Source organism: Sus scrofa, chromosome 4 (genome assembly GCF_054392235.1).
Source record: "Sus scrofa isolate SSC_HxYL_T2T_F1_AM1 chromosome 4, Sscrofa_HxYL_maternal_Yorkshire_Landrace_v2.0, whole genome shotgun sequence".
NCBI classification, from domain to species: Eukaryota; Metazoa; Chordata; class Mammalia; order Artiodactyla; family Suidae; genus Sus; species Sus scrofa.
In genome coordinates, this window is record NC_139386.1 from 1,559,767 (window position 1) to 1,626,060 (window position 66,294).

Consider the following 66,294-nt stretch of genomic DNA (forward strand, 5'->3'; position numbering starts at 1 on the left):
TTTGTTTTGTTTTTTTTTTTGTATTTTCTAGGGCCACACCCTCGGCATATGGAGGTTCCCAGGTTAGGAGGAGAATCGGAGCTACAGGTGCCAGCCTACATGACAGCCACAGCAACGCAGGATCCTTAACCCACTGAGCGAGGCCAGGGATCGCACCCGCAACCTCACGGTTCCTAGTCGGATTATGTTAACCACTGCGCCTCGACGGGAACTCCGCGTCTGATGTATTTTAATGAAGATGTCAGCAGAGCCGGTTCCTTTCTGCATGGCTCCTTGCTTCTTCCAGCTCCCAGAGGTCCTGCATCCCTTGGCTCTGGGCCCCTTCCTCCATCTTCAAGGCCCACACTCCACCCTGTGTCAGCCGTCACATCTCCCTCCGCCTCCATCATCACATCCTTCTCCCGCTTCTGTGCCCCTTCCTCCTCTGAGGACCCTGAGCCCATCCTGATAATCAGAACCCTCGCCCCTCCCAAGAATTGTAACTTAATTGCATCTGCGAAGTCTCTGTTGCCACGTGAGGTGACCCAGTCACGGGTCCTGGGGACTCGGGCCTGGACGCCCTTGGCTGGGGGAGGGGGCCCTTCTCAGCCCATTACAGGCCTCCTCCAGTCTCTAAAGATTCAGATTGGCCCACAAGCAAAATACACTCAGCCCATCCCAAGCCTCCAAGAGTCTCAACTCATTACAGCATCACTCAAGTCTGAGTCTCACCCAAGCCTCTTCAGCTCAGAAGTTTCAAGTCTCAGGCTCCAAGGCATCTACGCAGGTGTGGATGCTGAGGCCCCAGAGGAACAGAGCGCGGGCCGTTGCGCCCCGCCTTGTCCCATCAGGAGCGCCGAGCCGACGCTGCCCTCGTGCCACCCTCGCCCAGGACAAGAGGCCCCGCTCCTTCGGCCCAGCGCTGGACCCATCCCCGAGCCGCAGCCCCTGGACGCCGCGGGCCCGGGAGCCACCGAGACGCCGAGTCGTCCGGGCGGCCTAGAGCGTCCCGGAAGTGGCCGGGGAGGCGGAGCGGCGCGGACCGACGGGGGCGGGGCGGCGCACTTCCGGCCAGCGGCGGCGGAGCGGGGCCGCAGGTGAGTGGGGTGCGGACCTGGGAGGTGGGGGCGGCCCTGCTCGGCCCGCAGCGCCCACGGGGCCGCTGCGCGCGCGGCCGAGGCCCGGGTTCGAGCTGCTGGTGCTGGAGCGTCCCCGGGGGCCCCGAAACGAGCTGGTCCCTCACAGCCCCCCTTCGAACCTGGCGGTGGCTTCCGCCCGAGGAAGGACCGGCCTCGGAGCTGCCTTCCCCCGGAAGGCGCCGGCCTGAGGCTTCGCTGCTTTCTTTTCTCATTGGTTTTTGCCCTTCTGCCCCAGACGTGTCTCTGGCAGAGGAACGCTCTCGAAACAAGCCTCTCCCCTGACCTGAGGCTTCTTCCAGCTTCGGGCTGCCTCGCCCCGGGGGCCCCGCATCTGCGCCCGCGAGGGAGGGGGTTTGCCTGGGTAGCTAACTGCCTTCCCTCCAGGACATTCTCGGGGCGCACCCCCATGTTTCCACACCCTCACCGATCCCTCTTGCCCCTCGAGACTTAGTCCAGCTCTTCTTCGGGCCAGGATACTTGCTTCTTCAAGTATTGATCGACGCCCCCCCCAACCCCCGCCCCGCCCGCTACACACTACTGGCTGCTCCCAAAGAAAGGTGATTTCTCAGCCGCCCCCCTGCCCCCCTCAATTCCTCAGGCTCTTCTCCAAAGACTTGCAATTCCTCGCTTGCAGGAAGGGGCAGAAGGGTCCCCTCCCCCGCCCCCCTCTTCTCTCCTGCCCCAACTGCCCCCTTCTGCCCTCCCCCTCGGGCACAGGTGGTATTGGTGATAAGCGTCTGAATTTTTCTTGCTGCGTTATGTTATCTTTTGGTTTAAGAAGTTGTTTCAGAAGAAATACCTGAATTTCATTTTTAAAGGAGGGTCTAGGCTTACCAGGGGGCCGGCGTGTGTTCAGCTCCCTTGTATTAGGCTGCACTGGTCAGGCGGGAGAAGCGTCCACAGTGAGCTGGTTTCTGGTGCTGAGGCTCCTCCTGGTGCTTTTTCTGGGCCCTCCTGTTGTGGTTACACTCAGTCCGTCACAAGTGACTGTGGGGGGGGGGGTTCACCGTATTTCCTCCTGGCTTTTGCATTTGGGCATTAAAAGTCTCTTGAAGGAGGGATTTGGCCTTTAGTGCCCCCTGCTCCCCACAGGGCCCGGCAGTGCACCGTCGCATCGTCACCCAGTAGATAGGATGAAAAGCGGTCCCTGAAGGACCAGCATCCCCACTTTGCAGACCGGGAGACTGAGTCAGAAGAGGGAGAAGACGGGCCTCGAGCTGGCTGCTGACAGGCCTGGAATACGGATGTTCGTTTCTGTCAAGCAGTGGCCTCAAGGGCTCCCTGTTAGTGTCCCACGTGTGAATAGTCCTGCCGCCTCGCCAGCGCCGCCTCGCCAGCCGCGGTGTAAGGGCTTCGGAGGGAGGTGCGGCCGGGAGTCCCTGCCAGCAGTGTGTCTGTGAGCGCGCCTGCCTCTCCGCCGTGCGGTGGTGGGCGCGGTAGGCTGCCTCCCGGACCATCAGCCCCTCCCCAGGGAAGGGACAAGCTGGCCGGGAGGGAGAGGACAAGCCTCACTGCACAGGCAGACCAGCCGTGGCCAGTTTGGGCTGGAGGATGTTAGCATTTTGCTGGGCGGAGTGTGGCGCGGCCACGCGGAGTCCTGCAAGTCTGGGGACAGCTTGGGGAAACTGTCCCAAAGGGGTGGGCTTGTCAGCCGGGGGGGGGGGGACCAGGACGACGCAGATCTTCTGAGGATGGAGGATCGGCGCTGATGAGGGTCGCTTAGACCCGGGCTCTGCTGTAGGCCCTGTCCTTCATGCTCTCTTAGCAGCTCTAAGCAAGGTCGGCGTGAACGCGGACTTTGCTGCTGGCCCCGCGGCGCCGGAAGACACTTCTCAGGCTTTTGTCGCCTGGGTGAAGAACTCATTCGTAGAGCCTCCTAGACCAAGGCTTCCTAGGAAGCCCCGCTCTGGCCTGGCTCTTCGCTGTGTCCTGTGTGTGCGTTGTTTGCATGCTCCCTGGTGACTGTGTGTGACCAGAGGCGTCTCAGCCTCTGAGCATGTGGCTGTGGGGACCAGTTGTCGAGAGACTGGCAGTTCCTCCCAGACCTGTTTTTCTGGAAGCACCTTGGGGCCTGCTGTTGGAGAGGGTTTGAGGGGCCTTGTTTCAGCAGAGGTTGGCGGGCTCCTCAGCCCTGGAAGTCTAGGTGGAGCGCAGCACCGCCATCCCCTGCCCGGCCGCTCTGGAGGGAGCCGGGGGTTTGTGCGGGTGGTTAGGGCAGGTGGCCCGGTGAGCAGTTTGAGCAAGAACGGTGGGAGGTGGCTCTGCCGTCACCCAGCACTTGCGACTTCCTGGCTTCGTTCAGTGGCCTTGCCCTTGGTGTTCTCCCGGGAGGCCAGGCTGTCCTGAGATAGCCACTTGGAATTTGGAGCCGTGGCAAGGGACTCAGAGGTCACTTGTGGAGGCTGGGACGTCCCCCAGTGCCGGCCTCTTCTCTGCATTGCCTGCCGGCCAGCTCACAGGTTCATGTCTCTGTGTCGCTTTGCCACCTCCCCCCTCCCCGTGTGTCTGAAGCACCAGGGACCCGCTCCCAGTGGCCCAGGCGCATGCTCTGTAACGTTTTTCTTTCTCCCCTTTCTGCTTTCCAGCTCCTCGGGCACCACGGGTGCGAGAGAGGCCTGATGGCTCAGAAGGTGAAACCTCGCTTAGCCGACGACCAGCTCCCGGGGCCTCTCGACTTTCTGGTTCGAGTTTGAGGGGAGGGGCTGCCACCGTCCCTGCAGAGAGGCCGGAGGTTCCAGCCGCGGGCGAGGGGGGGAGGTCAGGGCGGAGGGCCGCTGGTCCCGTCGCGCAGAGAAGGCCTGGAGCCTGGAGGAGCCGCAGGGAGGGCAGGAGGGCCCTCGGCTTGTGGCGGCCGCACGTCCGCAGGACGGGGGCGGGCAGGGGGAGGGCGAGGCGGGGACCAGCCCCCGCCGAGGCGCCAGCGCCCTCAGCCGGGCCAGGCCCCCCCATGGCCGCGAAGCAGGCTGCCGGGAGGAGCCCCGGGGAGAAGCGCAAGCGCGTGGTGCTGACCCTGAAGGAGAAGATGGACGTCTGCCGGCGCCTGGAGAAGGGCGAGAGCCGCAGGGCGCTCATGCAGGAGTACAACGTGGGCATGTCCACGCTCTACGACATCCGCGCCCACAAGGCCCAGCTGCTGCGCTTCTTCGCCAGCTCCGACTCGGACAAGGCGCTGGCGCAGCGGCGCACGCTGCACACGCCCAAGCTCGAGCACCTGGACCGCGTGCTCTACGAGTGGTTCCTGGTGAAGCGCGCCGAGGGCGTGCCCGTCTCGGGCCCCATGCTCATCGAGAAGGCCAAGGACTTCTACGAGCAGATGCAGCTCACCGAGCCCTGCGTGTTTTCTGGCGGGTGGCTCTGGCGGTTTAAGGCCAGACACGGCATCAAGAAGCTGGACGCGTCCACCGAGAAGCAGGCGGCCGACCACCAGGCAGCCGAGCAGTTCTGCGGGTTCTTCCGCAGCCTCGCCGCCGAGCACGGCCTGTCCCCGGAGCAGGTCTACAGCGCCGACGAGGCCGGCCTCTTCTGGCGCTGCCTGCCGGGGCCCAGCGCGGAGGGCGGCGCGGGGCCCGGCCTCAGGCAGGGCAAGGACAGGCTGACGGTCCTCCTGTGCGCCAACGCCACGGGCTCCCACCGGATCAAGCCCTTGGTGGTGGGGAAGCGCGGCGGCCCCCGGGCTGCCAAGGGCATCCAGCCCCTGCCGGCCGCGTACCGGGCGCAGGGCAACGCCTGGGTGGACAAGGAGATCTTCTCCGACTGGTTCCGCCACATCTTCGTTCCCGCCGTGAAGGAGCGCTTCCGAGCCCTGGCTCTGCCCGAGGGCAGCAAAGCCATCCTCCTGCTGGACAGCTCCCGGGCCCACCCGCGCGAGTCCGAGCTGGTCTCCGAGAACGTGTTCACCGTCCTGCTGCCCGCCAGCGTCGCCCCCCTCCTCCAGCCGCTGGACCAGGGCATTCGGAGGGACTTCATGAAAAACTTCGTCAACCCGCCTGGCCCGCTGCAGGCCTTCCACTCGCGCTACAGCGTGACCGACGCGGTGCTCAGCGTGGCCTGTGCCTGGAACGCCGTGCCGGGCGCCGTCTTCAGCCGGGCCTGGAGGAAGCTGTGGCCCGAGGCCTCGCTCGTTGAAGGCTCGTCCTCAGAGGAGGAGCCCGACCGCCTCAGCACGAAGCCTCCCGAGGAGCCCTTGGCGCGCCTCCCCGGGCCTGGGGGAGGCGCCGCCTCCTACCCCGCTGGCGGCCTGCCCGGGAGCACGGGGCCCGCGGAGGAGGGTGACGAGGCCTGGGAGCAGGCGGCCACGGCCTTCGACGCCGTGGTCCGCTTTGCCGAGGGGCAGCCCTGCTTCACGGCGCAGGAGGTGGGGCAGCTGCGCGCGCTACGCTCCGTGTTCGTCAGGCAGCGGCAGGTGCAGCGGCAGCGCGGGGCCCTGGCGGCCGCCGTCAAGCTCGAGGCGCCCCCAGAGCGCTGCCCGTTGCCCGGCTCGTCCACGGCGGGCGAGGACTGAGCCCCCTGGGCCCGACCTGCTGTCTCGGGGCCACGTTGCTCAGTCCGGCCGGTCCCGTGGAGGCTTTGCCGTGTTGCCTGTCCTGCCGCGTGGGTGCGAGGAGGTCTTCCTGAGGGGCCCGCCCAGACCGGCCGGGCACCAGAGCCACCAGGGGCTGAACCCAGGCCTCGTGTTCGCCGGCCGAGCCTTGCCGTGTCCAGGGGAGATGTCCGTTTGTCCAGGCGGGAGAAGCCACCTTCAGCTGACCTGCCGCCACCGGTCGGGACTGCCACCTCCCGAGGCCCAGTGCTGCCCCCCACCCCGCGCCCTCGCTCTGCTGGTCTGGGGCCGGCCCTGGTTCTCGCAGGTCCCCAGGGCAGGACTCAGTCAGGAACGAGAGTCCGCGCTGCCCTGCCGCGGCTTTACAAGCCGCATGTCCCCGTCTCGGTCATGACCCCACTGACAGCACGAGTCTGCGAGGCCCTCCACGTCGCCAGCAGACCCCATTCCTCGGGCTCGAACCCACGAGCTGCGTGCCGACTCCGCCTCACGGTGGAATTGACCCCTTAAAGCCAGCGGGAGCATGCTACCTGGGTGCCTGTCACCCGTGTGGGACCACAGGGCACTGCCAGGGTTTTTAGCGTCTTGACCCTGAGTCCAGCGTACGGTCTGCTGTCCCTTGTCCCCCAGATTTTCGCATCTCCAGCCTCTGCGGTAATAAACCTGGACCAGCCCTTCAGAAGCGAGTCTTGGCTTATGTAACGAAACAGCGAACCAGCTGCTCGGGGGTCTGGCAGTGCTGAGCTTGTCTTTTCAGCCCAGAGCTGCGTGTGGGGAAGCCTGGCCATGCCAGCCAGTGCAGGCGGACGGCTACTTTTCCTGCGGGCTCCTGGCCTCTCGCTGCCGCCGGGGCCCTGGCACAGAGCCGCGGTGGTCGCCTTCTTCGAATGCCCGTGAAATGAGTGGGTTTTTCTGTGTTCTTTTCACTGCTTTGCCTTGAATTCCGTCCCCTTCTTGAAGTCGTGTCACGGCAGCTGAATCAGCACAGTTTGCATTCCTGTTTGCTGTTGTCCCCAGAGCCCCCTGTTCCCCTGAGAGCCGGGGGGCGGCAAGGGCTTGGGTCACCATGGGTTGCTTGGCAATCTTACATCTTTCCGGGCACTGTAGGGACGGCCGTGGCCACGGTGGCTCCACGCCGTGGGCTGGTGTGTTTTTCTGCTTTAAGCGCGTGGGAAGATGTGAAACCAACACAGGTCGTCTCCAGTTCTGTTGCTGGTTCTTTGGGCCACGTCGCCGCCGTGCTGCGCGTCTGGGCTCACGCGTGGGCACCGTGTGCTTTCGTGCCTTTGGGACCGTGTGCGCCCCCTGTGACCTAGAGGTGCAGCTGCGAGAGGCGTGTTGGGATGCGATGTCGGGGTCGGGCCAGGCTGCCCTGGCTACAGCGGTGACCGCGTGGAGACGGAAGAGACGCTGAGCAGCCCCCTCCCCGCAGTCAGCCCCTCACCCCAGTGAGGTTTCTTGGGCGCGAACAGAAGGGCAGGCGAGGTGCAGTGCTCACCATCCAGTTTCTTCTAGGCGCCCGTGGTTGGAATGTTTTAGCCTCAGAGTCTTTTTTCCCAAGCAGCCTCAGGGGCCCCACTGGCCCGGGTGTGAAGTCAGAGCCTGGAGGCATATCCGCCTCCCTCCTTTGCTCTCTGCCGGGGGCGCCCGGCCCTCCCCTTGAGCACCGGCCCAGGCCCCTGTAGCTCCCCCCGCAGCCTGCAGTGGCCATGGGGGCCAGTCCCACTGGAGAGCCTCCCCCCACACCCCTGACGGCCACCATCCTGGACGTGCGCACCCCCCCACCCCAGCGCAGCACCAGTGCACTCGTCCAGGGCTCCGGAGGCCTCCTGGGCCTGTGGTCTTCCCGGTGCTCAGAACAATTCAGCAGCCCCGGGACTGGGAGGAAGCTGCCCCCAGGCTCACGGGGTCGCCAGCTGTGCGGGGGGGATCTTGGCCTCTCCACCCCACAGCGTGAGGAGTCCAGCGGCCCCGGTGCTGGACGGGCTGCAGGTGCCTGCTGCTGCCCACGAATGAAGGAAAGCTATTTCCTGGGCACTGCTGCCCCGCTGGGATCCCGGGGGAGGAGACCAGGTCGGAACAGGCAGTCCTGCCGGGAGCACCCTCCCGAGTGCGGCCAGGCGGAGCCGGCCTTGGGGTTGTGTAGGAGGAGTTCGGGCCTCGGCTGGGAGGTCCCAGCTGCAGAAGGCTGATCCCACTTACATGGGTCAGTAGTTCCTGTTGGGGGCCGGAGGGGGCAGGGGGTGTTGCAGGAAAGATGGTGCAGGGGAAGCAGGCGAGGCCCGGGGCCGGGCGCCTCAGTGCATTGTTTCCACGTAAGTATCATTGGCCCATCTGATGGACGGGGTGGGGGGGCATGGGGGAGGTGGCCGGGGAGGAGGGTAGAGGATGGAGGGATGAGAAAAGGACGGCAGGCAGTTGCAGGCCCTGCTTGGGCCTCTTCCAGTCAGTCTTACGCTGTCAGCAGGCAGAGCCTTTTGGAGGCGGCTTGGGGCCACGGTGTCTCTGGAGGGGTTGGGGTTGGAGGCAGGGATGCTCACTGCTTCTGTTCCCGGGAGGCTGTGGCTCAGGCAGCGGAAGTTCAAGCAAGCAGGACCCACCCGCACTGCCTCCTCCGAGGGCCATCTGAGCAGCTCCGGGCAGGAGGCGTCCACGGGCACCAGCTCCCGTGGGTCTTCTTGGCGCGTAGATGTGCGTGTGCTTCCCGTGCCGTTCAGCACATGGAGCACTGTGTTATCACATGCCTGCCGTGCGCTGGGCCCTGTGCTCAGACAAAGCCCCATCCTGTTTCCAGGGAGCACAGGTCTCCCGGGAAGGTCAGCTGGGGAGGCCAAAACTCCGATGGGGACGGGGAAGGCGGCTCGGGGTGGAGGTGTGAGCAGGTCCAGGAGGGCAGTAAAGAGGCCAGCGTCTCCGGTCTGCTTCAGTCCAGCCAGCAAGTCCAGGAGGGTGATCCAGGGTGGGTGGTGCCATTTGTCACCTGGGCTCCCATCACGCGTTTGAAGACAGCTGCTGCAGCCCCCACAGCCGTCTGCTTCCAGCCTGCAGGGAGCAGGAGGCGCGCCTCTTCCTTTGCTGCTTCCGTCCTTGGGCGGGGCCCAGACAAGGCACCCCAGTGGCAGGGGACTGCAGGGCCAGTGTGGCCTTGAGAACGGGAGCGCGTGCTGGGGGGTGCTTAGCTGTGAAAGCCAGCCAGGCCTCCTGCCCCCACACCCCAGCAGTCATCCTGGGTCACAGCCACCATCACTTGTGAGGACACGGGGGCAGTTTGACGGGGAGAGCCCAGGATGTGGAGCCTGGGCCTCAGCTCACTGGGCGGGGGTTCCACCCCGAGAGGCAAGCCTGGGACCCCAGCACCAGAGCTGTGCCCAGAGGGTTTTCCCAGGGGAGAAGTGGCTGTGGGACAGAGAGCTCCGGGTCCTTCTGCCAAGGAAGTAACTTGATTCGCGGCAGAGTGTGGACAAGTCCAAGCCTACATGTGCTCTCGGAAGCCAGGCGTGTGGAGAAAGGCCGGGCGGGTGGGGTTGGGGTGGACAGCTGCTAGATTTACTGGAGACACAAGCTGGACTGAGCCGCCGACAGGTCCGGAAAAACTGCCAGCTCTGTTCTCAGCGTCCTCCCTCAGAGGAGCCAGCTGGATTGGGTTGGTCTGAGAAGCGGTTTGTTATGCAAACCACAGTCAGCCAACAATGAATGGAACTTAACAGCTGGGCGCGTGCAGAGACCACAACCCCTGGCATCTGGGGGGCTCTGGGCCACCCAGGGCCACACCCCCGAGATGCAGCCTCAGGGCTCAGTTGGGCTGCAGGGGGGCTGCTAAGATGATCCAGCCAAACAGTAAACAAAGCAAACAAGATGGTAACGAGTTCCAGTGCGAGGGGACCAGTACCTAGAACTGGCCCAACATACTAATTACCTCAAAGGACCAGCCTCCAACCAGAAATCACAGACCAGCAAAGAAGCAGGAACATAGGGCCACACATCATATCGTTACAAAAAAGCAGGTAGCAGCCACTGCCTGTGAGAGTGAGATGGATTTAACAAGACCAGACCCAAATTGGCCCCTATAAATAGGGTAAAAGAACTAAAGGAAGCCGTGGTTCCAAAAGGGGGAAAGAGGGAGATGCAGGGATGGCGTGTCAAGTAGAGCGTGTCAATAAAAAGGTTGAAGTTACTTTAAAAAGCAGCTTCTGGCGTTGAAGACTACAGTAATTACGAGATGAAAAATTCACGGGAAGGTTTCAGCAGTAGGTGTGAACTAGCAGAGAAAGAATGACGTTAATGCAAATTCAAAGAAGGGGCCAAGGGAGAAAGTGGGAGACCCCGCTGAGCACACCACACACACGTGATGGGCGCTCCGGGAGCGAGGGAGAGAGCAGGGGACAGAAAAATATTCCATTCGGAGAAACGGACTGAACATTTCCCAAGGTTCCAGAAAACATTCATCTACAAGTCCAGCAGGCTCATGAACGCCAAGGAAGACAAATACAAAAGAATCCACAAACAAACTCTCCTGTAAACGGCAAGAGAAAAATGACCCATTGTCACGAAAGACACCCAATAAGATTAGCAGTTGACTTCACGTCAGGAAGAGTGGAGGCCACTGGCAGGGGGTCGGGGGATGGGGGTGACTCCACGTTGTCAGAAAAAAGCCAAGAATCCCATACCCAGCAAAGCCGTCTCTCAAAATGGAAGTGAATTAAAGATGCTTCAGATACACAAAAACTGAAAGAACTTGTTGCTAGTGGCCTTGCCTTACAAAAAGTACTGAAGCGCTTTAGGCTGAAAGCAGGTGACCCCAGATGGTAATCCAAATCCACAATTAAAAAAAAAAAAAAGGGAAGTTCCCGTTGTGGCTCAGCGGTTCACGAATCCGACTAGGAACCATGAGGTTGCGGGTTCGATCCCTTCACTTGCTCAGTGGGTTAATGATCCGGCGTTGCCGTGAGCTGTGGTGTAGATCGCCAACGTGGCTCGGATCTGGTGTGGCTGTGGCGTAGGCCGGCGGCTGCAGCTCCGATTCAACCCCTCGCCTGGGAGCCGCCGTGTGCCGCAGGTGCAGCCCTAAAAAGCAAAACAAACCAACCAACAGACCAGGAGCAGTAACGGTAGTGACGTCATGATGCGAGCCAGCGCGTGCACAGTTCTTAACTGGTCTCAAACAGCTGGGTGAGACGGCGTGGCTGTGACGATTGACAGTGTGTGGCAGGACCCTGTAGAAATAGCCGAGGAGGTGGGTGGGAGCAGGAATCCTGGGCTAAGGCAGCAGTTCCAGGTGGTAACTTGAATCTCCAGAAATGAAGGTTCTGGAAACAATCGGAAAGTTAATATAACAAAAGTTGTAAATACATAGCCTTTCATCTGTCAGCTGCTTTAAAAGGCAGAGGGTTCCGTGAAGCGGACACTAACCCCGTGGTGTTGGGTTTGTGGCCGTCCCGCTGTGAGGTGTGTACGGTGGAAACGGGCGGAGCCAGTGAGTGCCCGTCCCAGGCGCTTCTCACTGGAGGTGTGTGTGTCAGCCTGACCCCGCTGCACCCTGCCCGGCCTGGGCCCACTACAGACGCGGGGCTGAGGCCCAGAAGCCGTGCGCAACATCCGAGGTGCTGTACTGCCAGCCCAGCTGCCGCCTCCGGGAACCTCTCAACCTGTGAAAATAAGCAGCAGCTCGATCCTGGCCCCTTTGACCTGACACCCAAGCGCCTCATCCTCAGGCCTCCTCTGGGTTCCGGGCGGCTGGTCCCCTCATCCCACTGGAGCATCTGGCCGGGGCGGCCACAGAGTCTCCCGAGGAGCCAGGGGACAGCCGTGCTCGCCGCGGCGGATGGAGGCTGAGCAGGACTGCACAGTTATCCAGACTCTCCCGTCTCAGTAATCTTGCCTTCGGGTTACATCCCTGTTTTGGGGCTAAAACATTTCATTCGATGGTGTGGACCGGGCTGCTCCTACGAGCGCCCCCACCCAGGGCAGGTGCGCTGCCCACGCCCCCTCCATCCGGGGGCCCAGCACCCTGCCTTCACTCTTGCGTCAGCAGACACTGGCCCCCACGCCACCTTTGGGGGTTTCAGGTGGAGCCTCAGCCCAGGGCCTGAGGAGACCCCCTCCCCCCCAGCCCCAGAAAGGAGCTTCAGAGGTGAGGGGCCCCCTCTGGCTCTGGGCACGGAGGGCTGGCTCTCCACGGTGCGCCAGGACCCTCCCCACCGCAGAGGCGGTCCTGCCTCCTCCCCAGCCCCAGCCCTGGCTGACACCCCGTCCTGGGACCCTGGGTGTCCACCCCGGTGACCACCCCTCTAGGTGGGGCTGGGTCCGGGTTCACACTGGTGCCTGTCCTGAGCCGGGCTTGGAGGTCAGCAGGCGCCCAGGACAGCCCCACGGGCCTACACTGAGGCTCCGTTCAGAGCCTGTGGTTGTGGCTGTGGCCATTTATTGGGGCTTTATCGAGGACCTCCAGGTCCTGGGGGCTGCCTGGCCGGTGGGACAGAGGTGACTAGGATGAGGTCTCCGCCCTCATTGTGGCCAGAGGACAGGTAGCTCTGAAGCCACTGGGCAGGGGCAGGGGACTGCCAGACCCCCTCCAGTGGGGCCAGGGGCAGGCTGCCGTTTCAGGGCCTGGCTTCCTCCTGTTGCAGTTGGTTGAGAGACGCCCCGAGGCCACAGCCCCCTCGTTTAGGCAGCTGCCAGCTGGGCTGCTCCTGTCCCGGGTGTGGCTCAGCTCACTGTCCTCCTGGGTCAGCACCTCCCAGACGCTCTCCCGGCCTCGGGGGCATCTGGCTGTGCTGCATCAGCCTGGACCCTGCCCTGAGGGGACTGTGGGTTCTGCTGTGCCTGGGTGGTCCCGCCAGGCGCCTCTGTCCAGGCACCGCCATCCATGGTGCCTTTCACTTTCAAGGGACTGGATCTGGACACTGTGACCCACGGGGCCGCCTTGCTGAGGCCCACTCGTCACATGCGGTCCCGGCCCCTGGTCGAGCAGATGGGCCCTTGCCTGAGTGTCGGGAACCGCTTTCAGGGCCTGGCGTCGCCCAGACGGGGGCAGGTGTCAGCGGCTCTGGGGGCCCCTAGGCCAGTACTGCCCAGTGCCAGCTGGTCAGGAAGGGTGCGGTGGCCGGTGGACACCATCAGGGCGGCCGCAGAGCACCCTACCAGTGGAGGGCTGGGGCCTCCATGCCCGCAGGCTGGCGGCGGAGGCCCAGCGGTGGCCGGTGATGCCAGCAGACCCGGCTCGGGGGGGGCTGATGCCTTTGGTGAATGGTTTCCCAGGACAAAGCAGGGCAACTGCAGCCCCGGTGGGGGGGGGCACTGGAGGCGAGTGTCTGCATCCCCCCACAGCTGGCCCAGTGCCTTGGCTGGGATGCGAGACACCCCTGTGGGAGGCTGAGCCAGGGGGACCCCCTCAAGGCCTCCTTGGTATAGGGGGGCCCCCAGGGGGGTGCTCCCTCCCCCAGGGGCCGGCCTCTCCAGGGAACAAGGAGCAGGAGAGCGCAGATGCCGGGCGGGAGGGGCTGGGGCCCTGTCTGGGTCTCTCCTCCGTGTCCTGGCCCCAGGTCACCCAGAGGGAGGCCTATACCCCAGGGTGCCTGGGCCATGAGGCTGGGGTAGCTGTGGGAGGGGCATCTGGGGCCAGGAGGTGGCGGCAGTTGGCTCAGGGCCTCCAGGCTGGGCTGGGCCACCTCCCTCAGCCACCCCAATACACCAGCCCCCCGGGGACAGAGGCCCTGCCAGCCTGCACATCTGCTCGGTGACCGACGTGTCCTGGCCTGAGGTCCAGGGTGGGTGCTGGACACTGGAGGGGTGGGGCCGGAGCCTGTGGTTGTCCTTGAGCGGTGGCCAGCCTGTACCTGCAGGGGGGAGCTCTGCTGGGCACCCTCTGTGGCCTGGAGCATCTGGGCCAGGATGGGCCTGCGCAGAGGGTCCACCCCAGCCCTCAGTGCCCTTAGAATTGCCCGGGGCTCAGAGATCAGGGACAGTGGGGCCTGGCAGGCAGGGCGGGGGTGGGCCTGGCATCCCGCAGCGTAGCCACTGGGTGCCGCCCATGGGGCCTTCCCCCAGGGGAGTGGGCTCTTCTGGTCTCTTCCTCCAGGGCCCCCCTTCCTCCACCCTCTGGCCCCTGCCCCTGTGGCCCTTCCTGCCCGACCTCGGTTCCACAGAGCAGTTCAGGTCCCAAAGGCTGGAGGCCCTGCTGCCTTGAAGGGCAAGGCGGGGTGTGGGCTTTAGAGGTGTCAGGCCCTGGGGTGACAGAGCCTGGGCACTGAGGAAGCTCTGCTCTCCCCACCGGGGGAGAGGAGCCCGCTGCCCCAGGGCCAGCCTGTGACCCTGTGACTCACACGGGGCCGAGCTTGGGAAGAGGCCGCGTGGCTGGTGGGGCCCTGACCCCAGCAGGGGCAATGCGGGAGGCAGGTTCCAGGGCCTGCCCTCGGCCGCCCGGCCTGGGCTCCCGCCTGCGCCTCTGCCAGGCCCTCCACACATCCGTCTTCCCCTTTGGAACGGGTCCTTTTGCTCCTCCGACGGGCCATCCGTTTTAAGAAAGTCTCCCCCCCACCCCCGCCCCCGCAGGCCCAGAGCGCGAGGCTTCCGCTTGGCTCAGGAATGCTTGTCACCTGCTGCTTCGGGGGTGGTGGGGGGACATCCGGAGAGCTCAGTGGTGGCTCCAAAAACGAGGCCGTTGGCTGGCCTTGCGCTGCATTGCTTAGTTTATCAGACATCAAACAACGCGGGGGGCCAGGGGCAGGGCACCAGGTCAGGGGAGCTGGCAGAGGGAGGAGGAGCTGGGAGGCTAGGGCAGGGGGCCCGACCCTCTGTAGGACACTTGGGCCAGGCTCTCACTTCCACTACTCGGCCCTCAGCCCCTCAGCCAGGTGCCAGCCTCCTCTCACTTTGTCTCTAAAAGGGGGATGTCCCCAGCCGCTCCCGCCCCTGGGACCCCCAGCTCCCAGGCTGTCGCTCTGGCTGTGGGGCTCACGGAGGGTCTGCCCGCCCCACGGGCCTCCAAGGACTCTGCCTGTGCAGCGAGACCTACGTCCACCACCCTGGGGACAGAACCTGCGCGTGTACACGCACGCGCGCGCACACACACGTGCGGGCACGCACTCATGCACCCCCTACTGCAGCTGAAACAATTAAGTCAATAACACAGTCTCTGTGTTTATGCTGCTCAAAGTAGCCCGTTAAGTGAATGGCCATTGGCCTTAGGCGTCTTCTTCTCCGGCCTCCGTGTCTTCTGTCCCAGCTCGGAGAGTGGGGGGCGGTCACCGGGGTTCCCCGGGTCAGAGCGAAGGTGGGTCGGGGGCCAGGACCTGCTGGCTGGGCTCTCTGTGGCCTCCGATCGGAGTCTGGGGCCCTCCGTCGCAAGCCACAGTCCCGCGGCGCTGTGCAGGGCTGCCGGAGCACCGGGGCCGCCAGGGCTGGGCGAGGGCGTGGGACCTGCCACTCCAGGGCTCGGAGGGAGGAGAGGTTCCGGAAGCAGTGCTGGTGGTTGTGCAGCATTGTGAATATAATCCGTGCCCCTGCACCGCACACTTAAAGTGGGTGAAATGATGAATTTTAGTGTGCGTGTGACCACAATTTTAAAAAAGTTACACAAGGAGTTGCTGGTTGGGACCTGCAGACTCTGGGCAGAGGGCTCAGAGCCTCAGAGGAGAGGCCACCAGGAAGCTCCAGGAGGGACAAAGGTGGGTGATGTCACCGGAGTCCCCGGGGCACTGCGGCCTGAGAAATCCGCACCGGGCAGGGGGCACGCCGCTGGCTGGCCCTCTCGTCCCCCCACAGCTGCGCAGCGCCCGGATGCCCGGGAGATGCAGGGCAGTGCTCCGGGCGGAGCTTGCAGGAAGGACGGGCGGGCGCCAGGCTGGGCGGGGAGCCTGGGGCCTTGGTCCATCTCTCAGCAGACGCTCGCCAAGCGCCCGCTGCGGCCGAGGCAGGGCCACATTCCGATGCCCCGTCTGGGGGGGATTCAGGCCTGGGGAAACTGGGAGGGGCTGGGAGGTCGGACCCCTGGGTTGGGTAGGGCCACGGTCTGGTCTGCGTGCTCGGGCCAGCTGCGTGGGGTTAGGGAGTGCAGGCCAGGCTGGCCCACCACCTCCCCCGTGTCCCTTCATCAACTTCCTTGAGCCTGGCCATGTGACTGGTCATCAGTCACCCTCTTCTCTGCCCGCCCCCCAATCCCGGGGTCCAGGCTGAGGAGTTTCTCCCGCTTCGTTACTGGACTTTGATTCGGTCCAGTGGGCAGGCAGGACCCCGGGGCCCAAGGGACGGGCAGCCAGCCTCGGACCCAGACAGCCGGTCTCTCTGCACAGCCCCACCTGGGTGCCCCCACCCAAGGGCAGCCCACCCTATGGGCGGGGGGGAGGGCCGGGAGCAGGGGGACAACAGGCAGAAGACGCCCCGAGGCGGGATTCGTTGTGGTTGCTTCAGGGCCTGAGACAGCACCTGGCTCGCCACAGTAGGTGCTCGGGACAGGGATCTTATGGGGGGGGCATTCCTGTCACCTCGTCGCCATCACGCCTTCCCTCTGCCTGGCCCCTGGGGGCCACCTTGAAGGAAGTGGTGCCCAGGGCTCCTGCCATCCTCTGCCATGTGGCCTGCAGTCCAGGCCTGGGACCCCATGGCTCAGTCACCTGGGGCTCACGGGGGCTTGAGGGGGAAGCACCCACGAATCCCCCAGAGGGGACGGGGAGCCGACAGGCCCAGGGTCCTGGTGAGCTGCTGGCAGTGTCAGGGGTGTCTCAGCCGGGAGGGTGGAGCTGAGGATGCCAGTCCCGCCCTCCCTTGTCACCTCCCCTTGCCACGGCGCTGACACCAGTGCTTGACGCTCCAACACCCTGCTCCTTCACGCGTGCTGTTCCCTCTGTCCGGTGCCCCCTTCTGTTCCTCCTCCTGTTGACAGCGTTGGCTGAGCGCCTGCCTGTGCCAGGACCTCGCCGCCAGCTGGGGGCAGAGGAGGAGGCCCCCCCAAGCCACGGGCCAGAGTGTGGTGGCGCGGGACCCTGGGGGCATGCAGCGGGGTGGAAAGGTGTGTCCCTGCCTTGGTCCTTGCCTCTCCTCGCTGACCCTGAGATGGGCCAGGCGAGGCCCTGGCACTTGTCCGGAACACTTATGGGGAGCTGCTGTGACAGGTTTCCTGGGGCGGTGTCTGCCTCGCGGCCACAGCACAGAGGGCACATCTCCTGGCAGTCTCGAGGCCGGGACCACGGGAGGCCGCCAGGAACCAACACGGGCAGTGCAGGCCCGCGTGCCCTCTGGATCTGAAAACACCAGCTGAAAGGACGCTTGCGAGTCACCCGGGCAACCGACGGTGGCCGGGCCTCTGCCCCCACCAGGAACGCGGTGCGCTAGGGTGTGTGGGCGTGTTTTCCAAAAGCCCTTGTGTCAGACATACGATGGGTCCCGGGTCGAAGCGTTGGCTCAGAGATGGGGGAGGGGAGGGGGACGGGCCTGGGGGGCAAGGGAGGGCCATGTGGTCCCCTCGTGGTCTCCCAGCTCCGGCCCCATAGGAAAAAAGCTCTTCAAAAAGGCCCGAGGGGGCCGCCTCCACCATCCACTGCTGCGGGCTGAGCTCCCACAGGCCCCGTGCACGCCCCCTGCCCTGCACACCTGGGCGTCCTCCTGCTCGACCGTGACTGTGACCGTGACCGTGGTGCGCTGGGCCCCAGACACAAGGGCCTGCTTCTGCTGCAGAGGAGGCCGGCGAGCTACCTGGGTCCCGAGTCAGCGCTGCAGGTGGTCAGCGTGCCTGAGCCCTCCTGCCACTCCTGAGGGCAGTGATGGGGGAGGGAGAGGGGGAGGGGAGAAGCTGGTGGGGTGGGGAGCTGTGCTGGGCCGCCCCTGGCCAGCGGGAGACTTGGTGTGGCGGGGGGCAGAGCCCTGGGACAAGCAGAGCCTAGGATGGGGGCCTGTGGGCCGGCGGGCCGGAGGGTCTGCTCTAGGCTGGGTGCTGGACCGCGTGGCCCTGGTCCTCTCCCAGCCTCCCGACCTGTCCCGCGCCCTCTCCCAGCCCCGGCTGACAGCCCCTCCTGTGTGCACGCACCCTCCGCCCCTGCACCGCCTCCCTGACTGTGGCTCCCTCTGTGCCCTTCAGAGCCTGAGGAGCAGGGCCTGGCCGAGGTCACACGGCTCCGTGGGCAGTACTGGCCCGAGGACTCTGGGAGAAACCAGATGTTTCCAGATTTCCCTGCCTGAGACCGAGGAGCAGGTCACCCACTGCCCGTTACCCGAGACCGAGGACAGCAGCCAGAGCAGCTGCCTGGGCCTCCGTCTCAGCTAGAGCTCGTGGCCCTGGGCTCCCCCGCCCTCCGGCCACCTCGCCACCTGAGCGGGCCTGCTGGGCGCACGGCCTCCCAGGTGGACAGGCCAGTCCAGGCAGGTGGGTGCGGGGACCGTGCCTACGGTTTCCCTGTTCACGGAGGGTCCCGAGGCCCACGCTGGACCAGAGACTTCCTGCTGGGTGGTGCCTGCCATATGCCCGCCCCTCCAGGCCTTGGGAAGGAAAGGATTCCTGGGCAGTGCCCGAAGGGTGGGTTGGAGACCCCGGGCTCAGAGGGGGAACTGCCACATCCCGCTGAGAGACTCAGCAGGTACAAAAGCCTGTCGCCCTGGCCCCGGCCGGGGACGAGTCCCACTTCCCTGCTGTGAGTAGCGCCAGTGGGAAGGGAGCCAGAGGCACGAAGGGTGGGGCCCGAGGGGTCTGGGTGTCCCTGGCTGCTCCCACCCGCCCTCAGCAGAGGCCCAGCTGTGAGGTGTGGTTGTCACCCCTCTGTCACACCCTCTCCAGGATGGTCTCCCAGCCTGGGGACAAGGGTGTGTGAGTGAGCGTGTCTCCCCCACCCCCCGGGCCCCCGCAGACCCTTCCGGACCAGGGGCTCTGTGTTCTGTCCGTGGGGGCGGCACAGTGCCCTCTGCTGGATTCATGAGGAGTGCAGGCGGCCCCAACCAAGACCTCTGGGTTGGAAGGTTCCTGATCAGCCTGCAGTCAGGGATCTGCTGCGCCCAGCGTGGGTGAGCCCTGACCCTGGTCACCCCCTGAGCCGACCCTGACCCTGACCTTGGGCCCACTCTGAACCCTGACCCTGGCCCCCGCGTCTGCTTAGTTCAGGAGGAGGGCAAGACCAGCGAGCCCGGGGTCCGTGTGGGTTTCGCTCATATCCCTTTGCCGGCCTCCCCCTCCCCCTCGTGTGACTCAGTGACTCTGTGGCCTCCGCACTCCCCCTCCCCGCCTCTGCCCCAAGCCCAGTGCAGTGCAGGTCCAGGCCACGGTGACAGTGGTGCCGGGGGTGGAGGGGGACGAGGAGCTGACTCACTGCACAGTGTGGGGGTGAGTGTCAGAGCAGGGCTCCGCCAAGTGCAGACTCCAGCTGGTCCAGGGGCTCCTGGGGGAACATCAGGGCTGCGCCCCCGTCACCCAGCAGGCGGGCACACACAGGGACCAGAGCTGAGACCCCTCCGAGGCCAGTTCCGCCCTCAGAGACCACAGGGCCGGGGGCCTAGCAGCCACCTGCCCTGCCTCGGCCCCCTCCCACCCAGGCCCCGGGCTCTGGGTCCTCCCAGTCCCCCCCTGGGGCTGGTGGCTGTAAGTCCCGGGGTGGAGCGGAGCCCAGAGAGCCTGCTGCTGGCTTCCGGCAGGGCGGGGGAGCCCTGTGCTCATTCAGACCCAGCCCCCACCTCCAGGGCTGTGGTCACATGCCAGCGGAGCCCAGGGCTGGGTGTCACAGACAATGGGCCAAGAAAGCTCCTGGGGGACACTGGGGGGCAGAAGAGACCTGCGTCCTGGAGAGGGCAGGACGGTGGTCCAGAGGGCAGGACGGGCCGTGCCGGTGGGGCGCCCCTCTGCCAGGCGCTGGCAACCTGACTCCAGTGGGGAAGCTTCAAACGTCAGGGGCTGGGGCGCAGGTGACGAGCAGGCCCTGTGCCCTTGTCCTACAGGGCTGCCACATCAGCTCAGGCCTCCAAAACTGAGACAGGGGCCACCACGAGGGCACGACCGCCATCCCCTGGAGGAGATGGGTCCTGAGTTCTAGGTCTGGACCTGGCAGCAGCCCCCACCAAGCCTCGGAGGGGGCCCTGCTCCCCATTTCCAGTCAGGACCCCAAGGAGCAAGGAGAAGGTGGCCCAGGCTCAGGGTCCTGACCCCTGTACCCCCGCCCCTCGCCCCATGAGCAGCAGGCTGCAGCCTGGCCAAGAGCAAGTGAGAAGCTGAGGCCTCACCCACGGAGGATGGAGAAGGCGGGCGAGACGGGGCCGAGGGAGCCGGGAGGGCGGTGTACGGAGGAGCCCGCTGGTTCAGGAAGTCACTGGGGCCCAAGGATGCTCCTCTGAGGAGGAGGCGCAGCTGCGGGGTCTCCAGCGAGTGGGCGCCTGTTCCAGTTTTATTCATAAAGCGGAGGTGAGGTCACTGCTGCTCCCCGTGAGCGAGCCACTCCGCTGGCCGGATCTTCCTAAGTAGGAGAAGGGGTCCAGGCGGCCCTGGCAGCTCCGCAGCGGATCGCACGAGGCCTCGAGCCGCCACCGTCCACTGGCCGAGGGCAGGCGCCTGGGCTCCCCGCCATCCCGGAAGGCAGGCCAGCAGGCGGTGTGGTGACCTCTGCACTGAGGCTCAGGCCCGGTGGTCCTCGGCCCCCAGACATGTGCAGCTGGGCACGAGGCCGGCCACGCAGCCTGGGAGGAGATCATGGGGCCGCCCGCCCACCTTCTGCCAGGCAGGAGTGGGGCACCATCTCTGCCACTGTTGGGGAGGGGGCAGGCGCAAGAGAGACACTGACCAGCTGGCAGGATCGTGTCCGCGGTGCTGGGGTCACCTCCTGGGGTCGGAGGGTGTCCTGCATCAGGGGATCTGGAGCCGGCCTTGGCGGTGGGGCCTCAGGGCCACGCATGGCCTTGGCCCATGGGGCTTTCCCGGCAGGAGCCCCACCCGGGGCTGTGCCTCGGAGGGTCACAGCCATCTCAGCAGCTGCCACATTTAACGTTTGGAGCACTCGGTGCCGGCCTGCCCGGTTCAGCGCCCGTCCCTCGGCTTCCGTGGCCCCACTGTCGCCTCCACTGGGCACCGTGCTGGTGCCCAGTCATTGTTCGGCTGCTTCTCACCCAGAGGATGGAAGAGGGGCTGTCAGAACACAAAAAGGGAATTCGGGCAAATGCTTTGACCTTCACGCCCCCCTCAGCTCCACTTCTCACAGGAAGGGGCCTCTTTAGTGGCGGAAGTGTCCTCCAGCTTGTCTGCAGGACTGGGGCCGGAAGCTGCGCTCTGGCGAGGCAGGCGCGGTGCTCCTTGAGCCCTGCCCTGGATCCGCGAACGGCCACCGCGGCGGCTGCATCTGATCCTTCCAATAAAGCAGAATCTTCCAGAGACTGGACAAGGCTTTGCCTGACTGCTGGGTCAGCCAAGCTGCCATCCCGATTCCCACGGCCCTCGGAGACTCTCTGCACCCCCTGCCCTGGCGGGGCTTGGACGTTAAGGCCGCGTCTCCAGTCAGGAAGGGGGTTCAAGTGCTGCGGCGGCCATAACGAGCACGAGTGGAATTTGAGCCCCCATCGGTCCCCCCCAAAGCCCTCCCTCTTCACCAGTGAAGGGCACTGCCAGCCAGAGGGCAAAGCCTGGGCCGGGGTGGTGCTGTGGCTAAGAGTGGTGGCGGTGTTGACGCCAGGGCTGACGGTGGAGCCCTGCCATCCCCGTGCTGGTGTCGGTGATGATGGTGGGGATGCCACGGTCCTGGGGGCAGAGAGTGAGCGTGGCAGCAAACAGTGACAGTGGCGACGGCTGTGACGCTGCGCTGGAGGTGGCGACAGGAGTGACGGCGGGGGGAGGCCATAGTTTGATGATGGGAGTGAGGCAGGCGTGGTGAGGCTGCTGCTGGTGGGGACGGTGGCGGTGGTGACGGTGGGGAGGTCACGGTGAGATGACAGCGGCGGCGGCAGCGGATGGACACACCGAGAGCGGAGTTGGCTGTGATGTGGCTGTTTGTATCCCCCCTCACCCCTGAATTTAAATGTTGAAATCCTCTCCCCTAAGTGATGGTATCCAGAGCTCTGCAAGGTGAGCAGGGCAGGAGGGTGGAGCCTTCACGCGTGGGATTAAGGCGCTTAAAAAAGAGACCCCAGAGACCCCGCGGCCCCCTGTCACAGGCGGACACAGAGAGGTCTTACGTCTGCAGCCAGGAAGGGGGCTTCCACCAGATCCCAGACACGCTGGCACCTGACCTTGGACTTCCCGAGCTGCGAGCCGAACGCCTGTTGCTGAAGCCGCCTGGTCTGCGGTCTTTTGTGGGCCGATGCGTGGGGGCGGTGATGACGGAGGTGATGGGGGGGGCGGTGTGACAAGGATATAACCCAACTCGCAAGTGGGACACCTGGAATTCAGAGTCCGAACCGTGGGCTTTATCTGAGGCGAGGGCCTCTTCCTGAGGGTGGCGCCCAGGACCACAGGGGACGTGTGAGGCCAGGCCCGCCTGGGCGGGGTCTCCAGGTGCCATCTCCCCTGTCCCTGTGTGCCCTCCCCTTGCGGGGGGAGGCACAGATCCTATGGGCTCCTGATATGGCATTTTATTTTTATTTAGAAAAATGCCACGCCTGCCCGGTTCAGGGAAATGGCTTAGGCTGTAAATCCAGGGCCGTCTCCAGTTGGCTCCGGGAGGGGCTGGCAGCAGGCTGCTCCTGCCTGCGCTGCGGGCACTGGGCTGAAAGGGGCTGGTGAACGGGCTCTGGGGATGGGTGGCTTGGATGGGTCCTGGGGCTGCTGTGGGTGGGAAGCAGGGCCAGGGGGCGGGCAGGGGGCTGGGAAGCCTGACTCTGCAGGGGCGAGGCCGGGGGTCTGGGGTGTTGGAGCGCCTTCCCCCAGGCCCAGCCCAGACCCAGGTCTGAGGGAGCCAAGCCCCTGGCCCCACCTGTGGGGACTCATGGGGTCCTGGGGACAGCCTGGCTCTGGGATGGGTGGGGCCATCAGGGCAGAGGGTCGGGGAGCGCCTCCAGGGTGAGGGCTGGTTCACACACCGTGGGTCTGTGTCTCCCATTAGCACCCCGCCAGGAATGGGGGGGTCCTGGGCCCTTACAGGCACAGACCTGGGGGCCTGAGAGCCTCTTGGGCTGCAGGGGTCTGTGGAAAGGGAGGGGCTGTGCCGGGGGGGGGGTGGCGAAGATGGAATGGGTGGGGGCAGCCCCCAGGACCCTATACTCTCTCCTTGACCTCAGGGTTGGGGTCAAAACACCAGCCCCAGAGGCCACATCCTCACCTGCTCTTTTTCCTCGCCTTTCCTCCCCCAGCTCCAAACCACACGCCTCCCGGGGGACAAGGACAGAGCCAACAGTGACCACCTTCTGCAGGGAGGGCAGAGGGGCCGGGGGTGGGGGCGCCAGCCCGGCTCAGAGACTGGAGCAGGAGAGAGCAAGGGAGGGTGGCGGGGGTGGCAGGAAAGTGTCACGGGCCTTGGAGGCACGTGGTCGACCACAGGGAGAGGGGGCGGAGGGCCGGGCAGGGCGGGGGCTGGGAGAGTGGGACCCCTTGGGAGTGCCCTGGAGCCCACCTCTCCCTCCGCCGGAGACCCGAGGGGTCCCAGAGTCCCCCCTCCAGATGGGGGCACGGACAGTGCTTCCAGGGCAAACCCTGTCCACAGGGTGGTCATGGGCAGAAGCCAGCGTGTCAGCGGAGGGACAGGCCTGTTCCCAGAGCCTGGGGCAGTGCCAACTCCGGGCCGGATGGCCCTGCCCTTCCTCACTCTGAGCCCCAGCCTAGCCAGAGCCCGCAGCCTGCTGCGATGGCTGAGAAGGGCACCTGTCCTCTGCTGTGCCACCCCCACTGTGCCCTGGCCCCGATGCCCGGTCTGTGTGGCGAGTGGGGGGGAGCAAGCGTGTGTCTGGAGAAAACCATGAAGAGGGTGGTGGGGGCACCCGTTGCAATTGGGGCTGCACACCCCGCTCCTCTGCCACCTCAGTTCCTGAGTCTTGGCAGCTCAGAGCTGAGGCCGCCTGGGCTCCACCGGGAGAGGGAGTCACACTCATTCGCTGGTCCCAAGCACATCCCTCGCCCTCTGCCAAATAGGTGACAAAGATCACCTGTCCAGCTGTCCCAAGCTGCGGGGAGACGCTTGGCATGGCGGGGCCCCTTCTCCCGCATGCCATCTGTTGACCCTCCGGAGAGATCCCAGAACAGCCCTTGGACACCCCAGGACACCCAGCCCCTGGACCAGGAAGGCGGCCCTAGCTGGGACCAGCGGCATAAGTGGCGGAGTCCAGGACAAAACAGAAGCACAGGCCTGGGTTTGGAGTTAGTAAGAATGGCAGCAGCGGGTGAGCATAGAGCCGGAGAGACAGATGCCCATGGAGGCAGCCCTGTGGGGATAGCCTGTGGTGGCCAGGGACGCATTGAGCTGAGATCTGGGGACCAGGCAGCAGTGGCCCAGCAGACACTGGTCACCTGATGGCCAAAGACCATCATGGGCCATACCTGGCATCTGGGAGGAGGGTGGCAGGTCAGAAGGTACCCACGTTCTGGAGTGGGGAGTGTGGGGGGGTGCCAGCCTGGGACCACAGAGGAGTCTGTGGCTGGGCAGGGCCTTGGGCTCAGGAGCCCAGGAGAGAGGCCTCAGCTGGACCAGGTGGCCTGTGGGAGTGGACGAGATGCTGGGGTAGGGGGCAGGCAGCTTGGAGGGCAGGGGCTCAGCCCCCAGCCCCAAGGCAGGGGAGGAAGAGGCAGCAGAGGGAATGGAGGAGGGACCCCGGCCGTCTGGTGAGCTGGCCGCCACCATTTCCCGTGGGTGGGGGCAGAGTTGGGCACAGAGCCTACCTCCCCGCCTGCCGCCCGCCCGCCCGCGTGGGGAAGCTCCTCGCCCGTCACGCCGAGCTATTCTCAGCCCGTCTCCTTTTATGGCTCCGGAAGTGAGCCGTGCAGGCTGGCGCACTGCGCTCGCTCACTCAGAGATGTAAATGGAAACGCAGGGAACAGCAGGACAGCAGCCGCCACCCCCTCCCTGGCACGGGTGTCCTGAACCCCCAGCTCCCAGCTCTGGGGGCGTTGGCAGGGGCCAGCTGGCAGCAAACCCCCATCCTGGCAGAGGGGCCGGCCACCCTTGGGGGTCCCGAGCACCAATCTGGGGGCTGCTGGGCATCCTAGGAGGCAGTGGGGGCCGGCTCGCAGCCTGGCTGGTCCTGGGGCAGAGAGGAGGGTCGGCCACCCGCTCCAGCCCCACAGGCGGGCGGGTGAGTCCTTCTCACGCTCCTCCCACGTGGGCGGCCACTGGGACCGGGCTCTCCCCTCATCCCGACCCTCACACCAGCCCTTTGCTTCCCCTGCGCACAGCTCAGCCCAGCTCACCCTCTGGCTGTCCCGGCCCCGCAGGCCCCTCCGGGCTCTGGCCTCAGCACACGGGGGTGTGGGGTCCACTCTGACCAGATGGGGTCTCCTTGGGGCGGGAAGCAGGGGGCTCTTGTCCACTCCACATGCCCAGAGCCAGTTCAGGGCCTGGCAGCCAGCGGGCAGGAGCACGCCCTGGCTGGACGAAGGTCAGGAGGTGCCCACGGCCACACTCGCACACACACCACACCCCTAACACTCTCCAACACACACTCATAAACTGGCACACACAGGAGGACGCCGTCCAGGGAGGGCAAGGCTCACAGAAGACTTGGTTGACATGGCACTGGGAGGCTGGGAAGCCTTCCTGGAGGAGGTGACCCTGGGCTCAGATGCTGACACCACGTGAGCCATGCTGAGCTTTTATCTTAGGTTCTCAAACTGGGTAAGGGGTTGCGGGTGGCAGGGCGGCAAGGACATTCCTGTGGTGGGAACAGCATGCTCTGAGGCCCAGCCCACTCCTCCTCAGCACCCCCACTGCCGTTAGCTCCCCGTTGTGTGGTGAGGATGGTGGGGCCAGAGAGGTTAAGTGATCTGCAGGAGGCCACACAGCAAGTGCCTGGCGGAGAAGTGGGGGAGATGGCAGGTGCCTGACTCCCGTCCAGGGCTCTGAGGACGCTCAGACCCGGCCAGCGCACCTGCCGAGCGGAGGGGACGAGATCCACATGCTGTGTGGCCGATCCCCCGGCCAGAGGCACGCACAGGGGTGTCCACCAGCCCCAGCCCCCGGCCGGTGTTCCTGCCCCGCACACCTGCCTCCTGGCCCCCACCCCAAGCCCCAACTCCTGCCGCCACCATGGCCTCCCCCCCACCCCCCGTCTGCCTTGCCGATTCCCCAGCCAGCGCCCTGGGAGCTGCGCTGCTTCTTGAAACACTTGAGCGTCTGAGCAGAGGCTCGGCCTGCTGGGGTCTGCAGTGCTGAGCCGGGGGAGGGGCGGCAGCGGGCAGCACGCCCAGGGCCGCACCCAGCCCGGTGTCCCCCGGGGACAGTGTGGGGGTCATGGTGTTGGCTCCAGTCTATAGGGTGTTCTCTACCCCCCTGCACCCCACATGGCCCAGTGCCTGCCAGTCAGGCTCCCAAACTGTTCTTTGATTGACTGACTCACCTCACACTGAGCAGGGCAGAGACGGCTGTACCCACTTTACGGGTGGCGAAACTGAGGCTGGGGTGGGGGAGCTGGGGGGATGCACCCACGGTCGCCGTCAGCTGTGCTCTCGGATGCCACCGGAGGCTGGCAGCCTGTCCCCATACCCTCTCAGCATCCTTTCCTGGCCCTGGCTTCCTGGCTGAGGGGCCTGGACCAGCCGCAGGCCCTCTCGGGGGCCCTGCTTTCCTCCGCCAGGGCTGGGGTGGGCTCTCCATCTGCCCAGTGCCCACGACCATGACCCCAGGGCCCGGCCTCCTGGCCTGGAGGGCGCAAGGAGGAGGCAGTGCCAGGATCGTCGGAAAAATACAAAACTTCCCTTGGAGGCAGGACCAGGAGGCAGGAGGCAGGAGGGAGGGAGGAGGGGGGTCTGGTGTGTGGGGGCCCGGAACCAACAGGCTGCCTGTTCCGGGGACAGGACGCAGCACACGCCCTGCCAAACTGGAGAGAGGAAGCCTGGAAGGAGGGGAAATGAAATGGGAAGAAAATGTCCCCGCAGGGCCCGGCGCGCGGAGTCCCCCACCCCCACTCCCCACGGGGCCCGGCGCCCTGCTGCTCGCCCGAGACCTCTCCCTGCTCTGCTTGGGGCTCCAGGGGTCCTTCAGAGGCCACTCTGCTGCAGCACCTGCATCAGACAGATGTGGCAGAGGGACCTGTGTCACCTGCCGGCTCAGGGGCTGGGGAGGCCCCGCTTTGCAGAACCTTGGTGACAGGAGACCTCCAGCCCTGGCACCTCGCCCTCTCTCGGCCCCTCCATCTCTCACTTCAGTGCCCTCCTCCCCGTCTCAGCCCTCAGCCCTCACCCCGTCCCTGTTCCCCCGGGGCCCAGGGCCACTGCCGGCGGCCTCAGAGGTGGGATGGTGGCTGGACATGGGCAGTGGCAGGGGCATGGCCCGCGGGGACCCTGTGTCCTCCCAGCTGCCTGGGCTCAGCCCGGCCACTTCCCCACATCACCGGGGCCTGTGCGTGTCCCCAGACCCGTGCTGCCTCGGGAGGCAGAGCAGGAAGCAGTGAGGAAGCCCCCCTGAAAGGCCACAGGGCGGGGGTCCTGACCACTTCCCCCCTCCCAGGTCCCAGAAGGGACACTGACCAAAGGCTGGCAGCAGGACGAGTCGGGGGAGGTCCTCAGGCGGGTACCAGGACAGGCAGGACAGCTGGCACTCAGCCCTGCTGGACACCGGGCGGGCACTGTCATGCATGGCACAGATGGAAAGCTGAGGCTCAGGTGGGCAACTGCCAAGTGTTTCACAACCCGAAAGGGAGGGACGTGGGCCCCTTGCTTCGTCTGTTCTGTGACTCACCCGAATGGGTGCGCTCCAGGCCAGGCCCCGCTCCAGGATCCGGCGTCTCAGCTGTGAGGGTGCAGACAGGGCCCAGGTGCCAGAGCTGCCCCCAGCTTTAACCGCCTTGTCCCTGCCGAGTGAGGAGGAGGCAGCCGCTGGGGTGGCCTGGGTTTAGGCAGAAGGGAGAAGTGGCCCAGTGCAGGGAGCCCGGGGCAGGGCGAGGGGCCAGGAGCAGGCTGCGGCCGAAGTGGGCAGATCCGCAGCATTGGGCCGCCGGGGCCGGGATGGCCAGGCGGCTCACCACCAGGAAATGCCAGCCAACAGCCTGGAACGTGGGCAGCTCCTTGCGGGCACATGGCCGGCTCAGTCCTCTGGGGGGGGGCAGCAGAGATGGGATGAGGCCATGTGACCCAGGATGGCCCCACAGGGGGCAGGACAGGCAGTGGGTGCATGGGGAGGGTGGGCTCCCGATCAGAGGGCAGAGCCGAGCAGGAAGGGCGAGACTGAGGGGCAGACCCCGCTCTTTCTCCAGAGGTGGTGCCACGGGGTCCCCCAGGAAGTGGCACTGATCAGGGGATGCTGCACATGGAGAGGTGTGAGGTGTGTGAGCTCGCGGGCGGCGGGCTCTGCCCCTAAGGAGTTGCGTGCACGAGCCGGGTGCTAAGTGGTGCCAACCGCCAACACCAGGTGGGACCCTGCATGGTCAGGATGGCGGCGAGGCTGCTGGGAGGCCACTGGGCTGTGGCCCAGGCCCTGCTCTGGAGGCAGGTGAACTCTGGCTCCCAGAACACACTCTAGCCCCCAGAAGGGGTGCAAGGGAGGAGGCCTGGGGCCTGGATGGCCTGCCCTGCCCTGCTGAGGGGCCCCCCTGCCATCTGGGGCCCAGGCAGTGGGGGCCAGGGGCCAGCCCTGACGGGTCTGCCGAGGCAGGTGTAAGCTCTGGGGGGAAGGCGGAAGGTGGGTGCTGCCGGGCGAGAGGGGCTGCCTGGGGAGGCTGGAGGCCAGGCTCTGTTTGGGGAAAAGTAGGGTTCCCTGAGGCTGTGCATTTGTGGGGAGACCCCATCCTGAAAGAAGATCTTAGCAGCACGTGAGCAGCACTGGGGGTCTGGGAGCCTGGAGCCTAAGGGCAGAGGGTCAGAAGCTCGGAATGGGGGCTGCTTGGATCCCTGCGGTCGCCCCCCCCCCCAGCCCCTCCTTCTAAGGCAGGCGAGCCCTCTGGAGCTGTCCGGCCTGAGGAGCAGCAGACCAGCTGGGCTCTGAGAGTTGGGGGGCCGACGTTGCCCCCTCCTTGCAGAGGTCCAGCTCCCCGCTCCACCTGCCCCTCCACAGCCAGCCGCGCTGAGCCGTCCTGCTCTGGGTGAGGCTGGGGGCTGAAGGCCCCCCCTCTGTGCCATCGCCCCTGCTTGCGGGGGAGGGGGCGTGGAGGAGCAGGGTGGGGGCGGCCCCCCCAGCCTAGGGAGCTGGCCAGCCCTCTTTTCCGGAGGCGGAAGAAGGAGCCTAAGGCTGCAATGCGGGGGTTTGCAGAGGGCTTCTGGGGCGATAATTGGGCAGCGATTAAGTGTTCCCTGAGCAGCGGCTGTGGCCTGTCACCTGTCACCACAGCCCTGGCAGTGCAGGCTGCCTTCTGCCGGGCTGTGCCCTCCACGTGCACAGGGTCCCGATGGTCTGGGTCGACCCGGAGCCCGCAGAGAGCCTCTCCCGCCCCCGCCCCCCACCAACAGCAATGCCCCCTTCCAGTCTGCCCAGGCCGCCCAGCAGGTCAGGGGACCTGGGCCTGCCTGGCCGTGCCCTCGGGGGCCACGGCCTGGTGGGGGGGAGGGGTGGCCCCTGGTCACTCACAGAATGGCTCTGGCACTCCCACTGCACAAATACACACATACACACACACACACACACACACACACACACGAGCACACACGAGCACAAGTGTGGCCCTGTCCAGCCCGCTCCTGGCACGCCTTTCCTGACCAGGGGCCCTCAGACGCAGGCCTGCACTCAGCCCAGACCTGGTGGCAGGCTCTCGGCTGCACTTAGGCCCTGAGGTGACCGGCCCCACTCACCGCTGCACAGACACCTTACAAATGGGCACACGCTGCCTGCGGCCACCTCCTGCTTGGGATTCCTTTCTCGCAGCTTCTTTGTGGGCTCCCCCTCCCCGCTCTGGCTGCCCCTCCACCCTCCCCTCTCTGCCCACCCACTTGCCTTTAATTAGAAATGCCAGGAGAGCGACTTGGGGGGAGTTTTTACCAGAAAGGCATCCCCCCCCCCAGGGGTGAAAGCTCACAGAGGAAGAGGAGGGAACAGATGGGCTCCGGGGGTGCTCCCGGGAGGGAGGGGGGGCCTCTAAGGGGCTGGGAGCGGGGATTCCAGAGCGTGTGGGAGCGGCCTTGTGTGTGGGGGTGACACCGGGGGAGGCTGGGTGGGGGGAGGGATGAGTATTGCGGGCCGGGGTGGGGATGAGTGTTCCAGGAGAGGTTTGAGTGGGGGGGGGTGAGTGTGCAGTGCGAGCGTGTGAGTGTGAGTAGGGCTAAGGCATCTCCACTGGCCTTGGCTGAGTGTGGCTGTGGGCAGTGGCACCTACAGAACAGCCCAGGCCCCAGGGACCCACACCCATTCGTCACGGGGACCCAGGAGGCTGTCCCTTCCCCAGCGCTGTTGCCAGGGAGGCAGGAGGGGCCTCCCTCCGAGGGAATCTCAGCTTCCGGAGCCCCGCTCCTTATATGGTGTTCTGCTTCTCTCTGCCTCTGCCACTGCACCAGGCTGCCAGCACCCACCTTCTCCCCCTCCTCCTGTTCCCCCCACCCCATCCTATTGGAAGTCTTGGAGCTTCTGAAGGGTTCCCGCTGCGGCCTGGGGGTTCAGGGCCTGTGCCCTGCAGTGGGTGGCAGGACCCCTCCATCTCCCCCACCGCCCATGAGAGCAATTTCCAGATTCCCCTGGTGGCATTGAGCAGAGAGGTCCCCGGCCCCAGCAAAGACTGGGGAGTGGGGGCACCAGGCAGTCCTGTCCAGCTATTGTCACATGGTGGCACACACCCAGACCAATGCCAGGGGCCCTGGGGCGGGGTGGCGGGGTGGTGGGGTGGGACGCATCCCTCACACAGGGCACAGGACCAGCCCCCCAGGGCCTGAACTCAAGGGCCCCTGGGGCAGGGACAGACAGCAGCTCGAGGCCGCACACCTGGGAACACACCTGACACTTGGGAGTGTGTGTGTTGTGTGTGTGTGTGCACAGGCGTGTGTGCACACGAAGACTCCTTGGAGTCTTTGGCTCAGGGAAAGAGGGTCCGAGTGTTGGGTCGTCGCCAGGTCTCGTCTGTGGCCCAGCTTCCTGCCAACGCCGACCGGGCAGGGGCAGGGTCTGCGGGGCGGGCGGTCAGGGGTTCAGCACCACCCGCCCCCCTGCGAGCAGAGCGCGGCCACAGGAGGAAGCCGCCCGACCCTGAGGCCCTGGGGAGGGGCTTCCTCCTTACCTTTGGGTGGGGGCAGCGGAACGCCCGGCCGCAGGCCCCTCCGGGCAGGGCACACCGGGTCGCCCGCCGGGCCGCCGGCCGGGGGGCGGGGCCCGTCCCCAGCTCGGTCCCTTGGGTCCGCGGGGCTGAATGAGTCCGGGGAGGGGGCGGTGAGAGCGAGCGGGCGCATTAGTCACCCCGGCCGCCGAGTGTGCGGGGGGTGGGTCCTCGCTCCGCCGGGGAGCGCGCGTGGGCGCGGGGAGGCGGGCCGGCAGCCGGCGGGGAGGGGGGCGCGGGCGGGGAGCCTGCGCCTGGACCAATGGGAGCCGGGGCTCGGCGACGGGGCCGCCCACGGGCCTCTCCGGCGGCATAAAAGGCCCGGCTGCCGAGGCTGGGCGCAGAGCTCCGGAGCTTCCTCCTCCCGAGCCAGCCCTGCCGCCGCCGAGCCGGACCCTCCGGGACGCAGGCGCTCGTCCGCGGGACCCACCGCCGCCGGCAGCTCCGCCAGCCAGTCCCCAGCAGCCCCTCGTCGGCTCCAGAAGGACTGGGCAGCCCCCGCCTCCCGCCTGTCCGAGCGCCGCGGCCACCTGCGAGCAGATGGAGCTGGACCACAGGACGACTGGCGGCCTCCACGCCTACCCCGGGCCCCGCGGCGCGCCAGCGGCCAAGCCCAACGTGATCCTGCAGATCGGTAAGTGCCGAGCGGAGATGCTGGAGCACGTGCGGAGGACCCACCGGCACCTGCTGGCCGAGGTGTCCAAGCAGGTGGAGCGGGAGCTGAAGGGGCTGCACCGGTCGGTGGGCAAGCTGGAGAGCAACCTGGACGGCTACGTGCCCACCGGCGACTCGCAGCGCTGGAAGAAGTCCATCAAGGCCTGCCTGTGCCGCTGCCAGGAGACCATCGCCAACCTGGAGCGCTGGGTCAAGCGGGAGATGCACGTGTGGCGCGAGGTCTTCTACCGGCTGGAGAGGTGGGCCGACCGCCTGGAGTCTTCGGGCGGCAAGTACCCGGTGGGCAGCGATCCCGCCCGCCACACCGTCTCCGTGGGTGTCGGGGGTCCCGAGAGCTACTGCCCGGAGGCTGACAACTATGACTACACCGTCAGCCCCTATGCCATCACCCCGCCGCCGGCTGCGGGCGAGCTGCCCGGGCAGGAGGCCGTGGAGGCCCAGCAGTACCCGCCCTGGGGGCCGGGAGAGGAGGGGCAGTCGAGCCCTGGCGTGGACACGCAGATCTTCGAGGACCCGAGGGAGTTCCTCAGCCACCTGGAGGAGTACCTGCGACAGGTGGGCGGCTCCGAGGAGTACTGGCTGTCTCAGATCCAGAACCACATGAACGGACCGGCCAAGAAGTGGTGGGAATACAAGCAGGGCTCGGTGAAGAACTGGGTGGAGTTCAAGAAGGAATTCCTGCAGTACAGCGAGGGCGCGCTGTCCCGAGAGGCCATCCAGCGGGAGCTGGACCTGCCGCAGAAGCAGGGAGAGCCGCTGGACCAGTTCCTGTGGCGCAAGCGGGACCTGTACCAGACGCTGTATGTGGACGCCGAGGAGGAGGAGATTATCCAGTACGTGGTGGGCACCCTGCAGCCCAAACTCAAGCGCTTCCTGCGCCCCCCGCTGCCCAAGACCCTGGAGCAGCTCATCCAGAAGGGCATGGAGGTGCAGGACGGCCTGGAGCAGGCGGCCGAGCCCGCCGGCCCCCGTCTGCCCGCTGAGGAGGAGAGGGAGGCCCTCACGCCGGCCCTCACCAACGAGTCCGTAGCCAGTGACCGGACCCAGCCCGAGTAGAGGGTGCCGGGCCCCCCTCCCCCGCCCGCCCACCGTGGCCTTTGCCCACCAGGACTTCCGAGCGGGCTGACCCCCACAGGGGGCGCCCTCGTCTTCACCCAGCTGGGCGCCCACCTTAGCCTCCTAGCCTGGCTTGAACAGACATGTGTCGTCCAGATGTGGGCAGTGTCCCCAAAACAGCAAAGGACCCCCTTTCCCTGGAGGGCCCTGCCCCTCACCCTCTCTCCGTCTGTCTTCCCTGACTCCGAGCCGGTGACCCCCCTCCATACTCTCAGGCCATGCCAGCTTCCTCATTCTGCTCCATGCCCCGGCCTCCTGGGCACCCGGAAACCAAGTGTCCCGATGACCCAGGCCAATAGGCACCGAGCTCAAGGGAAGCTCCAGAGCAGACGCTCAGGCAGAACCAGTGCCCCGGGAGCCTGGGCTTCGGGGATTCCACCTCTCCTGGCAGTCTCCGCGCAGCCGGCTGGCACCCCTGCTGCCGCCCAGGGCGGCTGGCCAGCCTCGGGCAGCCTGGCTCCCTTGTCCTGGAGGAGAGCCGAAGCTGAAAATGCAGCAGCAGCAGTGGCAGCCACAGACCTGGCATCCTGGTGCCTCCTGGCCCCTCAGGTGAGCCTCTGCCCCATGGCACCACCACCAGGGGGCACCGTAGAGCCAGGAGGGCCACTTTCCAGGGGAGCCCGCGAGGCTCAGAGGCTGCCCTGAAAGTTAACAGCTTGGGGATGGGGTGGGCGGGAGGCATGGCGGGGGAGGCGGGGAGGGCGCAGGGACCCTGGGGACCAGGGACCGGGGCTGGGCTGGGAGGCAGGGCCAGGGGAGTTTGCTGAGCCAGCTCTCACAGGGACGGTGTTTTCTCTCTCGCCCCAGCGCCAGTGACTCACGCCAGCCTGGAGAGGGACCGAGCCCCGCTCCATGTCTCACCCGTGGCAGGTGGAAGGTCCCACAGGGCCCGAGTCCTCAAACCGGCTGAGGCAGCAGCCGGCCCTCGGAGCCAGGAGAGTGACAACAGGTAGGGCAGCCCCAGGCCTCCCACCTGAGACCCTGTCCCTCAGCTGTCCTCATCAGCCACCCTCGAGACCCTCCCCAGACCCCTCCCCCAGGCCTCCGGGACCCCGGGAGTCCCGCCCCGGGAGGGCCGCCCCTTTAGGTCCTCGGCAGGAGCTTCGGGCGGAGCATCTCCGGGCCTGCACCCGCCCCTGACCATCGGGTCTCCTTCCTTTCAGGTCTCTAGGCTCCTGCAGAGCCTTCGCTGCTGCGCCAGGCGCCGCCCTCTTCTCCCGCCGCAAGCTGCCTGCCCGGGAGAAGTCCGAGGCCACGAGAGGCGGGCGCCCCGCAGGGAGCTGGTGGCAAAGATGAGCCAGCGTGAGGGCCAGGGCCTGCCACATGCCCGCCCCGCCGGCCCCCACTGCCCGCCCCCAAGGCCCCTGCTGCTGGAGTTGAGTCGGCTACCCCGGCCCCGGTCTCGCTCCAGCCCCGGAACCCCAGCCCGCTGCGCGGCCATCCTCTCCTGCCAGAGCTTTCCACGAGGCCGGGGGCTGAGGCCGCAGCCCCTGCCCCTGCCCGGTGGCCCCGAGCCCAGCCCCAGGAGGCCCCGGAGCCTTTGCTCCTGGGGCCCACATGGGCGCCCTGCGGTGTCGCCCAGGCCCAGACCCCCGCCTCCCCTGGCACCAACACCCTGGTGCTGGCCGGCCGCTTGTGGCTGCAGCCTGAGCAGGCCCAGGTTGAGGGTTCGCCTTTCTGCCTGTCTACTGGGTGTTCCCAGATTTGGGGGACTATCTGCAGGTAACTCTGCCAGCTGCTCCATCCCATGCCCTGCCAGCCCCCCAGATTTTATTTTTGCACATAAGCCATAACCCATACTCCTAGGCTGGCACAGGCTGCAGGGAGGCCCCGGGGCCTCAAGAGGGTGTGGCCAACTCCCTGTCCCCCCACAGATCAAGCCTCGAGTGTCAGGCCAGGCTGTGTTCACCCCTGCCACCTTACTGAAGACAGACTCTTTTTGTAAGATTTTGTTAATAAAACACTGAAACTTCTTGGTGTGTCTGTGCCGCTGTTTTCCTGCGGGCTGCAGCCGGTGGGGGGAGGCTGGAGGGGCCTGCGGAGGGAGGCAGCCGCTGGAACACAAGGAGTAGAGACTGAGGGTCAGCCAGGGACAGCCAGCAGCAGCGGGACAGACTGGGATGGGCCGCCGGTCCTGCCTCCCCAAAAACCCTCCCACCTAAGCCTGCCGGGGACAGCGGGGTGCTGAGAGCTCTCCTGCTGTCAGGACTCGGCCACACACAGACTTGAGGGCTTCGGGGGCGCATCTCAGGCCTAGAGACCGCGGCAAGGTCCCTGCTGGGAGGGGACCCTGGTGCGTCCTGGCTGCAAGGGCATAGCCTTGGTCTCTCTGGGCTTCAGATTCCTCATCGGTAAAAGGGCCGAACCGGAGTTCCCGTCGTGGCGCCGTGGTTGGTGAATCCAACTGGGAACCAAGGGGTTGCGGGTTCCATCCCTGGCCTTGCTCAGTGGGTTGGGGATCTGGCATTGCCGTGAGCTGTGGTGTGGGTTGCACACACGGCTCAGATCCCGCATTGCTGTGGCTCTGGTGTAGGCCTGAAAGGCCAGTCGAGTGAAAATCCGCCTCGTCCAGACTCGGAAGAGGCGACACCCCAAATCACTCACGAGAAGCGGTCTTGATGCAAACAGCAAGAGGATTTTTATTCCAAGCGCGCTGGGGCCCACAGTCGTATGCCACACAGGGGTAGAGGACTGCGGCCCCGAGTGTGAAGTCGGGACAGCTTTTATGGGGTTCACAACAAAGCCCGCGCTTTACAAACCAATCATTTCAAAATATCACAAACCAGCCAATTTAAAACTTCGAGAGCCCGCGCTTCGTGGACCAATTAATTTTAAGTTGTTCTGGAGTTACGTGTTTGTGCCTGTCCCTGGGCGGGGGAGACATATTGTCGCCAAGATATATTTATCAGGATTTTTAACATTTTATGGCGCAACCGATCTTACTGGGGTCGGTTAGGCGATTAACTTCTCTTCTTTTTATCTTATGCAAGCAGCTTTACAGAAGCCAAACTAGCAGTTAGGAACCCTTTTCCCTGTTATCTCAAGCAGTTTTAAGAAGTTTCATGTATAGAGGCACATACTCAGGGGCCTGTTTTTCCCCTTCCACATAGTTTTGTACAGAACAGAAAGTAAGCCCTAAAACAGCAAAAAGTATGATCTTTTACCTATAGGGAACAGGGTCTGGAATTCGAGGGCATTTAGAGCTTCTTATTAACTTCCTGGGTTCTGGGAGGGTCAGGTTGCATTTTCATCCTTTCAGGCCAATGGCTACAGCTCTGATTGGACCCCTAGCCTGGGAACCTCCATGTGCCGCGGGAGCGGCTCAAGAAAAGGCAAATAAATAAATAAATAAATAAAAGGGGCGAACCTTGGCTAAAACAGGCCAGGCCCAGGCTCTCCATGTGAGGGCCATGGATGTGGCGTGGGTGGGCGGCCCTACCTGCTGCCCTCGTGAGGGATGCCGGACCCCTGAGAGAAGGAGAGAAGGCCTGGAGGGGCTGGGACCCCACACCAGCCAGTGCGGAATGAGAAGCAGGCTCAGGAGCTTTGGCGGGAGTGGCCGACTCGACTGCGGCCAGGCCAGAAGTCTCGGGCACGAGCGGAGCAGCCCCCGCACAGGTGGGTCTTTTTCTTCAGTGAAGGCTCAGCTCTGTGGGCGGGCCTTTCAACTGATGAAGCCAGGCCCACCCAGATTCGCTCGGGCCGACTTTAATGTGTCAGGCACACCCACACGAGAGCTTCAGAGCCGCAGCTAGGCGAGCGTCCGGTCCCAAGTGCCTGGGGACGGTGCTCTAGCCAGGCTGCGGTGTGACTGTTCCCATCACAACCGCCCGCTCATCCAAGGGTGCTTGTCGCCAACTTCGCCCTGCGAAGGGGCTGCTCTGCTCGATGGGAGGCCGGGCTGGGTGGCACTGGCTCAGCCCCGCCTGGGTGGGGCTTCTGGGACACAGGGGGCCACCTGGGGAGGCAGGAAACGGGCAGGAGCAGAGAGAACCACCTGCTGCCAGGAAAGTCGTCACCCTCGACGCAGAGACGGCAGAGTGTGACGCTCCCCGGTGGAAGGCCGCCTCTTCCCTGTTCCTTTCCTTTATTTCTTTTAAATAATGAAAGTGCTGACAAGAGCGGGGAAGGAAATTGACAGGAACAGGAGGCTGGGCACCATGGTGATGCCTGAGAGTCAGTAATTTCTCCGGGAGAATCACTACAGCTCACATCAAAAGCCAGGAGCTGGAGAAGCGTTTCCTTTTAATAAAAAGTCACTTTCTGTAATTGGATGGCTGTGAAACAGGCAATCCGAGCACTTGGGGTAATTGAGGTGCAGCGCTGGGGCTTTGTGTCCCAAGACAAGGAGCCGGAAGGTGGAGTGGGGGGGATGCGTGGGGTGGGGGCCGGATCCCAGCAGACGGGTGAACTCCCAGCCCAAGCCCCAGGATGGGGCGCTCCCTGCTCCAGGCCTCTCGGCCCCTCCCAGTCCAGCCCATCCAGATCTCAGGTCTCACAGACCACCCCCCACCTCCTCCTGAGACCTGGGGAGGGGCAGAGCTGGGGCAGGGCCACCAGGAAGCCTCAAGGGGCTCACCCTACGCACCCAGCCTGGAGGGTCTTCTGAGCCCGGGGGGGCTTGGGCTGTGAACTCGAGTCTGCGCACAGAGCTGGTGTGAGGGCGCAAGGGCTGGGCGCCGGCCAGCACCAAGCCACAGGGCTCAGCCGGGGTCCCCGCCCGACAGGCCTTCAAGGCCAGTCAGGGTGCTCTTACCACAGGCAGCTTGACCGGCCACCCCAGGTCCCGTAACAGACTGTACCTTGGGGGTGGAGGGGGCGCAAGGTCAAGGGCTTGCCCACCCGAGGGATCAGGGGCTCCCCTCACTGCGGGGGCAGTGACCCCTGGCCTGGACCACGGCCCTGGGCCCCACACAGGCTCTGCCTTCTCTCTGCCTCAAGGAGCCCAGGCCCAGCCCTCTGGGCCTCTGCTCCCTGGGGTCACCTAAGGCACAGCCCGCGGGCCACTCCCCACGGGGAGGCTCCGGGTGCCCCAGGTACGCCCTGCCCAGGGGACTGGGGCAAGTCCGGCTTGAACCCCAGTCCTCAGGGCACTGGGCCCCCAGTCTCTCCGCGCAGGCCCCGCCCCCTCCTGGGACAGCTGTGGTTCGTCCTCGCCCCGGAAGCTGCCCTCCTCCTGGCCAGGGAGACCCCCAGTGCCAGTGCTGGGGAGCAGCACCCAGCTCTGCCAGCACAGAGGAGGCACGGAGGAGCTGCTGGGGCTCCCCCATGACGCGCCTCCCACAACAGCCCCCCAGTGGCCCCCCCACGACAGGCCTGTCCTCCCAAGGTCAAAACCAAGGCTAGGGAGCCGCGGGACCTGCCCGGGGTCACAGCGAACCCGCCAGCCTCCTGCCCCTCACGCCGCCGTCTCCTGGAAGATGCTTGAAATAATGGCTTTTCTTCAAAGGGGTGTTTCTGATCCCACCTGCATCTGATGCTGAGATCCAAGCTGGCTCTGCCCAGGGCCTGCTGCACCAAAGCCTCCTCTCTGCCCGTCGGGGACCGAGGAAGAGGCAGGACTGAGTTTGCAGTGGCTCTGCCAGGGGTCAGAGGCCCATCTAGGGGAGGACATTGTGCTTCCAGGTCCCCCTGACCCCGTCCCCACTGAACCTGTCCCCCTGACACTGTCCCCCTGATACTGTTCCCCTGACCCTGTCCCCACTGACCCCATCCCCACTGACGCTGTCCCACTGACCCTCCCCCTTGGCCACTCGTGACCCCTGTTTCTGACTGGCCCGAATTACAAGAACCCCTGCGTCTCTTCTTCTCTTCCGGTCCGGCCAGGGGCCCCGCAGACCTGCCAGCACCCCCCAGGGGCTCTCCCACGCCCGCACCAAGCTCCCAGCTGGCGCCCTATTTCCGCAGCAGCTGGGCAGGTGGGCGACAGACATTACCCTGTTTCCTCCAGGAAGGAGGCCAGGCAGCGCCCAAGCCCAGCCCACCCTTCTGGCCCCCCAGTCCCCACTCCTCTCTGTGATGGAGCCGCAGCACTGGCACGGCCTCTCCTACGGGCGGGGAAGCGGAGGCCCAAGAGAGGCAGGGCGTCCCAGCCGCACCAAGTTGCCTCCTCTGCCTCTCTGCCGGCCTTGGGCTGAGCCCATGGGCTGAGGAGGCTGGCAGGCAGAGGCCTTCCTTCCACAGCCCACCTCTGGGTGCCACCGGCCTTCTGCCACCCGAATGGGCATCACTCTGTCCATCCAAGCCAGCCGCCCTCTTAGCCACTCCAAAAACCTCTGCAGAAGGCCCAAGGGCCCCAGGGCCGCCTCCAGGCCACCTGGAGCTCCAGAGAGATCAGCTGGCCTGGGGCTGGAGCTGAGCCAGAGCCCAGGGCTGCCAAGTGGCCGGTGGCCCGCCTTTCTAGACGGGAAGCCATGGCAGGAGTTGCTCTCTTCAAGCCCCCACCCTGGCTGGCCAGTCCTGCTCTCCTCTGCACGCACGTGTCCACCCGAAGCTGCATTGCCACCCCCAGTCCAGGGCTCCCTGGCGCTCTCGATGGCCCCATCCCAGCTGGGATTCTAGGAAGGCCTAGCCTCCCCGCATGGCCCGCCCGCCCTGCCTGCTCAGCCCCACAAGCTGGCTGGCGCTCCGTGTCTCTTCTGTAACTTCCACAGATGACCCATTCGGGCAGCGCGGATGAGCGGCCTGGGAGGGGCGCGCCTCCCCATCTCCCCCAGGCCAGGTCGCTGCCCCTCTCGCTTCCTTCCCGTTGCTGTTCCCACGTACCTGCTCCCCTGGGAGGCGTCACCACACAGGGCAGCCCGCTGGGGTTGGCTTCAGCATTTGGTTTGTGTTGTTTTTCTCCTGATTTCTGGAATAAAAAGATCTTTAAGGAATCAAATTGCTGACGGGGAAGGTCCTGGGCCCAGCACGTCCCCGGCAGCCTCTGGATGACGCCCACACCCCAAGCCAGCCTCCAGGGCCCGCAGGGGCGGGTGCTGCCCAGCCCCAGCTCCCGTGCCCCCTCCTACACCCGCCCCTCTCCCTCTGCCTCTGCCTCCTCTCTCTCTAGCCCCCTGGTCCCCCCGCATCCCACCAGGCACTGTCCTTCCAGAATCCCTTAGAAGCAAACCTCCTCCATCATTCTCTCCCACTGCCTGGCTCTCGTTAGCGGGTTCCTGCCACCCACCTCTGGCCACTGGGCGCTGCAGCAGAACGCTCCTCCCCCTGACCCGCTCTCTTTGTCCCTGGATCTCGGGGCAGAGCCCCCACCTCAGGGACCTCAGAGCACAGCCCCAGAGAGGGCTGGGGCCTCCAGGTGGCCGTCCCCGAGTCCCTTCCCAGGTCCAGGGCTGAGCTCTGGGCTTGGCTGTGATTCCAGGGACGAAGCCTGGAGGCAGCTGGGACTCAGCTGGAAAGGGCGGGGTTGGGTGCGGCCACAGTCCCGTCTCTGAGCCACAGCCCGCACAGAGTGCACCAAGCCGGGGAAGGGAGCAAAGCCTTGCCTGGAGGCGAGCAGCCTCCCAAGGAGGAGAGAGCGCCCCCCACCCCAAGGGAAACCAAACAGCTTAACCAAGAGGCTCAAACCAGGGACATGGGTCCCTCTGACACCACCCTTGGCTGCTCTTCTGATTGTCCCACTGGGGGACCCGAAGCTGCCCATGGTCCTCCCACCGCCACGGCTTCTGCAGGGAACGGCCACTGTCAGCCCAACTCCTATGCATCCTCCAAAGCCCTGCTCTGGTCCTCTCCTCCGTGGCGCCCTCCCTGCACCCCCCCCTTGGTGTCACCTCCAGGACGCTCCCCAGCCCTCCTGGTCCTGGGGGCTGCCTGGTGCTCCCTGAGGATGGAGGCCCCCACGCCAGCCCGGCAAGCCCTCCTCGTCCTCTTCATGCCAGGGGACGCCCCTCCCTCACAGGGACCTGGGCTCTGTGCTCCTGCTGCTGGCTTGTCTGGCATCTTCCGTGCCAGGAGTCTGGGCTGTGAAGGAGGCTATTTTTAGCCTGATATCCCGTAATTATCTTGTCTCTGTTTCGCCCTGGCACTTGGTACGTTTCTGTTGGAAAATGCTCATCCGTCTCTGCATTCAGGGGACATGGGGACGAAGAGGACTGTTTGGAGGGGGCGAGGCGTCCGCTGTGGTGTCTGAGACGCCTCCTTTCATCAGGCTGTTCCGTCCACTGCGGGAGACGTTGGCCCCCATTTAACAAAGGCCAGGAGGGCCTTAAAGGAACTTCTGACACCTTCCAGTCAGAGGGGACTGGGGGTTGGAGGGTGGCTGCGGGTCCAGACCGTGGGCTCCCCCGTCCCCCGACAGCCTCGAGTGGCCTGGGAGAGGAGAGGCTGTGGAGCCGTGTGTGCAATGAATTCTCACCAGGGAGACCTCAGACCCGGCCTGGGAGCAGGCACACGGCTCCCCTCTGACCCCCAGATGAAGCGAGCGTTTGTGGTCCCCTAGACCCCTGCACCGCCTGGAGCCCAGTCCCTGGTGAGAAGGAAGCCTGTGTCCCTGCCCTCCTTGGAGCCTGTGAGGAGACCCCACCTGGGCTTCGCTCCTTCAGCACCTGCAGGAGGTCCCGTTGCCGTGCGGGCTTCCCCGCAGGAACAGATGGGACGTGGGAACCTGCACTGCAGGCCGGGCTGGGATTCTAAGGCCTTCCCTGGGCTGGGGGCAGGCACCCAGGGGAGGCAGGACACGGAGTGAGGCTTCTCCACCGGGGGAGGGGGCAGGTGACCCACCAGGACCTGGAGCCACCCAGGACTCCAGGTCCTGACCCCCAGACCACAACGCATCCCCTGAATCTAATTCCCGAGTTTGTTCGGTACTCCTGCTCCCAAGCTTCCTTGGGCCCCCTTGGCGGGTCTTCGAGGGCCTCCACCTGTTCTGCCCCTTTCCCCCACCGGTGGCAGCCCACACCTGGGACTCTGACACGCTGCCCAGTGGCTTTGCTTGGCCACGCCTTCCCCCACTGCTCCCACCACCGACCCCATCCTTCCATCATTTGCAGGTGGGTACCTGGGCCGCCTCCTCCAGGAAGGCCCCCAGGATGCTCGCCCCAGCAAATCAGTCACCCCCAACGAGTCACCCGCATCACAGCCTTGCTCTCGTCCTGCCGTTTTCCCCCAGCAGAGAGCGGAAGGCCTCCAAGGCTGGCGCTCCAGGCCCCCTCCCTCCCCTCAGGATGCTCCTCCCACCCACCAATCTGGCTGCCCCCACAGCGAACGGTCACCCTGCTCGGGCCTGGCCTCTGGCAGCAATGCTCTTCTGCCATCAGCACTGGCCAGGGCATGTTTGTGTGAGCGATGGGCAGAAGTGCCCGCAGCCCAGGTTATTTCTCCCCGATGCTCGACTTTTAAAGTTGTTTATTTGGTGTCTCTGCCCTCCCCCTCCATCTAGGCGTTGCTATGGGAACGGGGCTGTGGTACCCGGAGCATACTTGATGGACAGATTTCAGGGGCACCTGTGTGTGTCATGTGTATGTGTCTCTGTGTCCGTGTGTGTGTGGGGGGGGTCTGTGTGTTGAGGGGTAGGGTAGGTAGGGGCCTGAGGGTTCATGATAAGGACCAGGAGGCCCAGAGAGGGGAGGGGGTTCTTAGAAACCCCTCCTTGTGGTGTCCCTGAGTCCCACCAAGGGCACAGCCCCATCACTTCCACCCCCTTTACTGACACCCCCCCCGCCCCCCGCCACCGTTGCCACCACCCTGACCCTGGCCGATGAGCCTGGGAGTCCCTCTGGGAAGGCCCTGTCCTCCTGCTCATCTCCTTCCCCTTTCACCCCCCAGCTTTGGCCTCTGGGGGGAGCTGGACGGCCCGGCTGAATCCGGCCATCTCCTCTGGGCTTGGTGACAGTGCTGTGCCCGGCTCCCCTGCTGTACCAGAGGTGACAGGAGCTGCAGGCCACAGGAGTGTCCGACTCACTGCTGGGAAGCTGGCTCGGCTCCCCACGGACTCCCTGGGAACCAGTCCTTGAGGCCACCTTGGCCACCCCCCACCCCACCCCGCCGTCCCCAACCCCCCACCACAGCAGCACTGGCTCGGGGCCTTCGTCAATTCTCCAGAGCCTTCCAGGCTCCCTTGGGACAAAGACCACTGGACGCAGGGGAGCTGAGGGGAGCGGGGCTCGCAGCCAAGGTGAGGGCGGGCGGGAGACACCGGGCTCTGTGCCCGCAGCTCTGACAGCAGCCCCCGCCTGTCATCCGGCCTCCCGCCCACCTGGGAGCTCCGTGCCTGGAGTTCCGATGAGCCGAGCTGCGTGGGTGGGGAAGGAGAGGGGAGCCTGGGAGCTGGGCCTTCCTGAGCCAGGGCTGCGGGGCCGCTCTCCTCCCGCCTCCGCCACCCTCCCCACCTGCCCGGCCAGTGAGGGGGGGTGCCCTGAGGGTGGGATGCAGGCCACGGGGGCTGCTGTGGGGGCTGAAGAGCCTGAAAGTAGGCAGAGGTCTCATACCACGGCAGGGCCCTAGGCCTCAGCAGGACAGGCTCGCAGGACAGGGCCGTGCCGCCACCCCAGACGGGGCAGGGCCGTGCCTCCCTGTGGGGCGCCATCCGTCAAGGTCCCCCCCCCAACTCAGCACACCTGTCTAGAGGCTCTATCTGGATCACACCTGCCCAGGGGCTGGAGTACTTCCCGCACTGGCTAAGATTTTGGATCTATTGTGTTAAAAAATGTGATTAAAATGAATTCATCTCTTTATTTTTTATCGTGGCTACCAGAAAATGTTCAGTCACATTTGTGCCCCCCTCTTTTCTCTGCTTGATGCTGTCGCCCTGCCCAGGGGAGGGAGGACAAGGGCATCACAAAAGGCTGCCGGGAGCCCTGGGCAAGGGCAGGGCCTGGGGAAGGCCAAGAGGCATCCCTGGGGCTGTGCCTTGCCCGCCTGTCCACCCAGGAGCCCTGGGCCAGAGCTCCCATGGGGGAGGGGCATCCAGAGCCTCCCCCGCCAGGGCAGTTATAGCTGGCAAGTGACAGGGACACCAAGGGCAGGGGGCATGGGGTGCAGGCCACCCCCTCTCCCCACAGTGGTGGCTTCCAGCACCTGAGGCCAACGCCACACTTACCTGGGATGGAGGCACGAGGCTAGAGGGCCTGGCAGCCTGGTGCCCCGCTTGCCGCACTGTGGATGCCCAGCCTGGCTCTGTCTGCAGGCTCGAATTGTCACACGCTCCCTCCCTCCTGGAACGGCCTCCACAGTGTGCCCTCCCCACTCAGGCCCCAGTCCCCCCAGGGGTCAGTGTCCCCCCTCGGGGCCTCTCAGCCGCAGGAGGTGTTCCTCCCTCAGGGCCACCTTGGCCTGAGCTGGGGTGGCAGAGGCCGGTTCCAGAGCTTAGCCAGAGGCTGACCCGGCTGGATTCCTTTGGGTGCAGAAGGGTGGCATCGGGATTTCAGGCAGGTGGGGGGCGTGGTCCTACCCCTCCCCACAGAAACCACACGACCCCACGCCTCTGGCCTGGGCACCGCCCCCCCACCGGTCCTTCTGCCCCCTGGGGTCCTGTGGCCTTTTTGTTCCCGAGGCCCGTCTTGCCCAGGCTTGGCCCAGAGGACCAGGAGGGACCCAGCCAAGGATGCCCGCAGCCTCTGCCTGGATGGCGATGCCTTGGTCCAAAGAGATGCCCTGGCATCTGAAGGGCTAGATCCTGGCAGAGGGCTCCGGGCACCTATCACAGAGCGGACCCTCGCTCACGGCCTCCTCTGTCCCGGGCCTTTGGACACCCGGCCTGCTGTGGGGCTCTGTCACCTGTCCTCTGGGCGACTTCTTAACCCAGATGCTTGCCCCCAAGATGCCAGCTGTTCAGAGCACCCAGCCTTGGGCTGCCCCAGCCCCACCCTTGCTCTGCAGGGACCACCTCCCACTGTGCCACAGAGGTGGCCCAACGTCTGGGTGGGCTCTGCCTGCCCCGACGTGAAGCTACTTACAACTGGCCAGTTGTGGAAACCACCCCACATGAGAAATCTGGGGCTGCAGCGCCCCGTGACGCTTGCTGCACCTCTTTGTCACCTCATGTCAGCATTTCCTCCTGGGTGAAACTCTCGGCCTGGTTGTCGAAACCCTGGTTGTTGAAACCCTTGGACTGGTTGTTGAAACCCTTGGACTGGTTGTTGAAACCCTTGGACTGGTGCTTGAAACCCTTGGACTAGTGCTTGAAACCCTTGGACTGGTGCTTGAAACCCTTGGACTGGTGGTTGAAACCCTTGGACTGGTGCTTGAAACCCTTGGACTGGTGGTTGAAACCCTTGGACTGGTGCTTGAAACCCTTGGACTGGTGGTTGAAACCCTGGGACTGGTGGTTGAAACCCTTGGACTGGTTGTTGAAACCCTGGGACTGGTTGAAACCCTCGATTAGGTCCCCCCCAGGGAGGGAAATAAGAGCTTTGACCCACGTGCATCTCGTCCTTGGCCAGAGAACTAGAATACTGGCTTCCTTCACACACAGAGACCTGGTCTGTTTGATCTCAAGCCTTCCTGGAGCCCCACCCTCAGGCGCCTCAGGCCAGGTCAGGGTTGGGGGGTCGCAGCCCCCGTTCCTGCTCCTCTCCCATCTCTCGTCCCAGACACACGAGAAGCCCGGGCTCGGCCCTGCTGGCTGCTGTCCTCACAGCTCTGGGGTGTGAGCCACAGGCTTTGGGCTCCCTGGACAGGTGGGGGCCCCACTCCTGACCTTACTGGACTCCAGCAGCCCCATCCCCAAGTCTCCAGCTCTGGTCCCGGCAGCCTTTCTGCGATGAGCCAGCCTTCCCAGCTTGTTCGAAGGCCCCTCCTGCGGGTCCCTGCTCTTCCTGGAGAGATGAAATTAGGCCTATTTCTGGATTCAAGGCTGGCTCAAGATTTACAAATCACGTGATTTACAAATCAAGTGATGGGGAGGTCCCGTCGTGGCGCAGCGGAAACGCATCCGAGAAGTGTCCATGAGGACGAGGGTTCGATCCTAGGCCTCGCTCAGTGGGTTAAGGATCCGGCGTTGCCAGGAACTGTGCTGTAGGTCGCAGACACAGCTCAGATCTGGCGTTGCTGTGGCTGTGGTGCAGGCTGGTGGCTGGAGCTCTGATTCGGCCTCTGGCCCAGGAGCCTCCATAAGCCGTGGGTGCGGCCCTATAGAAAGACAATAAATAAGTAAGTAAAAATCAAGTGATGCAGTCCACTAATACACGAGCCAAAAAAGTAAAATCGCGAGATCCTATCAACCGATGTGATAAGGTGGAGCAGATTCGATAGTCAATTCATCATTTAAAAGCAAAGCTCAGAAACAAATGTCCTGTTTGCCGATGACACGACTGTCTGCGTACAAGATGCCAGGGAATCTGCAGAAACATCTAGAGCTGAGAAGTGAGTTCAACGAGGTTGCAGGACACAAGGTCAACGCACAAGCAAGCGTCTATTCCCAGGAGTCAGCAGCGACCCCACCCCCCACCCCCGTGCCATTCCCCGGCTGGCGAGACGGTGGTTCCTCAACCTTGGAGGTAAAAGTGGCCGCAAAAAGTCCTTTGCAGGCCTAGGTTTAGGGAAGCCGGGGCAGCTTCTCCCAAGGTGCGCTGGTCCTTGCCACCTGCGGATGGAGGGACGAGCCAGCCTCAAAGAGGCAGCCAAGGGGAAGACGAAGGAATCAGGTGACGGTCCAGCGCCAGGAGATGGAGGCTGCCCCGCCCGCCCCTGGCGGAAACGCCCCCTGCCGCACCCACCAGGGCCCCCCCCCGAAGCCCCTCCCACAGCCGTCGCCTCCCGCGGTCACCAGGGCAGCTCTTGAAGGAGCAACACGGTACCAACCCTGCCACGGGCAGGGACCTGCGGGTTATCTGTGCCAGGCAAGGAGCGTCACTGCCCCCACGTGTGAACGATGGCACTGCCCTGAATTTTGTGTCCGGGGCGCCCGCCTCGCAGGTGCTGCGGCTGAGGTCAAGGGCCGGAGGATGTACTTCCAGTGTCCACACTGCTGGGGGGTGCCCAGCCCCCAGGAGGTCCTCTTACTGTCACCGTCACTGACCCCGTGCCGTCACATCGCCCTGTGCCTCTGTGGGAGGCTGTAGCTCAGAGGTGACTTGGGGGAGGCAGCCTCCCTCTCCTGGGGCTGGACAGTCACCTGATTCCTTCATTTTCTCCTTGGCTGCCTCCTCACCATCAAGTGAGTGGACAGGCCACAGTGGCAAACGCAGTATGGGGGGGTCTCCAAATGCCACGTGGACGAAGTGCCCAGGAAGGGAGTGAGAATGAGGTCAGGCAGAGATGTGGGTGAAGAAGGGGGTCTCTGAAGAATCATCAGGAATAATAACTTCCACTCTCCAGGTTTCGCCAGCTACCAGCCCGACATCCACACCCTCGCCCGCCTTCCTCACTGAAGCCCTGAGGTACCCCTTCCCAGGGCCCCACCCCAGAATCTTTAGCCACATGACCCATTTCTTGCCAATGAGGCATAAGAAGTCCCTGGATAGGGCTTCCAAGAAAGCTCTTGTTTTCATCTGACCCGGGCCCTTTCACCTTTTCGGCTGCCTGGAATGGTGATGTGATGGTTGGAAGCAAAGCAACCATCTTGGAGGCAAGAAGACATTTTTTTCATTTTAGGATGAAAAAAAGCAAGTTCCTTGGTGGAACGTGGAGCTTCCAAACCAGCCCTGGGCTGCTCGTTTTAGACTTCTGATTCTATGAGAAGAATATCCACTTCTTTGAGCCACTACGATTGGGTTGGGGTTGGCCTCTTGCCCTCAGCTCATCTCTGACTTCTGCTGCAGTGGCCAGCAGCCTCTGCGTACACTCATGGATTTCTAATCAGGCCTCCCTCTTACATCCTTGCTCAACCACCTCCAAAGAGCAGGGCTGGACCTGTAAGCACAGCAGGGGTATGCAGAGGAGTCAAGGCTTAGAGCTAGCCCGAGGCTCACGTGGGCATTGGCTGGCTGGGCCACACCCCTCCAAGTGCCCCAGCCGCTCCTAGAACCCAGCTCCAGTCACCCTTAAGCTTTTTGTGTGTGTGTGTGTGTGTGTGTTTGTTTTTTTTTTTTTTTTTTTGGTCTTTTTGCCTTTTCTAGGGCCGCTTCCTGTGGCATATGGAGGTTCCCAGGCTAGGGGTCTAATCGGAGCTGTAGCCACCAGCCTACGCCAGAGCCACAGCAATGCGGGATCCGAGCCGTGTCTGTGACCCACACCATAGCTCACAGCTCCGCCAGATCCTTCACCCACTGAGCAAGGCCAGGGATCGAACCCGCAACTTCACGGTTCCTAGTGGGATTCGTTAACCACTGCGCCAGGATGGGAACTCCCAAGCTTTTTGTGTTTAACTGAGGAGCAGGCACCAGGTTTGTCAGCAGACACAGCTGCCCGCCCTTGGCTGGACCTGGGGAGCCGGGCTGCATCCAGCCCTTCAGGACGCCTCCTGGGAAGGGGTCTACGGGGAGGGGTGACACGTAGGCCCTGGCTGCTCCCACACCAGCCTCAAGGGAGCTGGTGGAGGTTTCCTCTGCCCAACCCAGGTCCCTCTGGGAGGCAGGGGCGCAGGAGTCTGGATGGAGATGGCTGGCTGGCAGGACAGTGCTCGGTTAGCACAGGCAAAGGGAGGTGGAGGGAGGGGAGGGAGGTCCAGGGGCTCTCGGCCCTCGGTCAAGGGCTCCTGGCATGGCCAGAGGGGGGCATCTCCCCGTGTCCACTCCTGTGACCCAGATTTGCTCCAGTCGCCCAGGGCCCTCCTCGGGCTCAGGCCTGGCCACAGCCCGCCAGGCGCAGACCAGCTCTGACCGTTCCTTCTGCCCATCCACTCGCTCACTCATTCATTCAACAAACACTTATTGGGTGTCACAGTGTGCTGGGTAAGTAAGACAAGGGCTGCTTTAGTCCAAGCTTCCTCAATCTCCTGTGTGAGAGACACCGAAAAATGAGGCGAGAGCCTTCGCGAAACAGACACTACCGCCGCAAGGGCCAAGAGGCAAGGCAGGGCACGTCTCTTCCCGAGCCGCGGCACCGCGGCCCGGTCCGCAGGAGTCCTTTGTGCCTTTGCTCCTTCGTTCCCTGGTTCCCTGGCCGGCGCGGGGACCTGGCAGTGGACAGTCTCTGCCACCATGTGGCTGTGCGCAGAGGGGGCGGGACAGCCTGTCTCGGGGGTGGCTGGGCTCTGGTCGTCTCATTCAGCTCCACTTCCTCCCCTGGAGGCCGAGGCCGGGTGGCAGGGGGAGGCAGGGGCTCAGGGAGGGGCTCCCAGGCCCACAGCCCAAAGTGACGGAGCTGCCTGCCTGCCAAACGCCCGCTCCCCCCCGAGTCAGCCCCTCGGACTTGCTCCCTCTTCCCTTCCGAGGCTCCATCCTGCTGCCACCCTCCCAGGAGCAACACCCTGGCCTGGGAGGCGTCTGGGCGGCCCTCCTCGGCCCAGACGCTCGTGCTGTGTCCCAGGTCACCTGGCTGGTGACCCACAGGGCTGGCTGGGGGTGACCCCAGAATCCAGCTTCCGAGCCGGGACCTGGCGGGGCTCTGCCAGTGGGGATCTGGGTGTGGGTGAGGCCCATGCTGGGGCCCAGGTGGACAGAACCCCTTCTCCACCTGCCGTCCACTCACTCCTTTTCCTCTCTCCTCGCCAGCCTGGGCCAGGACCCCCTTTTTCTGGCAGGCGTCCCCTTTTCTGGCAGGCGCCCCCTTTTCTGGCAGGCTCCCATGGGTCGGCCAGTGTGGGGACCGGCTGGGGCCCTGCGAGTGGAAGCGGAGGCGGGAACAGGCCGGCCCCGCAGCCTATTCTCAGGGCGGATGCTGTGGCCCCAGCAGAGTGACCGCGGGTGAGCAGGCTCCGTGGGCCCCAGCTGGCTCGGCTTCCGTCCGGGGTCAGAAGGCTGGCTGTGTGGGAGGCTGGGGTGCCAGTCCCGGGCCATCCAGGGCGGCCAGAATGTGGGCCCTTCCCGACAGCGGGTCCCTCACCCCCTGTGCTCGGGCGGCCACCCAGCGCCTGGCCTGTGCTGGGGGTGGGGAGCCAGGAGTAGAGCGAGGAGAACAAATCCTTCTCCAGAAACGGGCTTGACTCAATTCGTATGGCTCCGCTCCCAAGACCCCAGCCTGATCCTCCTTGGTCCTGGCTCAAGGCCCTGGCCCAGCTCCTGCGGCCCCAGGCTCCCGCGCTCCCCAGGGCTCCTCCACCCTGCGCTCAGCCTGCTCCTTCGTGTTCCTGCCCAAACGTCGCCTCCTCAGACACCACTTTTCCGTTTACCCACCCTGGGGACAATGGCTGCGTCATCTCCTAGCTGCCCCCTCCCTCCCTAACGCCTGCGCGGCTCACCCTGACCGGCCCTCTTCTGGTTGCCTGTTTCCAGCCATCGTATTTCCATCCTGTGGCGTTTTCTGTGCCTGCTGCTGTCCCAGGGCTTTATAAATAAATGCTCAGTCTTCATCGCAAGCATATGAGCAGGTGCTATTTCACAGGCGGGGAAACAGAGGCACAGAGTGGCTCAGTAATCTGCCTGAGGCCACACAGCACACGGTGGAGAAGAGATCTGAGCCTGAGCTCAGAGCAGGGGGAGGGCCCTGTGGGACTGGCTGACCACAGGAGGAGCACGCTCGGGCTCGGCCCCGCTCGGCTGTCTGAGCCTTGAAGGCTCCCGCCCCCCATGTCCCATGTGCCTCCCGCACCCACACCCGCACCCACCAGACAAGCCCCCACCAACCTCTTCCGCCCTGCCCGGCCTGGCCCCTCTCCGCGCCCCTCTCCTGCCCTGTTGTACAGCCCTTGGGATGAGACTCAGGAGGAAAGGGGTGGGAAGGAGAGGGACAGGAGGAGGTGAGTGTTGGGGGGGTGGCTTTGGGGGGTGAGGAGGTGGGGCAGGGACAGCTGGGTCCTGTGTGGGCGGAGCCTGGCGGGCAGAAGCTCTGTTAGAAGCGCGGTTGGAGGTGGGAGCGTCCTGCGGTCTGGCGGAGGCCCTGACACCGCAGGCCCTCTGCTGCTCTGGGCCACACGGATGCGCAGAGAGCCCTTGGAGTGACCAGCCGAGTGGAACAGAAGGAAGCAAGGTGGGCTGGTGGCTTCAGTCTGGCTTGGCCTCCTGGCCTCCTCTGTGGTGTCCCAAGAGGGGAACTTCCTCAAATCAAAGCCCCGTTAGCCGCCGCGCAGCTCTGAGACCCCAGAGGGCTCCCCCCTGCCAAAGACAAAAACTAAATCCCAAGCCCTGTGTTTTAGGAGGCCACCAACCCACTCCTCCTGCCACGTAGTCCACGTGCCCCACGTGCCCCCTCCCCAAGCACTCCTTGCAAACTCACGCCCCCCTCCCCCTCCCCGGAGACCTGCTGGCTCTCCCAGGCTCCACACCTTTGTGTGCGTTCCCTTTCCCCAGTATCTGGCAAACTCCTATCTATGCTTCAAACCCCAGCTCAAATGCCCCTTCCTCTGCAAGGCCTGGCCTGAATTTTCCCGGCAGACGTGGACTGTTCCCCCTGGGTGCCTACCCTTTTGAATGGCTGTCTGTTCGTCTGTCCCCCTCGCAGGCTGTGAGCCCCTTGGCACAGACAGCCTTGGTCACATCTTCCGCTTCCTTTCCCAAGCTGACGGGGGACAGTACATTCTGGGGGCTCAGTTATCATATGTTGAATAAATGAATGAGACAGCTGGTGACAGTCTGTCTTGGGAGCCGTGGGCTGCAGCAGGACTCAGAAGAGTCCGTGTCGTTCCCATCCTGTCTGTCCTCCCCGAGATGGGCTCCATCTGAAACTTGAGTTCTGTGCAGCCTGTGCCATCCGGCCCAGCCCTGCCCCCTCTTGTGGGGAGCAGGCAGCAGAGTCCTCGCGGGAGATGCGCAAATCACCAGCCACCAGCACCGCCCGCTCCTCGCTCCTCGCTCCTCGGGCAGAGCCAGCCCCTTGTGAGGGAGGGGAGAGGGCCGGATTCCAGCGTCGTAAGGGTGGCCGTGCCCCACGCTGTCCCCCCCACCCCCTGTGGCTGTGGAGGTTGCCATATGCCCGACTCCAAGTGCTGCAGCTCTGGGGGTGACAGGTGAATGCCGAGGGTCAGAGCCGGTTCTGCAGAAGCACACACAGCATGGAGGGCTTGAGGCTGTCCTCCTGCCCCCCGCCCCTTCTGTCTGTGCCCCTCGTCTCACCCCCAGCCGTCTGCCTGTGCGCCCACTGGGGTGTGCCCTGGGCGGGGGTGAGTTTCTTCCCCACGAGCTCTCGCCCCGACCCCCCCTTCTCCCTCCCGGGATCCCAGTGCCTCCTACTCACACGTGTGACTTCAGCGGGCCACAGCGGGGCTTGTCCCCACCCTCAGCCTGCTTGTCCCACTGGATCCCACCAGCGCAGCCCCCAAAATCCCCCCACCCCACAGCTGAGCAGGTCACACTGCCGCCTGTTATTCCCACCCTCTGCCTCCCTCTGGCCCCTCCCGCTGTTCCTCTCGGGTCTTTTCCCCAAGGGCATCCGGGGTCCTCTGTCCTTCTCCGCCTCCCCCAGGAAGCCCTCCCAGGCTGCACCGGCTCTGCGTCCACCCCACGGGCAGCATACCCAGCTTGCTCTCGCCTCTCAATCCTTTGTCCCTGGGCCCCAAGCCAGAGCGCGTTGGCAACCCCACAGGCACCTGAGCTCCGCCAGAATCGCCCTTTAAGCCCTGGTCACCCACTAAGATCCGACCCCAGCTCTGCGGGGCCCTTGTCACCTCCATCCCAGGGCTGTGCCAAGCCTCCTTTTCCCCACACCCTCGACCCGCCTCAGTCCTCCGTTGCCACCAGCTCCCCTCTCTTCCTCTGCCCGAGACCCCTCCGTCCAGGCTGGGTGGGGGCTGGGCAGAGCTGTCTCGGGGAGGGCAGATGTGGCCTTCTCCCTGCCTCGGAAGGGGGACCGTGCTGAGCGGGGCGGGGCCCTCTGCGGGGCCTGGGGGCTCTAAGCCCCTCAGGGCGGGGCTGGGCTGCTGTCCCTGGGTGGGGACTTGGCAGGGGACACTACCTGACTCTCCTGCAGGACAAGCTGTGTGGTTTCTGCCCATGTCCCCTCTCCCAGCATAGATCCCTCAATGCAGAAGCCCTGCTCTGAACTGGTCCCTGGCCATTGGCTTTGTCACCCGCCCTGTTGCCGTCTGCTCAGAGCTTGAATGCAGATGTTCCCAGTCCCTGCGTGTCACCAGGGCCCTCGGCCCAGGCCCCCTCCCAGCAGTCTCCGTCGCCATGGAGGTGGCCCCAGGGATGAAGGTGCTCAGTCAGATCTGGGGCCTCTGAGGGCCACACCCACCAGGGTCACGTGGCCTCAGGGTGGCCTGGGGGTTCCAGCTCCATCTTGCTGGAGCCTGGGGGGGGGGTCCTTTACAAGTTTCCCCCACGACACGTCCCCAGGGCCCATTCTGTGGCTTCTTCCAGTGGCAAATGGTCATGCCTCAAATCCAAAGGTTTGCAGGGACAGACTGGGCCTAAGCATCTGTCCTCCCCTAAGCCCCAGAGGCCCGGGAGCAAGGGGCAGGCACAGGGAGAGTGGACGACACCCTCGCCCCCCCCATGGTGCTGCCATACCGGGGAAGCTGCGAGCAGGGCTCTCCCCGTGCCCTGGCTTTCTGGCCCACGGATCAAGGCCTTGGGCTGGCCCCCCCAGCCTGCCGCTCTCCCAGAGCCCTGGGGGGCCCCTCTCCAGGGCGTTGGCATGTGGGGACCTTAGAACAGAACCTCCTGAATGACCCTCCTGTGGGATGGCCCCTGGGGACCTGGCGACCGTGTCTCCTCCGCCCTGTGCTGGGGGCTGAGGCCCCAAGGGCCAGGTCACTCTTCTTGGCTCCCTTCTTTGTCCTCCGCCTCCCCCTGCCTCCAGCCACCTGCAGGCCCTCCCCAGTCCAGCCCCTCTGCCCGCAGACAGCTGGGGGCCAGTTTCTCTCAAGGGCGTGCGGCTCCGAGGATGATTCCCGAGGCTTAGGAGTCACAGAGCCGTGCAGGGGAGCAGATGCCTTCCATCAGACGCCAGCTGCGGACCGGTGGCCCCTCCCAGGCAGAGGGGTTACCCCTCAGACTGCTGCAAGGAAGGCGGCAGCGCAGAACCCCTGCCCAGCGGGCCTGTCCCTGTTCCCCAGAGGCCCCGCCCTGGGAGGCGGCAGTTGGTGTAGCCACGCCCCCAGCTGCCCTCCCGAGTCACCGCTGGAGGCATTGGTCTTGAGGGGGCAGCGTGCAGGGCAGGCGGTTTTCTGCTCTTGGGCTCTTGGGGGCTGAGAGCTGGGCTGAGGGTCAGGAGGATGAGCCACGGACCACGGGCTCTGGGAAGACCCAGCGAGTCCAAACCCATGGAATGAACGCAGGCGGGCAGCGGCCAGTGTGGACGCTGGGGACACGCACCCAGCCCTTCCTGATGGCGGTGGGCGTGGGGACTCTGTCAGAGGCGGGCTCCAGGGCAGGGAGCCTGGGGCCGCAGGGCCTGTCTGTGTGCAGGGGTCCTCCCAGGGTCCAGATCAGGTCCTTCTGGCCCCAGAGGAGCAGACTCAGGGCTGGTGCCTGGAAGTCCCCTCAACTGCCACCGGCAGCCGTTGGAGAACGGAATTCTTGGGCAGGGGTGGCTGTTGGGAAGCGGGAACCGTGGCTTCAGGAGCCTGGGACAGGACCTGACTCACAGAGGGCTCTGTCCGGAGGTACCCACCCCACCCGTGCCCCCACCCCACTCCCTTCCTGGCTCCCAGCATAGCCAGGCGCCCCATAGCCAGCTGCCCCTTGGGGCTGCTTTGCTCAGAGAGCAGCACCTGCTGTGGTCTCTGCCCACGGGTGGAAAAAGGATTTTCTGGATTTAAAGCCAGGTGTAGAAAAGACAAGTTTATCGAGGCAGGAGACACCGTTGACAGAGCGGGCCGACTCGCCAACGGTGAGGGAGAGCCGCCTCTGGGCGCGTGGCCGTGTCTGTCTTTATGGCCTAAAGACAGGGCAGTCGAGGAGGGAGGGGTCTTGCCGTCCACCTGCTGACCTGCTAGTTGGCTGGGGAAGGATGGGGTCTCCTGAGACACTTGCTGGTTGCTTGGGGGCGTATGTCGCCCCTTACGGGGAGGAGGCGAGGAGTGAGCCCCATACCTTCTCCAGTGGGGCCGGAAGGAGCAGACCAGCCTGCTGGGGTGCAGAGGTGCTTAGGGACATTGCAACAACGACAGTGAGCCCGCGGGATGAGAGGGTCTGGCTTATGCGTTTTATCTCCTTGGAGAAGCTTTGAAATCCCAACACCCGCTTGCCACCACTGGTGACTTTGATGGTGGCCTTGGACTGCCCACTTTAGTTGTCCTCAGGAGCCCCCGGACGGCCAACTGACCTTGAGAACCTGCACACTCTGGTCCCTGGGGCTGCTGGGTCTTGGGGTCGTGTGGCCTGGCTCTGTCCTGACCCTGTGAGCTCACAACAGTCAAGGCCTCCCGCTGTGGCCGTCACGTCACCGCAGGTCATCTACCAGGACGGGGCTTTCTCAGGGAATAGGGTCCTCCCGCCCCAGGCTGCCCCGCAGGGTCCTGAGTGAGCTGGGGGTGGGGGGCCGCCTCGCCCCCTTGGATGTCTGCAGGGTGGGCAGCAAGTTGGCCTCAGGACAGAGGGGCTGGTGTCTTGCCCCCTCCACTCCCCCCACCAGCCCCTGCCCGGCTTCTCAGGATCCTCAAGGCAGCCAGGCTCTCGGGACCTCAGAGACGGCCAGAGCCCTGTGGCCGCCCCCCCGGCCCCGGGACTAAGGTAGTGTTTGCTGACCTGTTGTTTTCCAGTTTTTCTTAAAGCTCACGTCACCGTTGGTTCTAAATAGGCATTTCTTTCTTTTTTTTCTCATATGGGCAAAATCCATGCTCATTGCAGACAAGGTGGAGATTTTTGAAAAGCTTACGGAAAAAAAAGACCTACCCAAATCCCAACACCTAGAGATTGCGCTTAAATTTTGGAGTCAAAGGGCTTCTTCATCCCCAGGGGACCCCGAGCAGTTTCCCGTGTCATTAAATCATCTTCGGAGACAGGGTTTTTAACCACTGTCCATCCATTCTTGTGGTTTTGAACGTGCGTGGCTACTTTACAACCGGGAAGACTCCTTGCGGGGTGAATTTTGCGGGCTTTTCTCATTCGTTCCATTAATTAAATTCCCCGAGTGGGATTCTCGGCCAGTCACTGCGCTCCTGGGGTCTTGTCGGAGATCAGCCCCCTTGGGGACTCGCACCTGTTACAGCCTTTCAAACAGTCTTGGCCTGTGACGCCAGCTTCCGGCTGGAGTTCTTTGCTTAGCCTGGAGCTCACTTCGCAGGTCTGAGTCTTTCTTGCAGCACCGGCCCTGCGGGTTTGGGGGGCCTCTTTCCTGCTGGGGACATTTTGGGGGAGACTGGAGGCCCATCCTAAAGGGGATAAAGGGAACCCCTGTCTTGGGGGGTTGGGAGGGCAGAGAGGAGAGGGGGAGGGTACATAGGGCAGGGGGGCAAGAATGCTCAGGCAACAGGGCAGCTTGTGCAAGGGTCCTGTGGCAGGGGCAGCGGTGGTGGCAGAGGGCAGATCTGGAAAGAGGGCCTTTGTGGCCCTTTGGTGTTGGGGGGGTGGCCGTGGACAGGGGCACAGGGGCTGGGGGGCTGGGGCGTTTCTTCCCGGGCAGTGGGGGCTGTGAGGATGGGTGCCGCAGGTGGAGGAGAGCATGCCGGGTGGGGGCATGAGCAGCAGGGAGCACGAGGTGCCCACGCTCTCCTTCCCCAGCGGCTTTACCAGCTGACCCTGCCCTCTGGCCAAATTGTCCTCTTTGGGGTTCTGTTATCCTGGGCCACCCAAGCATTACCTCCTCGGGCTCATTGTCCCCTTTGCTGACTTTGGTCTTAACTCACCTCCTCCGGGAAGTCTCCCAGACTCTCTCCCACCGTCACTTCTCATGGCCTGACCCCACCCACGATGTGGCATGGTCGGCTGTGGCCTTTCCGTCCTCCGTGAGCGGGGTTTTGTGGACCAGTTTGCAGATGGGGGGGGTCAACCTCTGGAGAGAACTGTCTCCTCCGAATAGGACAAGAGCCCCCTGACCAAAGCAGCCAGTGTGCTGGTCGCAAGGGTCTTTGTGGAGGCGGGGGCTTCTGTGGGGCTGGGGGATGCTGAGGGGACACCATTAAGAGTCGCTCGAGAGTGAGGACCACTGGGTGGGCCACAGAGCCCAGGAAGAGGCCTAGGTTGGCACTAAAGTGGGGAATGGCCAGCCGAGTGGGGGTGGGAAGGTGGGCAGGGAGAGCGGATGAAGGCAGGCAGTGCCAGGCACGTGGTGGCATGGAGTGTGACCCGTGAAGGGGTGGGCGCAGAGGGTCTGGCCGAAGAGGCGGGTCAGGTGTTGGGGTCAGGGGTTGGGCTGAAGGGCAGGGCTGGGCCAGGGACACTTGTCAGGGGAGGGGAGGGAGGTGGCACCCCGAGGCCCAGGGTGGCCCCCACTCTTACTGCCCCCACCCTGCTCCTTGTGCCCACTCCCTCCCCAGCACACAGGTGGGGGGACAGCTACCGAGGGAACTGGAGAGGGGTTGTGACAAGAGAAAGTCCGGGGCACTGGAGCCTGGAAGTCGGCCGAGAACAGGTGTGTGTGTGTGTGTGTGTGTGTGTGTGTGTGTGTGTGTGTGTGTGTCAGGGGAGCGTGTGAAGGCCATCCAGGCCTGGGGACAAAGAGGGCAGTAGGAGGGCCAAAAGGATGGTTTCAGGGAGTCCTTGGGAATTACCTCTGGAAGCAAAAGGGGGCAGGGGGCGAGGACACCAGGCCCCTGGTGGGGCCGATGGTCACAGAGGCACCATCTCCCAGGTATTATGGGGCCTCCTGGTGGCCACTAGGCCAAGCCCGGCAGCATCAGGGTCACCTGGGGGTTGTTAGCAATGCAGGTCCTGACGTGTCCCAGACCTGCCGAGCCAGAAACTGTGGCCCTACCTGGTGCTGGGAGGCCAGGGCAAGCCTGGGAGGGGATAGAGGGACAGGAGGGCCAGGCTGCCCTGGGATCAGCATGGCCTCCCAGGGCAGGTCACCGTCAAGCCCAGGGCCCGGTCTGGAGCTCCAGTAGGTGCCTTTGGCTGCTCCCCGTGTGGTGGCCCTGCCTGAGCCGTGGATGTGACGATGGGGGCGGGGACAGGTGGTCACTGCCCCAGGGATTCTGGACTTGGAGTCACAGAGCCTCTGGGGCAGAGACCCCGGGGGGACAAGCTGGGGCCAAGTGGCCTTGGAGGGTGAGCATCTCCTGGGAGAACCTCGAAGGTCTGCCCAACTCAGGAATGAATTGCTCGGTCCCTTCCCTGGACCCACCGAGGCCTCAGCGTGCTAACTGACCGTGGGGGGCTGGGAAGGTTTGGGGGTGATAACCACGTGATCGGGGCCTGCTAAAGATTTGGGGTGATGCCCACAAGGTGAGGCTGGTCAGGCTGGGGTGCCTCCCGAGGCTGGCTGGCTGGCTGAGGGGCTCAGGCCAGACTGGCTGCTGCAGCAGGTGTAAGTGGTGCCACCCTCTGTCCCCCAGGCCCTGTCCTCCAGGAGGCACGCTCTCCATCGTGGCCGCTCCCAGCAAAGACTCCCACCGCCCCCCGTGGCGGGCCAACCGCCTCCCGCCAGAGGAGCAAGAGCTGGACTTTGGTGAGCAGGCTGGGGGGCCGGGGGGCCAGCCGAGCTGTCTCTGAGCAGATACCCTCTCCCGGCCTTGGTCCCATCACCCTTCCTGTGTCAGCAGGGAGGACACTGTGACCTCGGCTCCACTCACCCCTCGCCTCTGGGGTGCTCCAGACACAGCGTGGGGCGGGGGGGCTTCGGTGACCCACCGGGCCCGTCCCTGCCGAGTCTCACCAAGCAGGAGAGGTTGGCTGTGGGGGCCTCCCTGTCCCCTGTTCCCAGTCAGCACAGAGAAGGGCCACAGCCGGCCCTGCACCCAGGCCACAAGGCACCGCCCCCGCCCCCGAGCCGCCCTTCCTGGTACCCTGGAGCCTCAGCCCCTGCCCGTCACCCATCAAACTCAGGGGCTCAGGGCCTCCTCAAGAGCCTAATAAGCCTGGCGGGTAGCACGCTGAGGGCCGAGCGAGCGAGTCAGTGTGGGGTCGGGGGGACCAAGCCTTCCAAGAGCTGGCCCCTGTTCCTCGGCTCGGGCTTCGGGGTGGGCACGCTGAGACACCGGGTGCCGGCACAGGCCCGAGGCCGTGGGCAGCTGGGAAGCATCAGGGCCCTCACGCAGAAGGCTGGTGCCAGCTGGTGCCCCCCAGGTGGGGCCCACACCCACTTGCCCACCTGCACCAGGCGCCTGGCTTGTTTCCGTTCCCAGGAGGACACCGGCTTCAAAGGGTCAGAGCAGAATTGGTTCCCTCTGTGAAGGTGTGGGGCAACCTGGAAACCTGCTCACGGCGTCCCGGCTTTGCTCTGTTCGGGAGAGAGGAACCCTGTTAACTGGGCAGTTTGAATGGGTTTTTTGGTTTGTTTTTTGTTTGTTTTGTTTTTTTTTGTCTTTTTGTCTTTTTGGGGCCGCTCCCGCGGCATATGGAGCTTCCCAGGCTAGGGGTCGAACTGGAGCTGCAGCTGCCGGCCTGCACCACAGCCACAGCAACGCAGGATCTGAGTGGCGTGTGCGACCCACACCACTGCTCACGGCAATGCCGGGTCCTTAACCCACGGAGCGAGGCCAGGGATGGAACCTGCCTCCTCATGGATACTGGTCAGATTCACTTCTGCTGCGCCACGACGGGAACTCCATCAGTCGGATTCTTAACCCCTGCGCCACAGCGGGAACTCCTTGAGCGTGCCTTTTATTTGCTAAATTATCTTTCAAAGAGACAAGGCAAGGCCGCCTCCAGCAGGAGGGCTCGTCTCTCCGCTCTGGTTCACCTTTTCTCCTGGTTTCAGTTTGTTGCTTTTGTCACGGGTGCAGGGGTCCTTTTTTGGTCTAATTATTAACCGGAAGCCCCCTCTCCGCCCCCTTTGCCCGTGTTTGAAATGTTCGGACTTACAGGGGCCTTTTATATGTTGATGGGAACCCTTGGGTCAGACAGTTTCTCAGTGTTTACCGGGGACTGTGATTCTTGCGTGAAGTTGACGTCGCTAAATCTCAAAGTTCCTTGGCTTCGGGTCTTGCCTTTGCCCCAGGATCCAGAGATGCAAACCCCACAGCCGCCTCCGTACGTTTATGGGTGTATTTCAGAAAGTTGGATTTCCTAACCGCTGCCGTGTACTTTTGCTCGGGGGAGCAGGGCAGGGATCCAGGCTAACCTTTGGTCCCAAATGATGCTGGATGCCTCGGCACCCCTTGCGCTTGCTGCCGAGCTCCTGTCGTGTGCCGCGTCCCCCTTTGCTGGGCTGGGCTCTGGCATGTCCCAACCCTCTGGACAGAGTCCCAGTGCCAGAGAGGCGCCTGCCCTCCGCTTGCCCCTGGCAGGCTCCTGGCTTTGTGGCAGCTCTTTCCCGCAGGTGCCCTGTGCGCCAGGCAGCTGGGCCGCAGCCGGGAGGCCCGGGCTCCTCCTTGGCGCCCAGCGCGGCCGCTCTGCTTCTCCGTCCTCTGCAGACCACCTGGGCAAGCCCATGGTGGGCAGGTCCCTGAGCAGCAGCCCGTTCTGGGAGGAAGCGCTCGTCAGCAAAATCAGGACCAAGTCTGCCTTGGAGCAGAGCCTCATGCTGGAGGGTATTCTGCACTGCATCCAGCAGCACAGCCAGGTGGGCCTCTGAGGGCCGCTCGAGCTGCAGGGGACGCTCCCCCTCCGCCCTCGGCCGCTCCAGGCCTCACAGGCCAGGGGGAGTTCCTGGCTGCCCCCGGCCTCTGCCGTCCCCAAAGCCCCCGACCCTGGCGTGCGCAGTGGAAGCTTCCTAAAGGCCACCAGACAGCAGCACAAAAGGGTGGGGTGCACTCTGGGGAGATTCCGCGGGGTCAGGTCGCCTCGCCAGCAGTGTTAAGGGAGTCGGCCTCTGGGCCACGGGTGGGTGGCGGGCTGCCAGGGGTCAAGCAGGGGGTGAGCACGGCCAGAGTCACACTCAGGAGGAGCCCCCGGCGCGTTGCTGGAGGAGCGGCACCCGGACTCTCTCCTCACCCTTTCTGGGAAGGGCTTCTCTGCCTGCCCGCTGGGTGACTCCCGTCCCCGAAGGCTCCCACTGGACTCGGCCTCCGGCTCCCTGTCCCAGTCCTGTGGGCCCTGCTCTGTCCTGTGTATTCTGGGCTCTGTCCCACCCACCGGGGGTCGGGGGGCAAGCACTGTGCTCTGCCCACAGCTCATCAATAAGGAGAAGGTGCCAGAAGCCAGCATCCAGGAGCTCCTGAAGCCCTGGAACCTGGACCTCGCATCACCTTTGGAGAAGGTCGGTACCCAGGCGTGGTGCCAGGGCGCCCCACAGGTGTGGCTCCGAGACCCCGGGGTTGTGACCACGCAGACCCCTCCCCTCCAAGTGGTGAATACAACCCAGAAAGTGCTAGAAGCGCAAGGGGAGACTCTGCTCGTACCTTGGCTGCCCCTGGACACTCAGACCTGACCTCAGGCACCAGCTGCTATGAACACTCAGCACTGGCTATAGGCTTGCCCGGGCCTGCTCAGGGCCCCAGGGACAGAGCAGTGGCCGGTGCCCGGGACGGTGGTGTCTGCCCCCCCGGGCTCACTCTCTAGTGTGGAGTCGGAGGTGGTGACATCAGCCACGAGAATCGGGAAACGTGTGGCTGTTCAGGTCATGTTGCCTGCTGTAGAAAGCCCACATTCCCATTAAGAGGAAGATACAGGGGGTTCTAGAAGATTCTGAGGGCAGTCTCCCTCCCACCTGCCGTGGGACTGGGGTGCGGAGGGGCCTGCCTCCCGGGGCCCCTGAGCTGAGCAGGCCGGGAAGTCCGGCGTGGCCGAGGACCCAGCCCAGAGGGCAGCATGCCCCCTTGCCCAGCATCGCCTCTCCCCGCCTAGACCACCCTCTACCACATGTTCGGCCTGATCCTCAGAGAGAGCGCCAGCGAGGAGCTGGTGACGTGGCATCTGGCCAAGGTCCTTGAGTTGTCCCACCAGTCGTCCAGCCACCGGGAGGTGCGTCGGGGCCTCGGCCTCCCCAGCCCCTCTGGCCCCCTCAGGTCCGCGGGGCTCAGACCCCCTCCCACTGGCCTTGCTGCTTCTTGGGCGCAGCCCTCCCCCATTCATGCGGGGCCTCTGGGAGTCTCCCAGCACCCCAGCCCTCTGTCAAGAAACGCGGGGGCCCCTGGTGCAGGCGCTGACCCTCACGGACGGCAGGGGCCCTCTGCTCCGCCCTGGCCTTAAGGCCCCACTGAGGTACAGGCCCTTGGGGGGGGCACCCCTGACTGCCCGCTTTGTAGGACCCTCGACAGGCACCAGCTGGGCCCTTGGGAGGGGCAGGCGGCTCACGGGCTCCTCTGGCCCACAGGGCATGGCACTGGCCGTCGGCATAACGTCCTCCTCACACCTGGAGCAGGTGTGGGCCACGCTGGAGCATCTGGGCCGCACCAGGTTCCTGAGGTCTGCCTTGGTGTCCTCGGACAGCCAGGTAGAGACAGTGACGTGGGGGTGGGGGTGAGAGGGCCACTCCTGTGCTCTGAGCCCCAGTTTGCTCACTGGAGACAGGGGGGAGACACTGTCTGCCCACCTCCTGGAGGGGCTGGAGCGTGGGGTCAGACTCTCTCAGACAGAGCTGTGGCCCTGGGCTCCCCACACGGGGCCCCGAGCCTCTGTTGGGGCTGAGGGGCAGGAGTGGCGGGCCAGCCTTGACCCTGGGCAGTGTGTGCGGCCCCAGGCCCGTCCTCACCTGCAAAGCTGAACAGGGGGGATGCCGGGCACCTCGCCGGGGGAGTGGATGAGCAAGAGCCACCCAGAGGAGAGATGCTGCCTGGGGGGTCGGGGGGCGGTGGCTGCAGCCCGGGGTGGGGGGGCCTTCTCAGGGATGCACGGCACGGGGGCAGGCACGATCCTAGGCCCGAGCCCCGCCGGTTCCCCGCCGCAGCCGCTGGACGCCAACCTGCACTGGAGGTGGGTGAGCAGCACCGCCCTGCTGTGCTACGGGCAGATGGCCACGCGCGCCGGGCAGCAGGTCCTGCCGTGGGTGGACAACATTGCCTCCAGGATGGTCTACTACTTCTCCTGCAGCGTCTACGTGAGCCCCGCCCGGGCCTCGGGGGCTGGGCGCGAGGGCGTGGGCAGGCGCGCACGCGGGACGGGGCGGGACAAGCCCGTTTCCACCCCTGCAGCGCCAGCAGGCCCATCTTCTCCCCCGTCAGATGGACTGTACAGACGCCCCCGGAAAGCAGGCCCGGGGGCGGGGGGCGGCTGTGGAGACAGGGGCTGAGAGGGGACCCAGGCGACCGGGGCTCTGTCTCTGTGATTTGGCGTCCTAATCTGCGTGGGAGGCTGACCTCTGACCCTGCTCGTACGCTGAGCCTTCACCATGACCTCCGAACAACTGTTAGACCATCCAGTGTCACTGGCTGCGCTGGGCCCGCGCCAGGGTGGACGGAGGGGCCCGCGCCGACTCCCCGCGGAGGGCTCCAGGCCTTTGCAGCCGGCCCGGGTGTGCTGCGTGTGGGCTGTGCATGTGGGCTGTGTGCCGTGTGTGCCGTTAGCATGACTGCAAGTGCCGGCTGTGTGAGGTGAGCGGCCAACGCCGCACGTGCTGCGTGTGTTGTGTACGTACGTGGGTAACCGCTGCGTGTGTGCTTCGTGTGTGGGAGGGTACGCTGTGCGGGTTGTCTGTGTTGTGTGGACGTGGATAAGCTGTGTGTACAGTGTGTTTGCCTTGCGTGTAGCTGTGCTCTGGACTGTGTGCTGTGAATGGCACAGATGTGCCGCGTGTGTGTCGTGTGTGTGGGTCGTGTGCTATTGTGTGTTGAGTGTGCGCGGTCTGTACCCAGACCAGGTGGGCCCGAGGCTGGGCGAGAGCTCACTGTGGACACCCCTGCCTTGGGCCCGGTGCCCGCCTGTGCCCGGACAGGACAACGCCTTAAAGGCCAGCTTCCTGTCGGCGTCCGTTATGCTGGCGAAGGCGCTCGGCCAGGAGAGCAGCACCCAGAGCTACAAGTTCACTCAGATCCCAGAGCTGATCCAGTGCCTCCTGGTGAGCAGCCCCCGGGGGCGGAAGGCTCAGCGGCGCCCCCGCCGCCCGCCGCTGACCCCCACGCTGGCTCTGCTCTGCCGCCCAGTGCATCCTGCAGAAGGAGCCCAACTTCCTGGCCACCCTCTACCGGCAGAAGGTCATCCTTGTCATCGTGAAACTGAGGTCACTGCCCTGGGGCTCCAGGAACGGGGACAGCAAGGGCCGCGGAGCCTGGGGGGGGGGTCAGTGTGTGAGAGACAAGAGGGTGCAAATAGGGGCGGGGGCGGCCGGGCACAGGGACGGAGCTGCGGCCAGGGGCCACGGGGTCAGGCACGGTCAGGCGTGCTTTGCTTCCCATCAACGTCAAGGCTGATGACATGGGCACAGCCGGAGCCCCGACCTGATCATATACTGAGCCGTGTCCCGGTCCCGCTCTGAGCCCCGACTCTGATCCCACTCTGAGCCTTGATCCTGGTCACACTCAGCCTTAACCCTGGTCCTCCACGGAGCCCTGACCCAGGTCACAGGCTGAGACCTGACCTTTCTCACGGCTTGACGCCAATCCTGTTCAGTGCTGACACCGACCCAGGAATAACCCCAAGTTTTTGCACAGTGACTCTCAATGGACCCAAGAGAAGTGAATAAATGAGTCGGGGCGCCCCCGCCCCGTCCAGAGGAGCCCCGTTTTCCCAGCAGCTCCCTCCCCGCCGCCCCCCAGCCAGAGCCCAGGGCCATGTGGACCTCCGACCCGCTTCCGCTTGTTGGATGGTGTCAGCCTCTGCCTGCGGGGACTCGGCTTCGGCCAGGTCTTCCACTCGCGGGACGGCTGCGCCTTCGCTGTGTCTCTTTCAGCCAGCTGCGGCCCCGCCTCAAGCCCATGGTCAAGTCCAGGATCCTCCAGACCTGCCTGCAGAGCTTGTACACGCTCCCCCCGACGGAGATGCTGAAGACCTGCCTGCCGCCGCTGGAGCCGGCCCCGGACGTCTTGGTGCGCGCCTGCTCCCAGCGCGGCTCCCCGGGCGGGGGCTCTGCGTGCTGGGCCTGCGGGGAGAGAGGGGAGCAGAGGCGGGGCTCCTGTCTCTGCCGCATTTCACTGCGACTCCACCACAGACGTGCTTCCACCTTGGGAAAACCCTGGACCTTTGGGTCCTGCCCTCTAACGGGGCTCTGGCAGCTCTTTGCCCAGATGGCCAGCTGGGTCTCCCTCCCCGGGCCCGCGCTCTGCCCGGGCGCACCCTCCCCCCACCCCACGCCCCACCTCCTCAGCACACGGCCCCCAAGCCCTGCACCATCTGTGCCCGTGCGAGCACTGCCCTCTTTCTTCGGAAAAAACTTTATTTAGAAGCGGCCACCAATTCAGCATTCAGTATTTGCTCATGACTAGCCGCTGAGGGAGAGAATGGCTGCGTGGCCTTAAAGGGTGCGAGCTGTGCTGGCCGTTCTCACCTGTTCACAGCCCTACGGTCTCTCTGACCTGGGGGAATCCTGGACCTCTAGGCGGGCCCAGGGCAGGGTGCGGCACTACTGTGCAAGGGACCCGCCAAGAGTCCTTGGTTTAACCCACAGCTCACGCGGCTCGTGGCTCAGCAACGTGCTCCCTTTCAGTCATTCAACAATCAGTGGGCGGCTCCTCGTGCCCAGGTCTGCGCTGGTCTGCCGTCAGCCCGTGCTGGGGCAGCTGGTCTGCGTGCGGCTTTGGGCCTGAGCTGAAATATTTGGGGACGTCCACCCAAAAAATGTCCCCAGGAAGAACCAAGGAGGAGAAGGAGAGAGAGCAGGACTCGGCCCGTGGGGGCAAACCCAGGGGACAGGTGGTGCGCCAGGGGCCCAGGGCGGGGCTCGGGCGCTCACAGACCTGCTCCCTTCTGGGGTCTCTGAGGCACCCCGACACCCACAGCGAGTGCACACGGCCACACTCGCCCGTGATCGCCCCCCAGGGCTGGTGCCGGGTGTCAGCCAGGGTGGCCCAGGCTCTGCCTGCCCGCAGGTGCTGTACCAGAAGTGCATGCAGGCGCTGGACCTGCTTCTGCAGAGCTTCGTCTCGGAGAACAAGAGCATGGACGAGCTCTGCTTCCTCCTGCAGGTGAGGAGGAGGCTGCAGCAGGGCGGCTCCCGCACGTCAAGGAGGCACCCGAGGGCCAGGGTGGCAGATGCTCCACCTCACCGACCGAAGGCCCAAGGGCTTCTGCCTCCGGGACAGGGGACAGCACTCACCTTCAGAGCTCCCTCCGGTCCAGGGAGGCTGTCCCAGGGCCCTAGAGCCAGCCTCACCCACGGGTGCGGGGGTGAGGGACGGGCAGGAAGGGGCGGGGCCCCCGGTGGGGAGGGACTGGCTACCCGCCCCACGTGGCCTCCCAGGTGGCAAGGCTGGGTCTGCGGGGCTGACCGGTCTCTCGTCCCCGCCCCAGCACACAGAACCCTGGCTGAAGTCGAGCAAGAGCTACGAGCGCAAGCGGGTCGTGCAGTCCATCTTCCTGCTCCTGAAGCACGTGGTGGACCGCGTGAAGCTCACCGTGAGTCCCCCCCCACCCCGACTCCTCTCATCTCGGGCAGCCGGTGGCCCTGAGCATCGGCAGTGGGCAGGCGCTGGGGACAGGACCAGCCCGGGAACCTCCGGTTCTGCGTGGAGGGTGCTCTGGGGAGAGCTTGATGCGAAGGCAGCCCACGCAGGAGCAAGGCTGGAGGCGAGAAGGGAGGCCGGCAGCCCACCGAAGC

At 64.9% G+C, this 66,294-nt stretch overlaps 3 protein-coding genes and 1 long non-coding RNA gene across 10 annotated transcripts in view; 3 read left to right on the plus strand and 1 right to left on the minus strand.

The window, feature by feature from the left end:
* Positions 1–1,026: 1,026 nt before the first annotated feature.
* On the plus strand, positions 1,027–6,340 carry JRK (Jrk helix-turn-helix protein). 4 transcript variants are annotated; one of them, XM_085020989.1, is made up of 3 exons: positions 1,027–1,076; positions 2,211–2,462; positions 3,704–6,340. In XM_085020989.1, exons 2-3 carry the CDS (start codon positions 2,363–2,365, stop codon positions 5,617–5,619), a joined length of 2,016 nt encoding a protein of 671 aa, XP_084877115.1. In that variant the 5' UTR covers positions 1,027–1,076; positions 2,211–2,362; the 3' UTR covers positions 5,620–6,340. The 4 variants fall into 4 exon arrangements, with proteins under 4 accessions (XP_084877115.1, XP_020944438.2, XP_084877116.1 ...); XM_021088779.2 differs by having other exon boundaries at positions 2,211–2,416; XM_085020990.1 differs by having other exon boundaries at positions 2,211–2,401.
* Positions 6,341–10,077: 3,737 nt separating this feature from the next.
* On the minus strand, positions 10,078–31,092 carry LOC110260401 (uncharacterized). Of its 4 annotated transcripts, none has more exons than XR_014842886.1 (4): positions 30,886–31,092; positions 27,432–27,543; positions 11,068–26,586; positions 10,078–10,964 (listed from the first exon to the last, which is right to left on the minus strand). It is a non-coding gene; the product is annotated as an uncharacterized LOC110260401 (long non-coding RNA). The 4 variants fall into 4 exon arrangements; XR_014842885.1 differs by having other exon boundaries at positions 11,068–26,755; XR_014842884.1 differs by having other exon boundaries at positions 11,068–19,637; positions 19,852–27,543.
* A 118-nt stretch (positions 31,093–31,210) lies between these two features.
* Positions 31,211–34,685, plus strand: ARC (activity regulated cytoskeleton associated protein). Its single transcript, XM_021088786.2, has 3 exons — positions 31,211–33,261; positions 33,520–33,661; positions 33,876–34,685. Exon 1 carries the CDS (start codon positions 31,462–31,464, stop codon positions 32,650–32,652), a length of 1,191 nt encoding a protein of 396 aa, XP_020944445.1. The 5' UTR covers positions 31,211–31,461; the 3' UTR covers positions 32,653–33,261; positions 33,520–33,661; positions 33,876–34,685.
* A 19,207-nt stretch (positions 34,686–53,892) lies between these two features.
* LOC110260203 (maestro heat-like repeat family member 5) overlaps positions 53,893–66,294 on the plus strand; it is a 28,621-nt gene continuing 16,219 nt past the window's right edge. Inside the window, exons 1-14 of the mRNA XM_085024284.1 lie at positions 53,893–54,229; positions 54,388–54,456; positions 55,220–55,298; positions 58,061–58,173; positions 60,080–60,228; positions 60,778–60,864; positions 61,452–61,568; positions 61,921–62,040; positions 62,494–62,643; positions 63,478–63,600; positions 63,686–63,762; positions 64,432–64,567; positions 65,567–65,662; positions 65,988–66,092. Of these exons, the coding sequence (XP_084880410.1) occupies positions 53,893–54,229; positions 54,388–54,456; positions 55,220–55,298; positions 58,061–58,173; positions 60,080–60,228; positions 60,778–60,864; positions 61,452–61,568; positions 61,921–62,040; positions 62,494–62,643; positions 63,478–63,600; positions 63,686–63,762; positions 64,432–64,567; positions 65,567–65,662; positions 65,988–66,092 (1,758 nt within the window). The remainder of the gene's footprint in view (positions 54,230–54,387; positions 54,457–55,219; positions 55,299–58,060; positions 58,174–60,079; positions 60,229–60,777; positions 60,865–61,451; positions 61,569–61,920; positions 62,041–62,493; positions 62,644–63,477; positions 63,601–63,685; positions 63,763–64,431; positions 64,568–65,566; positions 65,663–65,987; positions 66,093–66,294) is intronic.

Excerpts from the sequence above, each read along its gene's own strand:
- JRK (XM_085020989.1), top strand. The coding sequence starts at position 2,363 with ATGTTCGTTTCTGTCAAGCAGTGGCCTCAAGGGCTCCCTGTTAGTGTC. Across the intron at positions 2,463-3,703 it reads GCCGCCTCGCCAGCCGCGGT|CTCCTCGGGCACCACGGGTG; the intron begins GTAAGGGCTTCG and ends TCTGCTTTCCAG.
- ARC (XM_021088786.2), top strand. The coding sequence starts at position 31,462 with ATGGAGCTGGACCACAGGACGACTGGCGGCCTCCACGCCTACCCCGGG.